We start from the raw sequence: 61,996 nt of genomic DNA, 5'->3' as shown, positions 1-61,996 counted from the left end.
GTGTTCCATCCATGGTCTCTCCTTTTTGGGGGAATGTGCTAGAATATATGAGTGAATGGTTAGAATGTGAACTGTGCTCGACTAATTCATAGATGTTGGAAAGAACCCCAAACTCCTACACTGAAAATTTGGAGGGAACAAATGATAGAAATTGTTGCTTGTGAAAAAATGCTGGGAAGATTGAACTGGGAGAACGACATGGTTTGAACTGTGGGACAGCTTTAGTGGATATACAACTAGTATGTCTAGAGAGAACAACCTAACCTTGGAAGGAATCTGATGGTTTGGAATGGTACTGCATGTCTGAAAAGGTTGTCATGTCCTAATGCCCATATAGCCTATTATTGTGTCCAAATAACTGTCTTTCTTATGTCAATGTTTGTTGGTATTCCTGCATGCTTTTTCTTTTCTTTTCTGTTTTTGTTGTTGTCATATTTTGCATGAAATTCAATAAAAGTTTTGAATCATAAAAAAAGAAAAAAGATTTGAGGTCACTCACAACATATTTTGTGATTCACAGGCCTGCATGGAGACAGACAGAGGTTTTGCTGAGGTTTGTGTGATCTGGGGAGTTTTTAGGCTTCATCTCTGAGCAACTGCAGAGAGAGATACTGATGTCACAGGTGCAACTGCAACCGCATCGCTGTGAACTAAACATCCATCTCTGCTGTCAGCCACACGGAACATTTATTTTACTGTCTCACTCTATCTCTCTGTCTCTCTCTACACACACACACACACACACACACACACACACACACGTCACACACACACACACACACACACACACACACACACACACACACACACACACACACACACACACACACACACACACACATTTATGATATCCTCTTGTGCATCCTGTAGAGTGCCTGCGTTTTTAATTGTGATCAAAACACATTGTGAAGCTTCTTTTCATCTATGGTAAGTGTTGATTTAAAAGTAACTTAATAGTAACTGGTTTTATGTGTATGCATGGATCATTTATGCATGGTTTATTTGCACATTTTTGCGGTTTTATTTTGTTTTTCATGTAAAGCACTTTGAATTGCTTTTGTATGAGATGGTGCTATACAGTACAAATACATTTTAATTGAATACATGTAGTAACAATGTAAAATTCTAAAGTATGTTGTTAAATTAAATTGTTTCAACAAAGTTATTATTTGTCTCAATAATCTTATTATATGTTTCAATAATCTTTCTGTGCCTTTGGAAACTGTTGTTGAGATGCCTGCACAATGCAAAAATATACTGCCAATGGACTAATGATCATCATCACTCACACTCACTTTCGTTCTGACATAACATCTCTATCCATCTATCTAAAATTTAATTAAACCTTTACAAATCAGCAGTGTATGTTGAATCAAGGAATGCCACATGCAATGAAACTCATTCTCATAATATATTAGTACAGAATCTATAGAGATTACTTATAGCATACAACTAGATGGATGGATGGATGGATCAATAAATGAAATATAGTCAATGTTATAGGAGTTTCAGCTGTTTCAACTCATTGCCTAATTTATTCTACTTTATCCTGTTGAAGAAGTTGTGGTTTTCCAACTGTAGAGGCAGCAACTTAACACTGAGTGTGTAATATAATAGAATCAACTCTTCTTTCAATGAAATGGACTGACTAGATTCATTCAGGAGAAATATATAGTAAGATCCCTTGTTCATTTCAACTATAAATCCACTTTAATCATGAGGGGAGGATGTAGATGGAAGCGAGGAGCTACATTAGATACTGATGTTTAAAGCTTGGGACTCAATATTGAGTATTATTACACAGTAGTTGCTTGTGATTGGAAAAATGAACGAATAAGATGTTTTACAAATTGAACATTTTAAAACGTTCTATGACATTTTTGCGTTAGCATTCTTGTGATAGCAGGTATATTCTAGCCTGGGTAAACCCATCCCCCACGTGACCTGCTCTCAGACCTGTTCTCAGTCACTATGTGTGATAGTGACTGGGAACTGAGAGAGCAGGTCACGTGGGGGCTGGGTTTACCTAGGCTAGGTATATTCTACTTAAACACTTTTACAGCCCACATCTATATTTGAGATACATTTAATATTGAATTGAATCTAATGAACTACAGGTGAGGCATTTTCTTTTCTAAATGGGGAGTAACTGAATTGTCCTCCTGTTTATTACATTTCCATATACAGTCGACCATGTTTGGAGTCTTAACCCTGGCCTCCTTCAGCCTGCTGGTGTCAGCGTCTGACCTCTGCCCCCCAGCCTGCCAATGTCACAACAACGTGACCGTGATTATGTGTCTGGAGAAAGGCCTGGTCCGCATCCCAGAGCTTCCAGAGGGCACAGAGGAACTCTACGTCTCATACAACAAGATACAGGACATACCCAGGAGTGGGCTGGAACACCTGCAGGTAGGCTACTAAACATGACAATATTACTACCTTGTGTGTGATGCTTTTGAAAACGGTGGCCTAGTGGTTAGGCACACTGTCCTGCAACTGTAAAGTTCCAGGTTCAACTCTCCATGTCCTCAAGTGTCGGTCTTGTGCAATGACCTTGAGCAAGGCACAGATGAATTTAACCAACATTTAAGGGCTGTTGTTCTGCAGCTGAAGTATGATTTTTACTGCCCCATAGTACAAAATGACCATAATATCTGTGGGGGTTTGATGGGGATTACTTTGACAAGTGCAAAGACTTCTGGCTTTCAAAACTAAATTTCCAGCCCAGACTTTGTTTTGGAACAAAAATGAATAATATACCCATTGGTATTTCAAGACACTGGCAACAAAAAGAACGGGATCTTGCACACTATTACTTGTTGCAGGCTAGTTATGCTGATAGCGTTAAATGTTTGGTGTCTTACATTTTATATATTCTTTTCTGTAGGTCCTTGACCTGACTAGGAATCACCTGAATTTCTCCCTCGTCTTCAACCCAGTTTGGCCCAGTATGACGCAGCTGACCAAGCTCTTCCTCCGTAGGACCGAACTGGAGTCACTACAGACTGGTCAGTTCCAAAGCTGCCCTGCCCTCATCGTACTGGATCTGAGTGAGAACTACATTGACTATCTACCAATCGGATTCCTCCATGGATTGGATAATCTAAAGACACTGATTCTGGCCTCCAACCGGATTCAAACGCTACAGGTTGCTGGACTAGACGGTGCCTCGGCTCTCACTGACCTCCACCTCAGCCATAACAACATAACAGATATAGAGGAGGGTGCGTTCGAGAACTCAGCCATGTTAGATAAACTTGTCCTGTCTGGGAACAAGCTCGTCCGTGTTGGCAGGGGCAGTTTCAGAGGAGCGGCAGGTCTTCAGCACCTCGACCTCAGTGGTAACTTATTGGTTTCTGTCCCAGTGGAAGCGCTGAGGGATGTCGACAAGCTCAGCAGTCTCTGCCTACAGAGGAACAGCCTCAGCAGCCTTCCAGAGGATTCCTTCTCCGCCCTCGCCCTGTTGGTTCAAGTAGACCTGAGCGACAACAAGTTGACGACAATCTCTGAAGGATCACTGAGAGGGCTGACTCAGTTGAACGAGCTGGACCTCAGCTCCAACCTCATACAATCGCTTCCCTTAAATGTCTTCAATGGCCTTCTCAATCTTAAATTCCTCGATCTGTACCACAATACACTGACATCACTTCCTGTAGGTGTATTCAGGAACCTGGTCAACCTGACAGAGCTGCAGCTGGACAGCAATCGGATCTCTGCCATTCCAGTTGGGGTATTTGATTGGCTGACCAGACTCAGTGAGCTACAACTGTCTAACAACCAGATCCAGGAGCTCCACCCCACCCTGTTCACCAAGCTCAGGTCGCTACGGAAACTGTACCTTGAAAGCAACGCTCTGACCCGGCTCCCCAAAGGCCTTTTCAACAAGACAAGGAACCTCAGGGAGATACAGCTTGACAACAACCACATCAGGACAATGCATCACTCGGTCTTCCACAGTTTGGTGAAACTGCATTATCTAAAGCTCTCTCACAACCGTCTATCCTCCCTACACCCAGACCAGTTCAGTGGCCTCATCCATTTAAGATCGTTACAGCTGGATAATAACCACATAGGTACACTTCCTACAGGGCTGTTTACAAACCTGCAGAATCCTACAAAGCTGAATCTAGACAACAGTCGTCCCTCGGAGCGGTCTCCTGATGGCCTTGTGGGATTGACCCACCTGAAGGAGCTCCATCTAAGTTTCAACCAGCTCCGTGACCTCCCTCCAAACACCTTCCACTTCCTCCCTCACCTCCGTAGGCTTCTGCTACAGAATAACAGCCTGGGCCGTTTACACCCGCAGCTCTTCTCCCCGCTCACGAAGCTAACCGAGTTAGACTTAGACAACAACGAGCTGGATCACCTACACCCTGATGTCTTCCGAGGCCTTAGAAACCTCCAGAAATTGCACTTGAAGGCCAACCGGCTCAGAGCGGTGGAGACTGGGACTTTGGAGCCTTTGGGCAACCTTAGTATGATCTACCTGTCTGGCAATTTGTGGGATTGTAGCTGTGCACCGATTCTCTACATCAGCAGCTGGGTCAGCATGCACAGAGACAAGCTAGGAGACAAGCCCATCTGCTTCGTCTCTTCTTCACCCTCCACTTCCTCACCCCTCACTGAGGCCACACTCCTCTCTCAGCCAGCTCTATCAACTCTGTTACTGCAGGATCATTGCGTGACAAGTGACACTTGTGGTCCTTCACCCGGGCTTCCCCTGGAAGTGCAGAGTCTGCTCATCACCTTTATCATAGCTGCCGGCTTACCATGACATCCTTTGAGGTCGTGGGTTTGTTCTTTTTATCTTTTGTCTCCTCTTCTCAAGAAGGAGCTCTTTCATTTTTGCACCTTAAGCATTGCTGCACTCCAATAAATTGTTAATATCAATGGAAGCATTCAGAATTGTGTCTTATAGGAATCAGAGTAAATATAGAATTTCCCACACATACATTTAGGGAAAATCTGCACTAGCGCACAATTCATATACATATATTATTCCCCCGATCCTGGAAAGGTCACGCAATATTTATGAATATGTGCAAGTTTTTCTGGCAAACCTGGGGATGGGATATTAATTATAATCACATTTTTGATACTGTGCGATACTATACTGTGCACAACAATTATTTGGATGTAGCACATAAGTGATCATGGTATGGTAAGTCCTAATCAAGTTCCAGCTGAGGGTGTGCATCTGTGTAACAGTGTGAGTGAGACGTCTCTTCTGGTACTGTTCTATTCCTGTTGCTTTGAAGACAAGCTTGTGGGAAAACCGTATGCAAGAAAAGAAAAAAAGAAAGAAAAGAAAAAAAAAAAAATTCCCACACGTTTTTTTATATTCACCACTTGGCTCACAATCACAAAGTTGAGATGTAACGATACAAGTCCACAAGAGAAGTTCCAAAAATTACATTCGTACAAAATTACTATTTCAATAGCAGTTATGTTTTCTATCAGCACCACAGTTCTTCTACTGCACACAAGGCAACTTGTTTATCAATGTGTTTCCAAAAAGTCACAGTTTTACTTCACACATAATAGCAGTCACATGAAACCATGTTTGGGCAAAAGAGAAAGCATACTTCAGCTTTGTTAAGCCAAATGAGAAAAGGTCATTTTTAGCACTGAAATAGGCTTGTTCAAAAATCTAGAACTAGAATGACCGCACCGCAGATATATGCCTCCGCCAACAAGTGAGCAGTCAACATGGATGTCTGTCCAGACTTGACGTTACAGCCAAATGTGAAGAAATTTTGCCATGGTGTTACTGAGATATGGCGTTACCGAGGTTGAAAATGGCATTCGTGAGGTCACCGTGACCTTGACCTTTGACCACCAAAATGTAATCAGTTCATCCTTGAGTCCAAGTGGACGTTTGAGGCAAATTAGATTAAATTCCGTCAAGGCGTTCCTGAGATTTCACATTAACGAGCATGAAACGAGCGGTCGTAATGTCACAACCTTGAACTTTGACCACCAAAATCTAATCAGTTCATCCTTGAGTCCAAGTGGACATTTGAGGCAAATTGGAAGAAATTCTGTCAAGGCATTCTTGAGATATCGCGTTAACAAGCTTGAAAATGGTATTTGTGAGGTCACAGTGACCTTAACCTTTGTCCTTTGACCACAAAAATCTAATTAGTTCATCCTTGAGTCCAAGTCGACGTTTGAGGAAAATTGGATGAAATTCCGTCAAAGCGTTCCTGAGATATCGCGTTAACAAGTGGTCGTGAGGTCGAAGTGACCTTCAGCTTTGACCACCAAAATCTAATCAGTTCATCCTTGTGTCCAAGTCGACATTTGAGCCAAAGTGGAAGAAATTCCGTCAAGCCGTTCCTGAGATATTGCGTTAACGAACTTGGGAATGGCGTTCGTGAGGTCACAGTGACCTTGAACTTTGAACTTGGATGACCAAAATCTAATCAGTTCATCCTTCAGTCCAAGTTGACGTTTGAGGCAAATTTGATTAAATTCCATCAAGGTGCTCCTCAGATATCGCGTTAACGAACATCAGATGGATGTACGGACAACCCGAATCCATAATGCCTCTGGCCTGGCTATCGCCACCGGAGGCATAACAAAAGCTCCATACTATAAAATCAATATGTTATGTTATATAGTCTTAGTTTAACAGCTCATGATCAGGGTAGGAAATCGGCACTAGCCATCAGCTGGTAAATTTGAACTGTGGCTAGCAAGTGTGTCTCTGTGTCATTTTGGCAATTAACCAGCCAGCATCATGTGTGAATTAAGGTCTCCTTCAAAGAAATAAATTGAGCATCCTTGTTAGTTCTGGCGGGCCACGGAGTCAAGCTCAACTCACAAATCCAGACCCCCTTCCCCCCACATCAGCTGATTTCCTTCTAGGCATTCAATTGGCAAATCTCACACAGAGTGCCTTATTTCAAGCTGCTCCATTTCCGCCTTCTGTTTTCGGCCTCTCTACAAACCCCCCTCCACCCCAGCTCCTCCTTTCATGCTGTCTGACTTAAACAATTGCATTTCTGTTGTCAGTTTTGCTCTTCCTGCCTCAGGCATTCCATGTAAGCGCAGGGAGCTCCCAGAAAAGAGCACACATATGTATATGTGTATATATATGTGTATATATATATAAATATGAATATATATATATGATCAGGGTAGGAAATTGCCCGGAACCAGATGGAGACGATGGCTTCCACCCCGGGCTGTGCGGGTGACCTGATGGAGCCAGATTCTTTAATTAGGTGATTGCCCTAATTACGATGTCATAGAGCAGGCGAGGCCGCAATGCGCAGTGGTCATCAGTGATGTATGCAGCAGGGCAGGAGAGGGAGCAAGTGAGCCCTCACAGTGGTCGAGCTGCAGGGCGGGTGAGCCTAGGAATCCTATTATAATTAGATAAGTGTCCGTGTGTGTGAGCAGAATTTCGGCAGGCCACAGCTATGCTATTTTATGTGTGATTGGGCTGAAACTTTCAGGGGGTGTAAAGAGCACCCATGTAGGTGACCTTACCGAGTCAGATTTTTAAGTAAGTTCATAAGTTCAATGATGATGTCATCAGTGATGTCATAGAGCAGGTGAGGCAGTGTAGCTATTTCTTTATTATTTGTAGTTGGCCAATTCCCCCTGCTGCCCCGGTCGCTATGCCCTCTGCCTCTGGGAAGAGCCATAGACACACACATGCTTCCTCGTGCTGGGATGTAGCACGTGGGAGGATCATGCTATTCCCACAAGTTCCCTTCTGCCCCGAATAGGCGCCCCACATCAATGTATATTTCTTTTCCAGAAACTATAGTCACTAGTCCATTTCATTTAAAGGTTTAAAGCCTACACCACTGGTAATAAACGTTAATAACTGGTAATATTCTGTCCAATTCATCCAAACCTACAGCTATGTTTTGGTAATTGAGATATCAGAGGCTGAAGTTGTTTGCTTTTCACAATAATATGTTAGCAATGCTAGTGCAAATCATCAATTTAATATTAAGTCCTTCCATATTGTAAAATATGCTTAGAAAAAGTTAGTAAACTGAATGTGATTTTTTTTGCCCCTGACTGACTTGTCTCTCAGTACATGCTCCTATACTGCCAATATGGTGTTTTAGGGATAGGTGTTTGTAATTATTCTGACATATAATGTGCCTTAATTTCTTTCGTATATCCATATTTCATATTTAATTTAATAATTACAATCACACGTGCTCCTTGGGGAACCCTCCAGCCACTACTGTCTAATTATCTCTCCGACCAGTCCAGTAAAGACAGCTGAGTTACATGACCTTCTCCCCACTGAAGCCTGTCAATTAATCCCTTTCCCTGGCTCGCATTTTCTTTCTTTTTCTTAACATTGCTCTCCTACATGATCACGCTAGACTAAAGGTCACAGGAACATTATCGGCGACGGCGTATGATCGATGCCATGATGACCTGTGCACTCCCTAATACCAGCTGCTTTTAAATGTAGATGATCTAGAAATTCATGCTGACTCACTGCAAGTCGCTCTGGTTAAGAGTGCCAGCTATTAAATGCCTATAAATAAAATACAAAAAAGGTGCTCACATACAGGTAGGTCTCTTAAATCTTTAACCACGAGAGCCTGCCCAGTAACTGTATCCACCTTTTTTTCTTTTTTAAACTCTGAACTGAGAGGATCCACAAAAAAACTGCCTCTTTCCTTGAGGGTGGCCCGGTATTGTCACCCAACAGACATGGAAAACCGAACTCCATAACACCAAACTGACTGATTTTCCTGAACCATCCACTCGTTCGTTCATCGATTAATACAGCAAGTTTCCGACTGTCCAGTCATCGCAGTTGAAATTCAGAGGGAAAAACACTTGTGGTCCTTGAGGTTCCTCAGGTAGGAGAAGCTCTTGCCGCACTTGTCACACATGAACTGTTTCTGTCCGGTGTGGATCTGCTGGTGGGCCTTCAGGCTGTTGCCCTGGTTGAAGCTGCGGCCGCACTGGTCGCAGCTGAACGGCTTCTCGCCCGTGTGGATACGCTGGTGTCTGTTCAGGTTCCCCGTGTTGCTGAAACATTTCCCGCATGTGTCGCAGCTGAACGGTTTCTCCCCCGTGTGGACCGCCTTTTGCATGTGAAGGTTACAAAGAAAAGGTTGGAAAAAAGTCATTTTCAGACATAGGATTACAGACAGGATTTCCACACATTTTCATGAATAAAATTCAATAAATTTCCCATGACTTTTCAAGGGATCCATAATAGCATTTCCCTGTAATGTGAGGCGTGTCTCTCAATCAATACCAGAAATGATTACTACAGTGGACAACTAGGTCAGCACACATCTCTTTATATTCTATTTTAGTGCTTTAGAGTCACTGCCGCACATTACATGAAAGCTATTGAAATAAAACATTTCCATAACATTAATCGAAGATACTCGAAGCACTAAAATCGGCACATATTAGAGCTACGTTAGGTCAAAAGATGCAGAAAATAAATGTTCTGTTACGGTATGTGGAAGGTTATCCACGGGAAGATTACTGTGACAATTTCATTACACACAATGAAATTCCATGACTCAAAAACTTTCAAGGATTTTAATAATTCCATGACTTTTCCAGGCCTGAAAAACAAGCATTTGAAATTCCATGACTTTTCCAGGTTTTCCATGTCCGTGGGAACCCTGTACAGAGGAAAGTCTTGTGTAAGTTTGAATAACTCCAGGTTTATTGTCTGCTATATGATCCCTGCCCACATATCTCAATAGTCTGCAATGATTTCCCCCCCGTTTGTTTGAGCTAATTTATGTGCCATAAAATAGACGATCACAACATTATGTGTGAGTCAGTTTAGTGCACTTTTTCTATGACGGCAACATACCTTAACCTGACTCTGCCAGATGGGGGCAGTAAACATACCTAACACGAAGAGAGTTTTTCTCAAATAGTAAATCCCACCCAACTAGAACTGCTTGCAACGAGGCTACTATTATTATTTAATCCCTCCATCTTCTGGAAAATTCCTTTATCTTGCTGTAAGATTGCTGATGACATTAGAGGAGCCATGAGTTTTTCTGAAAGATAGCCAGTGACCCCAACACTACCCACATACAGCAAATTTAACATGCATAAATCTCATCAGAAAATAATGTCAAAAATAACTAACTGTGGTTTTAATCTAATTTCCCACATTATTGTTAACATTTAAAGTACCGTATTCTGTAAATGTATTATAATCTATTTGTGGCATAGATTGTGGCATCCTGGCATTTTCAAGATGGAGGAGGACGGTACGGTAGTATGTGAGAACAAACGGCATCAAAACACATTTAAAAAAAGGCAAAGTAGTAGTATTTTGCATTGTGATATATTACCTCAACTTTCACTAGATGTTTCTGTTGGATCTCTGGTTTAATTAGCTTACTCATTCGGTTGTGAAAATACAACTTTTATGTTTCTCTCCATCACAGGCTGCTGCACACTGTAGCAGAGATCTGACAATATTTTTGTAAACCCTTGATCTTTGACAGATGGATAAAAGGGAAAAAAGGGAAAAAGAATCACCCTTTAATGTGTTTTTCATAGATAAGCAAAAACCTACCTGATGATGTGTTTTGAGGCTGCTGTGCTGAGTGAACATGCGTCCACAGACCTCACAGGAGAAGGGCCGCTCCCCGCTGTGCGTCTTCAGGTGGATCTTCAGGTAACTGGACGACTTGAAGCTCTTCCCGCAGAGGTCGCAGCTGTGCGGCCTATCCACCGTGTGGAGCTGCTGGTGCGCACGAAGCTCCGTGATGGAGCTGAGCCGCTGGCCGCAGAGCATACAGAGGCAGGGGATGGTGGCGGCGTGTGCCTGGAGGTGCACGCGCAGCGAGTCCACGCAGGCCGCCGCGGTCCCGCACGCCACGCAGGCCAGCGCTCTCTCAGAGTGGGAGGTCTTCTGGTGCATCTTCAACGCGCTCTTCTGGATGAAACACTTGCCGCAGGTCGTGCAGCTGAAGGGCCGCTCACCGGTGTGCGTCCTCTGGTGGCCTTTCAGAGTGTCGGCCTGGTTGAAGCTTTTCCCGCACGTCTCGCACCGGAACGGCTTCTCCCCCGTGTGGATGCGCAGGTGGCGCTGCAGGTTACCTGGGATGGTGAAGCGCTTGCCGCAGTACTGGCAGTCATAGGCCCGCTCTTTGGTATGGACCTTGAATGAATGAATTTTATTTGAGAGAATGTTAAAATACATAATGATTAGAAGCCCTTAGGCCACAACCCTACACATGTATAAAAGTGTTGAGGAATTTTCACGCACAATAAAGTCCAGGAGACTTATTTCCATTGTGGTCCTCTACCTTCTGGTGCATCTTCAAGCCGTGGGCTCGGTAGAAGCTCTTGTCGCACTGGTCACAGCCGTACGGCCGGACCTCGGCGTGGAGACGCTGGTGGTTTCTCAGCAGCTGCTTCAGAGTGAAGCCCTTCCCGCAAACGTCACAGGTGTGGGGTCTCTCTCCTATATATTGGAACAATGAGTATGCTTTTATTGTGTGATAGCCTCTATGAGATTATGGATGAAATGTACGGCACACTTGTGAGTTTATGTATGTACATACATATGAATGTGTATGTATATAGTAATGTGTATATGTGTATATAGACAAATAAATTAGTAAGTGTGATTTTTTGGGGGGATACTGAGAAAGGGGTAGGAATACATAAGTGCTTACTTCTTCCTACTCCTTTTCGAACATGTAATATTTAATTTGTGTTGTTTATGAGAGTTTGCCTATTGAGTTTATTGTATTATTCTTTCGTTATTTTATCTGTTTTTGCTTTAATTTTTTTTTTTTATGTCATTTATACATTTGAAATAAAGATGATCAAACTTTCAAAATATGGTCTATTCAACTCATTTAGGTAAAAAAAAGGTAATATGCATGCAAAAACAAGAAAATGTAAGCTAAGATAAGCTTTATGGAGCATCAATGTGAGCTTGGTTTTGCTGTGTTTTATAAATCTTTGCATTCAATCACTGTGTTTTAGCACTTCTGAGTATACTTAAAGGAGAATTCTGTTGTTGTTTTTTTACAACCTGGACCTTATTTTCAGCATGGTTTATGTTGTGCTGGTCACCCAGAACAGAAATGTCTGAAAATGCTGCAGTACAGCTAGAACGCGCCGCACAACGGCCTGGAACAGAGGCCGTATGGGCATGTGGCAATCATGAGGCTCATATCCTTATTATAGTAGTGCAGGACTTAATATTCACTTTGCAAACTGGTGGGGAATTCCCCCCTTATGTTCTTCAGATGGCTTTAGTGGGGATTTTTTCAGCCGATACGATAACCGGTAAATATTTGCTTCTCCTGTCCGATAACATACAATACAATAATAATTTCACATTTTTGTCTTTAGGCTACTTAACCTGTAGTTTATGTACACCTGGGGTATTAAAATATGATATGAGTGTTTTAGTAAAGTGTGTCACTCAATACAAAGAATAAAGGCTTTAATACAACCGAAACCCTATGGCTGCTTAGTCTCCAGATAAAACACAATGACAAAAGACATAGTAATTAGACTCTTATTTGGGGATGCAAAGTCATGGATAGTTAAAAAGGTGACAGATACCAGGGCAGACACAAAATCATTCACTTAAGTGTCCTATTTTACGATGAAAAAGGTGACTCACTGTTACCTAAAGGTGACTAGTTTGCATCCCTGCTTATTCTTATTCGCTTCAGGTTATATTATTTTAGTACGGCGATTTTCTCTTTGCAAATAACAGGCGGCATTCCTTTGAACTCGACGAAAAAAATAATCACAATCACTCTCCCACTTCTCCTGAAACTGTCTGTGCTCGTCGTCATCAACCTTTCTTTTGCCTTTTGACAGCGACATGTTCACTGCTCAACAAAAGACAACATTTTAGCGTGCATTTTTTTTTCTTTCCACTTGGTTTTTCACTCGGGTGAACCGAATCACCTGCAGGTGATTAGCAGACCGCTGGCCTGGACTGTGAAGCCATGTTGCCAGATACTGCTGACGGTCTCAGCACAAAGAGTTCAAAACCCGGCAAAATGCACACAAAACCGCCCAAGGAACTGCACATCTATGGAAATGTATCTGGCAACCCAGGGTTGCCAACCCTGCACCAAGGCAGCGCCTCGTCCACATGCCTCGGGAGCGCGCTCTGTGTTTTACAACGAGCGGAGGTGCGGGCCTGATTTCACTATAACTTGATATCAAGTGGAGTGGCGGGCCGTGAGTTTGAAACCCCTGGCATAAACCATTGCAGGATTAGTCCCCCTTTATAAATTGAAAATATGCGGGAATTTCCAAAAAGATGCGTGAATCTTGCAATCCCGCACCAAATTTTAAGCCCTGGTAAAAAATGTGAGCCGCTCTATTATTGACCTCTCTCCGCCTGCTGTCTGATAGTTTCCACATCCGGGGACTTTGTGTAACCAGTCTCACATCAGTTGAGAGTTCAGCTGCTGTGGATCAAGACACCATGTTTCGCTTGGAGCGTATCATGGTATTTACCTGATTTCAAGAATATCGACGATGCATTTGAATTTGATGGCCGTCTGTATTTATTTGAGCCAGACTAAAACTGTATGGATTACAAACTGAAGAGCGGGGGCAATGGGACGGGAGCTTCTATCTCTACCAATGTGACAGACAGCAGACAGAGACAGGGTGATATAATAAGCATATGAGCCGATGAGTGGCTGAAAATAAGCTTCTTTTTTTTTTAGGACATACATGCACAGTTGCAGCATGCCCCTACGGCCTCTGCTCCAGGCCGTTATGCGGCGCGTTCTAGCTCTGTGCTGCTGGTAACCAGCACAACATAAACCAAGCTGAAAATAAGGTCCAGCTTGTAAAAAAAAACAGAATTTTCCTTTAATCACTCCTCAAATCAGCTGAGCTAACTGAAGCTAAAGCTGAGCTGAACAGTCACCTGTGTGAAGCAGCATGTGTGCATTGAGGCTGCGCTCGAAGGAGAAGCCTCTGGCACACTGGGAGCAGTGGAAGGGTTTCTCTGCGTGGACCCCGTGCTGGAGGGCCTGGTGGGCTTTGAGCTGCAGCAGCTTGGTGAAGGTTTTGCTGCAGTGTTTGCAGCTCAGAGGCTGCTGGCTCTGGGTGTCCTTGCCTCGGCATCGGCGGGACTTGGGCTTCACAGCAGATTTGGGTCTGGTGGTGTATCCATCATCACCGTCATCTGGATCTTCTGGCTCCAACTGAATAAATGTTGTATAGTCTTTTTTTTTTTATATATATATATTTGCCAATATAAACATATTTATAAAGACACAGGTACAGGATATCCACAAGTTCTTTATAGAACAAAAGGGGACATGGACACAAACGACAAAATAAAGACACATAAGCAAATAAAACGAAAGAAAGGAAAAATGAATTAACTCAACCTGGTAGTCTGGGTCGTTGTCATCGTCCTGTCCCACATCGTCTGGGTACTGACACGAATCAGGAGAGGCTTGGTCAGCGGAGACCCCCAGCCCCTCCTCGTTTATAATGACAGATCGGATACTGTCCTGAGAGAGAGAGGGAGGGGGAGAGAGGGGGGTAAGGAAAATGATAGGGGTTAAAATATAACTTCATATCATTCTTTCACATTTGGAAATTTCAGTTTGTGATATTTATAGTCAGAAAACCATCACACTTAGTCGCTAAAAATAATATAACATAAATAAAGGGCAGGAATTCACCTCATACTCTCTGCCTTTCCACAGGTGAATTATGGGTGCTCTCTTCACTCCTGCATCACCACCAGCCACGAGTGTAAAAGTCAAAGAAGTGGTTCAATAATAGTTTTTAAGGCACATCTGCTTTATTAGACAGAGTATAATGGAGAGAGACAATTTTTTTCAAATTCTCCAAGTATTCAAGACCTGGAAATGATTACTGCATGACTGAAAAAAGTAAGATAAGGGTGGTGGGGGTTGACAACAACACAAGAGCTGTTCACCTCTGCGGCTTTTCCTCCCGGAGTGGTGGCTAGTCAGAAGAACGGCCTCTCCCTCCGCTCCTGGGGAGGTGACACCGTTATCCAGGACCCTGGTGTCCTCCATCTGACCCTGGCATCCCTCCATCAGCTGCTCCGCCTCTTCCTGGCCTCCACTGCTCTCCAGCACCAGCCGCAGCTCTGCCTCCGCCTCCTCCAGCCTCTTCTGCACCTCCTCGTTCTCTGCCACTCCCTGGGTCAGCTACAGAGGGAGAACATCAACAAATATGACATCACTCAGGTTTGGATGGTAATTCTGGATGGAATGATGGGTGTCTGTATCAGAGACTTGTGTAGGAGGAGTTAAGTTCAATAAATGTTGCTGCAATTCCTACTAGCCGCAGATAGCGGTAATAGATTAATATACATATTTAGCTATTTTTGTTTTGTTTTTTACATCACACTGTAACATTGTTAAGTGCTATACTACAGAATCATCCTGCATTCATCTTGAAACAAAAAAAATCAAACTCAGGGTACAATTTCTTATAATAAAATGAAAAGATGTTAGGAATCACGAGAAATTATCTGAAAAGAACACCACCTGCCAATCTTTTTCCCAATATGAATGCAGGATGCCTCTACACAGACAACCTTACTGTCATGTCATGACAGCAAAGTGACGCACCTCTAGTCTGAGCAGAGAGGAACATTCGTGGAACAGCTGGCAGATCTTCTCAACAGCTTCTCTGGCCAGAGACGTCATGAAAACACTGAACTGGATTACCTGGTGGGAGGAACAGTGGACTGTTAGAGGCGCACACGCACACACACAAGGTGGACAGTTCCTGGTAGAGCATCACATCAGAATGAAAGACAACATAAGAATATATGGTATCACAGTAATAGTCAACAGTAAGCTATAAAGACATGTAGCCAAATCACTCAAGTTTGGGATATATTATAATTAGTGTTATTTAGCAATTTTCATGTAAACATTTTTAGAGGGATATGATATAACAGTATTATTATTACACCATTAGGTAGGCTAATAAAAAATACCATTACGTATAAGCTGTAAAGTAGGCTAAAGGAAAGTAGGGTAGCACATCCATACCTGTATAGAATTAAATAGAATGTCTATATCAATATAGGAATATTTGTGGCTCTTTTGTTAGAGTATGTATGGAAATAATATGAATATTTAAAGTGTGACTTGATTTTCCGCATATAATCGGAAATAATGTTGTAGAAATACTAGTAAATATCTTCATTAAAACCAATCCATTTTCGTGCACATCTGTTTCTCTGTGGTCCAAACAGCTGCATGGTCATCACTATAACTAACATAACACTAACAAAAATTTAAGTAATCTTAATCGTGATTAATCGATCAATGTCACGGCAGGTCAACGTTATTAACTTAGCTGAAACTTGTAACTAGACATATAGCAAATAGATAGGCCTAGGCCTGTTGTCCCATTCAAAATGGCGCCCAAAGATGGGTTCGCCTTGATCCATGTTGGACCTTGATCAACCAGAGAGCACTATATGATGTTTTATTTAGTCGAATTATGCAGCCTCTACAATAATAGTCCCGCAGGGTCAATACGAGTCGATTGAGTTAGGTCGTAACTAGCTAGCTATTCTATTTCTATGATCAGCTGGTTGTCTAGACGCCAGACAAGGGAGGGAGCCACAACACGGGAGACACATTGCTGAGCCGACCAAAACAAAACCAAATGGCATGCCTGAGACCGTGACGCATGCAGCTAACAAACATTCATGCAAAAACATGTGAACGCACCTTGTCATCTGAGGAGCCGGGTGTGTTCTTGGTGCTACATGGCACTTCTGGACCTCCGACAAGTTTGTTCATTTCTATGACAGTCGCATTGACCATTAACTCCAAAATGGCGCCTACCTGCTCCTCCAACGCAGACATTCTGACAAACTAATAATTTTTTTACCCAATACTGCAATTTCAAATCGATATTTTGTAGCCAAACTATAGTAGCGGTTGCACCAGAACACCGTTGTAGCAAGATAACTCGTAGCAGTTAGGTCGATCGCAGCACGAAGTGGTACTACTACTTCCGGTTCAGGCAAACACGTTCTTCAAAATAAAAGCACGATGATTCGCAACCTTTTTCCATAGGGGCTCCTAGTCCACATTAGGGCCACAGAGTAGACCCCCATTTGATGAGATTTTGTATCTCGGAATCAAATATCAATATAGATTATTTTTATTGTTAGATTTGATTGTCCAGAACTCCATGACTGTATTCTAGGTAGAGAGATAACAGTGAATATGATCAATCAAAACAGTAATTATTTTACATTCTCTTGCACTTCCTGTAAATTAAATAATGCTTGAAGTTTAAAGACCCCCTAAAGTTAAAACAAAAAAACGTTTTTCTTCCTGTTCTTTCAGTTGGACAATAGAAGGCTGTTTTCAGAATCGTCTGCTGAAAGTGGAAAGTTTCTCTGAGCTCAATGAAAAGGCCATTTTCAACCAGCATGATTTTTGTCATCACGAATACTGGAGCCAATCCCTGTCCAGTGTCCAGTATTCAGCAGTTAAAGCTCCAACACATTATTCTCACGATATTCTCCCAACTCCTCATAGACTGCAGATCGGTCAGGAAACCTTGTCGTCACTTTGTCATGAGTTGGGAGTGAGAATTTGTTGAAACTAAAGCATGTGTTGAATGTTGTGATTGGCTAGTTAGGTTCTAGATCTACCCTGATTAGATTAGTTGCATTGGATTTTAACAAGATAATTAAACTTTTTGTGTGGGAAAAACCATCAGACACAAATTACTATTCAAAATAGATTATTTCATATACAGTTCGTACAGCTTGAAACATGACTCTTTTTTTTTTAACAATTCATCAACTTGCTGGGGATACACACACACACACACACACACACACAGAGTATGTTCTGTGCTTACTGTCCTCATCCTACCTTTTCTGCCAAAGTTGCAATATTTTATTTTTGATTACTGCTTTACCTTCACCTTTTCCAAATGATATATCCATTGTGTGCCTCTGCCTCATATATATATATATTTTTTTGCCATCCTGTCTGCAGCTTCATTGCTTTTTACATGTGCAGGTAGCCAACAAAATGCTAATCTATTCCCAACATCTGAAAATAAGCATTGAAACATTTCAAACAAAAGATCTTCCCTGATTGACTCCATATACTGTCTTAAAAGTAGTGCTGCAGAGTGGATACCCAGCACCACCCTGTCTGGTCTCACTTGATCCACCCACTGAAGACCAATAATCCCTGCCATGATCTCAGCTGTATACACAAATAATTTATCTGAAATAATCTTTCCTAAATGAATTTGAAATAGTGATGGGATGTATACTCCTGCTCCTACATGGTCATTTTGATCCATCAGTAATTGTAAAAATGGTTGCTTATATACTGGTTTGCAGTGTCCTATTTCGCTTGGCTCCCAATCTTTCTTTAGTTCCATTATACTGAGATCAACTTGAGCCTTAGAAAATAGCCAGGGGGGACGATAAAAGATAAGTCAGATGAATATGACATTAACAAAATTAGGTTTAATTTAATTGTTTAAATATTGGAGTAGGGGAATTTAATCAAATTTCTGCCATATTATCTGACATTTTTTATTGTCCAAAAAAGTGAGAATTGGCTGCCGCCCCATAAACAAAACACCCATAATCAACTGCTGATGCAGCTCCATCATGAAACAATACTTCAAAAATAAAAGCCTCAGTAGATTGGACTACGGATGCAGTGTTTTATTAAACAATTAATGTTATTATCCAGTAACACAGTAGAATGAACTGTACATAGAAAATACATTTTACACTGTATTTTTTCTGTGAAAAGATTTACATGTTTAAAACCATCACAGTAGCATTCAATGGTTTGTGCACTGGAATGCCTATAATGAAATTAGTACAACAATATTGATCTATACTCAAAAAAGAAAACCCAGAGCATTCAATAAAAATACATGTAGGCTTATCTCCATGTATTTAACAATTCATTTTCACCTGCTGAAAATAAAATAAAACCGCGTTATTACATTATCATTGGTAGCATGAAACTCCCAATAGAAAAAAACAACATGCCACCTCTTGAAGCTAGACATTTGATTACTCTCTATATCATTTTAACAATAAAAACAAACCCTTAGGTGTTACTGAGCATTGAGCAATATCTATTACACACTTCTGTATCAATGTTAATTTGGTTAAAGGGAGGCTTTGCTGATTTTCAACCCACTTTGTATCATTACAATGTCAGTAATTATGCAGATGGGCAGCCTTTACCTTGTCTTCATGTTTTCCTGCACCGAGAGCTCTGCAGTTTATTACAGCACTTCCGTGTCCAGAATGACACAAAATGCATCATTCTGGACCTGGAATCGAAAAGATGTTGCTTGAGGGCGTCTTCGAGGGCGGCTGTTATTGTTTCTTTTCATTTTCTCTGTATGCGCACATCCACAGAGAATCCCATTGAGAGCCTTAGCGAGCGTTAATGACCCATACTGGCAGGGCAGTTTCTGCAGGCAGTCAAACATGGATTACTCGATGCAGAAAACAGAAGGTAAGAACTCACCATCTGCTTCATATTACAGAGATACAAAGTGATAGTGGATAATATGGAAAGGGGTTAATTTAGATACAACGTATGGAAGTCATTTTTTCTCAGTTTCACTCTTCTCATGCAGTTACTGCAATTTAGCTATGTCGAGCAGTATAGCAACAGCTTCAACAAAAAGGCAACGGGCCAAACACAAGTCATGTTGCTAATTCCATAAATACATCATATAACATAACTTTATCTATGACTTTATTTCAAATTGTTTTTATTGAGTTTTCAATCAAATAAGAGAGAAAGATAAACTAACAAAAATAAAAAATAAAGAGCAAAAGAGACAAAATACCAGAAATGCATGGTTGCACAAATACTGTATCTGGATACAATATTTTAACTATGGCTTTAATACATAAGTAACACGTTTTCTCATTTGTGTCTGTGGTGACCAGATAATACACTAGTCATAGTAGCCCACTTCACCTACGACCCATCACAGTTGTGTTTCTTGTACTGCCTTTTATCCGAGAAGCCCCGCCCACACCGCTCACATGTGTGTGGCTTCACACCGGTGTGGACCTGCATGTGGGACTTGAGCTGATTGGACTGGTTGAATTTCCTGTCACAGTGCTCACACTGGTACGGCTTCACACCGGTGTGGACCTGCATGTGGGACTTGAGCTGATTGGACTGGTTGAATTTCCTGTCACAGTGCTCGCACTGGTACGGCTTCTCCGCGGAGTGGATCCGCAGGTGCCGGTAGAAGTTCCCTTCTGTTCTGAAGGCCCTGCCGCAGTCGATGCATTTGAAGGGTTTTTCCCCGGTGTGTATGCGCGTGTGCTGCTTCAGACTCCCCGTGTGGGCAAACCTCTTCCCACACACATCACAGACTAACGGTTTCTCCCCCGAGTGGCTTCTCTCATGGTAGGTGAACGAGTATTTGTTATGGAAAGACTTCCCGCATGTGCTGCAGTGGTACTCCTTGTGCTCACTGTGGCCTTTTGCGTGGAATTTGAGAGACTGGGAGGTGCTGAAACCTTTCAGGCAGATCCCGCAGGTGAACGGTTTCGACAACTTTCGCCGCTGATCTTCTGGTTCCAACTGAATAAATGTTGTATAATCCCTTCATTAATTTTCTTTTACTTGCCAATATAAACATATTTATAAAGAGAAGACACAGGTACAGGATATCAATAAGTTCTTTATAGAACAAAAGGGGACATGGACACAAACAACAAAGTAAAGACAAACGGATAAGCAAATAAGACGAAACAAAGGAAAAATGAATAAACTCAACCTGGTAGTCTGGGTTGTTGTCATCATCCTGTCCCACATCGTCTGGGTACTGACCCGAATCAGGAGAGGCTTTGTCAGCGGAGACCCCCAGCCCCTCCTCCTTTATAATGACAGATCGGATACTGTCCTGAGAGAGAGGGAGGGGGTTAAGGAAAATTATAGGGGTTAAAATATAACTTCATGTCATTCTTTCACATCTGGACATTTTAGTTGGTGATATTTCATGAGAAAACCATCAGACTTCTATAACAAAAGTAAAGGGCATGAATTCACCTCATATGCTCTGCCTTTCCACAGCTGAATTATGGGTGCTCTCTTCACTCCTGCATCACCACCAGCCACGACTGTAAAAGTCAAAGAAGTGGTTCAATAACAGGGTATATATCCAGGAATCCTGAAGTTAAATTCAATGCCTTTTAAGACCTTTCATCACAATACGATATTATATCGATTCTTTGGACGATACAATATTTGCTGATATCACAAAGTCTGCCACGATACGATTTCGATTCAAATCAGTGGTTTGCGATCGATATAAGACTATATCATGCCATTTAACAAAATCGGCACCATCTTCTTCTTCTTAATTAAAATTGTCTGTGTGTGGCGGTGTGCGTCTGTGGTTGGCGATGGTGTGGTTCAGTCACGATTGTGATGTCATCAGTGATGTCACTTGAGCAATTGTGATGTCATCAGTGATGTAATAAATCCTTCCTGGCTAATCCACCTTATTCCATGATGCCTGAAATATGGGCACTTCTTCCGGTGTAATCCTCCCAGCCCCCTCCCCCCGTTACATTGCTGACACGGACACAACATAGCTCGTCTGTGTCTGTAAACGATGTTTCAAAGCTGCAGGCGAAGGGAGCAAATCACGTCCAGCTTGACCAAACATCTCGCTGATAAATATCCTGAGTTGTTCAGAGAGCAACAGGTTAGCGGATGTGATAGACAACAATAAGCCATCAAACAAGTGTTATTTCTTTGTGACAAGCAACTTTTTTTTTCAGCGTCAAGAGTTTGACGAGGAAATGCACTGAGTACGAGCGTCACAGACCCTCTGCCAACAAGTAACGTTAACCAGCTGCAACAATCAGTCACGTTCTAGAACGGACCTTGCACCCATAATCATTTTACAGCGGGGCATTCAAAAATAAGGTGGATAAGTGGTGGGAGTATAAGTAGGGAGAAGAGGACAAGTGGCACATCATCTCCAGTCTCCACCCTATGTTGGTCATCATTAGTGATTGGTTCAGATACATCGGTCACTCTGGATCGGCTCAGATGTCGGTCTCTAGTGATTGGTTCGGGGAAATCTTACACTGAATAATGGAGTGGGAATGATGGCTATTCAGTGTGAATATCAGGCTATACTAAGGGTTTGTGTTTCCTCCTGAATGACACACTATGATGATGTGTCTCTAGTTTATTGTTCTGTTACTGCTGAACAGTTCAGCTCAGCCAGTAGCCCTCGACGCGAGATTCAGCCTTCATTCTTCATTCTGAGTCTCGAAGTAGCATGTAATTACGGGTTTCCACCCGTAGACACAACAGAGATGGACAACGGCCATTTTCAATGGAAAAGACAGAGAAATGACAGGCTCTGGCATGTTTACAAGGGCTCGGTATTGGAAACTACGCAATATTTGGGAACACCGGCTAGTATACTTTTCAGGTAACAACCTTGTGCGGAAAGTATGTACTGTATTGTGATTGCTACGTTATATTGAAGATTTAAGGCCATTTTAGTGGAGCCTGCAACGCCATATTGGGGTGCTACTTCAAGATTCAGAATGAAGGCTGAGTCTTGCATCAAGGCTACTCAACCAGCAGCTCTGCAGCTTCACCTGCTGCTGCTCTCACCAGAACACTTGTGCCTTTTGACTTGATAACGATGACTAAAACCTCTCCCACAAACACTGCAACTCCGCTTCTCTCCTGTGTGGACTCTCATGTGGCTCTTCAAGCTTCGTTTAAGACCAAAACTTTTCGCACAGTCTGAGCAATTGAATGGCTTCTCTCCTGTGTGGACCCTCATGTGTCTCTTCAAATACGATTGCTCACGAAAACTTTTGCCACAGTTTGAGCAATTGAATGGTTTCTCTCCTGTGTGGACTCTCATGTGTCTCTTCAAATACGATTGCTCACGAAAACTTTTTCCACAGTTTGAGCAAGTAAATGGTTTCTCCCCTGTGTGGATCCTCATGTGTTCGTTCAAGTGTCCTTTGTGACCAAATGTTTTATCACAGTCTGAGCAACTAAAGCATGTCTCCCTGGTCTGACATCTCCTCTCACTTACAAGGACTTCACTGTTTTTCTCTGAGTCTAAACTTGAATGAAGTTCTCTAGTCTCCTTCCAATCATCACTGTCTTCAGGGTCAGCTTCAGAACTGTCTTTCCCATAATCAGCACTGTCTTCAGTCTCAGAAGGGTCTGGAGTCTTGCCAGCACTAGTTAGTTGTAAATGAGTAGCTAGATCGAAGTTCCTGGCTAGTTCTGATACTCCACAGTCCTGTCCATCAGCTTCTGTTTTCATCTGTTCAGTTGAGCTACTGGCTAGAGGTTCTGCCTCTCTGTTCTCCTCAGTTTGGCTTTGATGAAGCTGTGAGGACTGAGGTTTCTCCTCATCATCTTCACTCTTCACAGGAACAGGAGTGAATGGGAACTGGGTAATATGGGCCTCCTCCGGCCCTTGAAGCAGCTCTCCCTCCTGACTGGTCCAGAGTTCGTCCTGTTCCTCTTTAATGTGTGGGGGTTCTGGGTCCTCCTGAAGCTGCTCTCCCTCCTGACAGATCCAGAGTTCCTCCTGTTCCTCTTTAATGTGTGGGGGTTCTGGGTCCTCCTGGTCCAGACTGGAGCTCCATTCCTGCTGCTCAGGGGGAACTTTCTCTTTACAGACCAACAGCTGCTGGACAGCTGGAGGCACGACTGAAATAAAAGGAAGAAAACAGATTACTAAACATAAATCTGTTATGTATTACATAACATAAATATTACACGACACAACAAGTAGGCTAATCAAACATTAAAAGCAGTTCTGAATAGGTGGGTTCTGACTAAACATTTGAACTGGAGCAGATTGGTGCAGTCTCGGATGTGTTTTAGGAGTGAGTTCCAGAGAGAGGGGCAGCTATTGAGAAGGCTCTGTCACCCCAGCTCTGGCACTTTGTATATAGACAGCGTTTTCCTGGAAGTAATGTGTTTTTTAATGTGTTTTCTGCTTTGGCATTTTCAAACAAGTTTAAGTTTATTCGCCATTTACATAATAATTTACACATTAAAATGAAAGAGGATAAAATGGAAGATGGTGGCAGCGGGTAGAGATGTGCAGCTCTTATGGGGAAAACTCGATCCTTTTATTATTGAAAAATCTCCTAGAATGATCTGACAGAAAGTCTTGTTTTGCACATAACTACTTTGCGATCTTTCTGGAGTTTTTTGTCGTCCGCTGACCAGAATCTCATTCACTACGATCACACGCGGTGTGTTCAAATAATTCACCACAAATGCACACCTGGCATGCCCCCCTTTTATGTCGCTCGGCATTCACTCAAAACCTGAAACTCGACCTTTCTACTTCCACTCTGCCTTCCAACAGCACTTCCTCCCCCGTTTCCTCTGTCTGCCATTCCTGAACTGGACTCTTTTGAGGTTCGCTATCCTCCTCTACCTAAGGAGGAATAACGGAAGGAAAACAATTGTATTATTATTTTTTTATTTTATGTAACCAAGCAGGTGAATTATTGACTAAGAAAGAGGCAAATATGGCCTCTGGAGGGGAAGGGAGTTGAGATTATATTAAACAAGACTTCAAATTTACCTAATGGTAGCCTGTTGGTATTATACTAAAAACAAAAGAAAGCAAAAACGAGTCTCTCTGCTATTACAATTTCAAATTTAGGTTAATTGCTTTTTTTCCCCCTGTGGCAACAATATAACGAAAGAAATTATGAGTAAAACATCTTACTTCTCTCTCAGTTTAAAGCCCCAATCCATAATTCCAGACACCCTCTGACTTGAAACACTCAAATACTGGGTTTATTTTTTGCCTCGTCAGATTGACTAATAGTATGCAATAGGAAAACAGTCTCCTTACATTGTCAGTGCTTTGAAAACAATTATTTGAACTGATTTATCAATGGAATGGGCGTTTATTTTCCATTCAATTCAAATTCATTGAAAATGTGTTGATATCTATGCTTGTTTGGTATTGCCAAATGCTTATTGGGGCTTTAATTGGTATCTGATTTTATGTAGTTATGAATGATCATGCTAGTTTAATGTTTCTTGTCTTGAACTGTGTTGGCCCTATGAGTAGTGGTGTAGTCTAGTTTATTGTAGTGGGTATACTGTAAATTTCAGGTTGGAGTGAGATACAGTATGTTTCCACACTGGGGTGGGGGTCTATGAAGGATTTCCAGGGGATCCCCATCAAATGAATGAATTGTTATTATTTCGTTATCTATTCATTATTATTTCATTTAAAAGTAGTTAACAAAATTACATATCATTCATGTCATTCACAAGAGTTAGCACAATTAAAGAATGTATAGAATGACTGTTTTGATCAAAGTTTCACTGTTATCTCTCTACCTACAATACAAATAGTCATGGAACTCTGGACAAAATCCTCTTCACTTGCAGTTATCTACCCGATATTTGCTAGACAAACTCTCTGAAGTGAAAGTTCTGTCACAAAACTATATTGTTACGTATCTTTGCACATTTTTACGTGGGTATACTCACATCCTGGAGCTTTCCTAGTGGGTATACTGTGTATACCACTGAGCTATATTAAATAGGCGTATCCCTGCATATCACTCATAGATACACTACACATGAGAACAAGCCAACAGTTAACACACTAGCCCCGATTCAAAAGGCACAAATCAGACAACATCCTAACCTGTATGGTTACTTGATGCTTCTGGCTCCTGGCTAGTTCTGTTCTCTGCAGGAGAGCGTGTGGAGCCAGTCTGAAATATATGAGTGATTAAAAGAGAGTAGCATGATAATAAACAAGAGCAAAATCCCAATAGCTGCAACCACATTATGCAAATTTATGAAATGCAGGATGGCAGGGTCAGCCCACCCTACTCTGCCTCTGCCACCCTGCCTTTCGAAATAACGCAGGTGTAATCATTAGCACTAATGAGGGCACCTGGCACTGGAACACCTAAACAGAATGGAAGTATAATTAATGGTACTATTAGCGTACAGCTGCTTTACTAACTTCTTACGTCGTGCCAGTATGTTGTACCCATGCTACTAGCTAACGTTAGCTAGCAACAGCAAGCACTATCTATCACTTACATGTATGCTGATATCTGGCAGTCTCTCGGTCGTCTCGGAGTTTTTCTTCCACGTCTGGTCTTCATGTTGTAAACCTGCAGAACAAGCCGCAAACAGGCTGCAAAGTTTGCGAAGCGTTTCTCTCACCAGTGGGACCACCGATCCAAGATGCTCGTCTTTACAAGATGTCTCACTGCGCGAGGCTTCATGCGACTTTTCAAACTGTTTGTAGATGTCCTCAACAAATACAAACAAGATTGACGCTGTCTGGGATCGAAACGCCTCATTAAAATGTGACATGATTCAGATGTAGTCGAGAAAACGTTACTGTGGGTCACAACTGTTGTTTAATCGTTGTGGAATGGATTTCCTTGATCCGGAGCGTCACCACTGACCCCCTCCGCGGCCTTCAAAATAAAAGCCTCGGTGTCATCACCTAAGATAAAGAATCATCATCATCATCAGTATATAAATAGGAGCTGGGGCTCTGTTTGTTTCTCTGTCCCATTGTGATGTCATAAATCCCACTGTGACATCAGTGATGTCATACATCCACTGTGACATCAGTGATGTCATAAATCCCAGTGTGACATCATCAGTGATGTCATAAATCCCAGTGACATCATCAGTGATGTCATAAATCTGACATCATCAGTGATGCTGGTCTCATTGGCCACACAGCAGCCGAGGTGCGAATGAGAGCTGCAGGAGGGGCGGGAATCATGCGCACCCCTATATATTATAGAAAGAAAGCTAAATGTCAAATAAATACAATTGAATAATCTCATTTTTAAACAAATTGATTTTTATTTTATTTTACAGCTATTAACTGTTTTGAATTGACAAATGAAAATGACATTACTTAACTGTTCACTTGGCCAGATTGTGAGAAAAAAAAATGTATATAAAGACATAAGTTTACTCCAACCAAAACATGACTTTGCAGATAATGCATCTGGCTGATGTTAGCAGTGCTGGCATTCACAGTTGATGCTTGAAAATTTCTAATTTCATATTTCGAGATCTATTTACTTTTAGGTGCATTGTTATTGTTGAGAAGTTGCCTTAAATATTTGAATAAACTTTATATACTATTAAGCTATGGCCACAGTTTGGCCAAAGAGCGTGGAAGGAACGAGACGACACTCCGGCCATTTTTGGAAACAGAACGCGCCTCGCAGTAGTCAGCTGCGGTAGCGCTGGCCCCTATAATCAGCCTCTCTAAACAGTAACTCAACGGGAGTTGAACCTCGGGTCCTTTTCATTAGGTATTTATCTTGAAAAAAATAAACAAAGAAAACGAAAAATTTTGCTTAGTTTCCACAATATGGTTGTTGTTTTACATCCCTGCACTACACCACTTCAATCAAGATTTGCAGTACGCCCGGAAAAGATGTGAATCCCCAAAGTTTAGAGTGTTCTCCCGTTGAGTTACTGTTTAGAGAGGCTGATTATAGGGGCCAGCGCTACCGCAGCTGACCACTGTGAGCCTGTGCAAGGTTCTTTTGGCGCTGTCACGCTTCCAAAAATAAAAAATGGCAGAGGCTGCTGGGCGCTGATGTTGCAATGGGGCAATATGGAGCTGTCATTTCTTTCCATAAAAGTTATTTGGTTTGGCTACAGCGCTCAAAGTTTATGACCAAGATGACATTTTCATTTTTCAGCCAAACATTAAATCAGGCAGCATTTCTCAGAGACATACTGTAGCATCTAACATTCAAGTATTACAATCAACATGTGTGTCCTTTCTTTACGTAGCAGTGGTGCATGGTGCTATTAGTTTTAATTCTGGTTCCACATTGGGCCCTTTTTTGGTTCCAGTTATGGTTCGAGTGCAGGTTGAAATTCTAAATGTTTTTCTTTTCACCCTTTATCACTTATAAAAAACTATTTTCGATATTGAGATTAGACATTTTGTTTTGGAGGGAAATTACACTAAAGTACGGTTTACACTAATATCTGCTGGTAATTCCCTTGCTGTAGTGCTGCACGATTGCTGAGCGAATACAGAGGAAACACGGAGACATCATCATCATCGGGTGCTCAGGTCTCCTCGAATCATTTCTGCGTCTAGCCACAGCGGTGTTTCTTGAGCTGCCTTGAATCGGAGAAGCCCTGTCCGCACCTGCTGCAGTGATACGCCTTTATCCCTGTGTGGACCTGCATGTGGAGCCTGACATGAGTGAGCTGCCGGAACCTCTGGCCGCAAACCTCGCACTCGAAGGGCTTCTCCCCCGTGTGGATCTTCAAGTGTCTGTAGTAGTTGGATTGGACCTTGAAGGCCTTGCCGCACTCTTTGCACTGATGAGGTTTCTCTCCAGAGTGCTGTAGCTCATGGCTCTTGAGAGCGTGAAGAATGATGAACCTCTTGCCGCACAAGCCGCAGCCGTAGGGCCTCTCCCCCGAGTGGATCCTCTGGTGGTAGTCGTAGGTGTTTTTGTAGAAGAACGACTTGCCGCACTGCGGTTCACTGCAGGTGAACCGCATCTGACGTGCGTCAATTACCTTGTCGCCGCACGGCGTCACGTCCACCGTCGTCCGGTCTCTCCGGCAGATCACTCTGCGGTTGCCTATGGCTCTACGGCCTCTACGGTGTTTTTCGCCGTGGCTTACTTTCTGGTGTTTCTGCAGCTGACAGTTGTAGAGAAAAGTCCTTCCGCACAGGTCGCACATGAACGGCTTGGAGGCGCCGTGAAAAAGCATGTGTTCTTTCAGCTTGTTCTGATTGAAGCTCATGCCGCAGACTTTGCAGGTGAACGGTTTTTCGCCCGTGTGAATGCGAACGTGTCTCCTCAGGTTCGCCTGAAGCGTGAAGCCCGCTCCGCATGTCTCGCATGTAAACGTTTTCCCTTTGTGAGACCACTGGTGCATCTTGAGGGTCCTCCTCCTCACGAAAGACTTGTCACACTGCGTGCATTTGTATGGACGCTCGCCGGTGTGAACGCTTCGGTGGCAGCGCAGGCTGAACGCGTACTTGAAAGTCTCTCCACACTCCGAGCATTTGTGCCGCTTTTCGATGGCGTGAACGTGAATGGCGTGGGCCTGCAGGCCGTTTTTAGTTTTGAAGGCCTTCCCGCAGGTGGAGCAGCCAAACGGCCTGGCGTCCATGTGAACCACCTGATGAGACTTGAGGGACTGTTTATTTTTGAACTCCTTCTCGCAGAGCGGGCACTTGAAAGTGTGAACCAGCTGGTGAGACTTGAGGGACTCTTTCGTCGTGAACTCCTGCTCGCAGAGCTGGCACTTGAAAGTGAAAGTGGCATGCTTCTTCTCTTCGTGGTATAGCAGGTGGTGCTCAAAAGCAGCGGTTGTCCTGAATCTTCTGGGGCACTGGTCGCAGGCAAAGGACTTCTCTTTGTGAATGTTCATGTGCTTCTTCAGGCCGAAGCGACTTTTGAAGCTCTTGTCACACACTTCACACACAAAGACCACGTTAGGCTTCCTCCTGGTCCAGGGGAACACAGCCTTTGTGTTTTGGCTGTCAGTCTCTTCAGGTTCTTTGCTGGAAGTACAATCCTCTGCAGGACCTGAGTGGAAAACATTAAGTTAATCATATACTGTACCTGTAGCACTAATGCAAACATTGAATTGTAATGGAGGTGATGAAAATTAACATTGGTATTGCATCCTTCCAATTTGTGTATCACAAAACCTAATTTTGTCTTTTTCTTCCCCCGATTTTAAAAGAACCCACAACTCAATAAAAATTTAAAAGTATATTGTTTAACATTGAGAAAGCAAAAACATTTCTGGGTGGAGACAAGTAACCCCTAGACTGCCTTAGTTGACTCAATAAAGTGCAACATGATCTTATGCTACAACTTAATGGAATTTTCATTTTCTATTAGTCTGTTTGCAGAAAGTAAAATTTAATCTTTATTATGATCACAAACTAGCTTCAAATTCAATTGTAATTTGAAATATCGCATCCTTCCACCTCTACCAGCTGAGGTTGATTCAGTTTCAAACAAACTACCAAGTCATGTTTTATTATGCATCCCTGTTGAATAAACTTCAGGCCTCAAGTCTCAATTTTCAGCAGCCACTGTTAATCAAATTATTAATTATTCATCAATTACATATTAGTTATCAAATCACAGAATTAATTGACAAAGCTAACAATGATCATCAAAATGCAAAAATATCAAAATCCAAAACATAGATGAATTCACATTATATTCAAAAACACAGTTTACCTGTATAGATTTTGATATTTGCACGTTTTCAATGTGTTTTGAAATCTCACCTCTCCTGGCAGCAGACGAATCAGCATCAGACTTCACCTCTGCTTTCTCCTTTTCTGGGTCTGAACATGAAGATGACAGTAAAGAATACAAATGATGGCACATAAACACTGACAACATCATTGTTGAATAAACATTTGTGGAGTGATACATTTACTCAGCTATCAGTGTCTTGTGCCTCTTTATATCACACACTTCATAACTCACTCACACATACTAATATAAAAATGATCACTTGTCTAATCAATCCATGCTCAACAAGGTGCTTCCCAAATATCACAGTTATGCTACAAGCAACTAGCAAATTTCCCCTTTCAAAGCTGACACCCACTGTGCCTGCTCTCATGTACACCTGACAGCTAACATACACATGCATCACATTAGGAGAGTTTACCGGGGAACTTGCACGTGCTGTTTCCGCTCTGCAGCCCAACAAGAGTCAACTTTTCTTTTAACTTCCCAAAAGGCTTCAAGGTAAAGATCAGCCCGGTGTCTTCGAAAATCACCGGACAGCCTTTCAGGACGCTTGCTCTCCAGCTGTTGGCATTTTCAAACTTGTCACTGAGGCTGTTCAGCTCGCTCTCCAGCTGCCGCACTCTGGTCCTCAGAGTTTGGTTCTCTCTCTGCAGCGTTGTGGACAGCTGGGAGAAAACGCTGCTGATCTTTCTCGTTGCCTCCCTGGTCAACATTTGGATGGCAGCTAAATCTGTCTGTGAAGGATCAGAAGAAGACATTTGACACCAAGATAAAAAGAAGTATCTTAAGTGTCTCATATGAACTTATCCACTCTCCAGTGTAACTGATGTCATATCTGTCCAACAGTGTAATAACTTGTCAGAATGTAATAAAATGTTCCTTTAAATGGGTAAAATATAACCCGTTAATATAAAGGATAGTTGGATGAGAACCTCCATGGCACAAGGTTTGACAGCCTGTCTTAAAGAAGACAAGACTCACTAATAGATAAATGCATTATCTTTAAATACAGGTGTGGGCACTCAGTGTTGGGCAGTAAAGCAAAGTAATGCGTTACTGTAATTGTATTACTTTCTCAGTTACTGTATTAGTTTATCCAGCACTGACACAGCACTAAAACAAAGTGTGTAAATAGGTCTGGCTATGTGAGACTTCTGCCAGAATGCAATCAGTTTTTTGTACTATAGGCAAATAAATAAAAAGTATGCAGTTTGGGTGATTGTTGGTTCCTGTAAGGTTAATTATTGTTTCAATAGAGTGGATTCAGTTCTAACAAGGAGCTGGCTATAGAGGTTGTGCGTCACTTTTTCTAGAAGGTAGTGAGAGTATAGTAAAGTGTGTGTCAGTGTTAATTTAAAGCACTCAGACTTCTCTGGATATAATGTAGACAAGCAAGTAGCTGTACATTTTGGGAACACAATTGCCTCATACACATATAGATAAGACCCTTAGCTAAGACTGGGTGGGTTCTGTTTGAACTACTGTAAATGTTTTTAAGACAGCTACATGTCAGCTACATATATGATGCTGCAGCACAGGAACCTGAACTGCTGCATTGAGGGGGGGAAACAGTCTATAATTAGTGTTAATTTTGTCGTCTATTTTAAAATGTTGTTGTAGTCTTAGTCCTGTGTCAAATGTCCTTGTTAGTTTTTATCATATTTAGTCAACCCCATCCTCTTTTTGTTTAGTCAAGTTTTAGTCGACTAAAAGTTTGAGTATTTTAGTCTCGTCTTAGTCAATGAAACTAAAAGTCTGAACATTTTAGTATCGTCTTAGTCTTGGGGAAAAAGGTAGTCGACTAACATTTTTCGTCATAGTTTTCGTCGACAAAATTAACACTAGTGTGTGTGTGTGTGTGTGTGTGTGTGTGTGTTTTTAACACTAAACAAGGAGTTGGAGAAAACATGAACAACATTGTAAAGATAATAACAAAATATATATTGTATCATGCTTGCACACAAGGTGCCCAACCCTCATGGGCTTACAAGACCGTCGTGTCACTGAATATTCCCGATATCCTGCAAGTTCTCAACTTGCTTTACGCGATCACAGTCCGCCATCTTTGTTATGCTTTACGTTACGCCGTACTCGTGTTATCTTTCCCAAATGTAACCATCTCACTCACCTCGGTTTTCATACTTGCCGCCTTTGTGAACTTTTCTTTCCTTGAACTCCCGATTACATCAACTACAGTCTTAACGACTATATCCATGATGGACTTAGTTTCTAAATAAAACACCTCGTTTTCTGGCATTTTCACCCTCAAACGAAGACTCAACTTTCACAACAACGCAGCGCCCACCCAAACCACCAGTTTACGTAGCTCCAGATACTAGCTAGCAAAGATACACCCGAATAAACTGTCTCTGGATACAGTCAATGGTCTCTGGCATGGTCTCTGGTAGCTCTTTGATACTCCGGAAATGGAAGTAGCTCCGTCATTAATATTCTTTGCGGTTTCTGGCGGATTGCAATTATCAACTTTTAGGGTGGATACCGCCACCTACTGTACCGGAGTATGCAGAACAGGATCAAGTTTACATTAGTCTAGGAAAGAAATAAAATAAAATATTACTATATTCTATTAAACAACCCTGTCTTTTAAGAATTACCCCTATCCGTGTTACCCATACCTTATCTCCTTTTGTTTCTAGTATCCCTTCCAAATCCCATCCTCTCTTAAGCCTTTGTTGCAAACTTGCATTATATCCAACACAATGCATTAATACATGTTCAGCATTTTCAGTGATATTACAATGTGCACAATCTTGTGAATTTACTTTTACTAATAGAAATAAAGTCTTATTTATACCTGTGTGGTAAAATCTTAACCTGGACAGAACTACCTCAGCTCTTCTGCTTCTCCCTTGAACACCCTGTGCTCTATCTTTTGTACTACTATGCTCTGTCCTTACTGTGCTCATCTCACCTTTTCTGCCAAAGTTGCAATCTTATTTTGATTAGTGCTTTACCTTCACCTTTTCCAAATGATGTATCCATTGTGTGCCTCATATTTAGTGATTTTTTTTTGCCATCCTGTCTGCAGCTTCATTGGTTTTTAATCACACATGTGCAGGTAGCCAACAAAATGCCCCGCCTATTCCCAACATCTGAATTATAAATAAAACATCTATTAAAAAGGGAGCAAGTGTGCAATGTTCTCTGTCAATTTTTGTCCCAGAAATGATGTCATAGGCATTGTGACATCATCAGTGATGCCATAAATCATCTCATGACATCATCAGTGATGTCATAAGATTTAGGGCAAGTGGACAATGCACTGTTTGTTTCATGTGGGCACTGTTTGTTTCAGTTTTTGTCCCACTAATGATGTCACAATGTCTGACATGATCAGTGACATCATTATTGAGGCACTGATCATGTCATAGGCATTTACATCATTACTGATGTCACTTGAGCAATTGTGGTTTTTGGTTACACTCGGGCAATTGTGACATCACTGATGATGTCAGACATTGTGACATCATTGTGATGTCAAATTTGAGCAATTGTGCGCTGCGCATGCCAATAGAGCAGGTGAGGCCAAGCAGCAGCCGAGGCCACGCAGCGGGCGAGCTGCGTATATGCGAGCTGTAGTGGCGAGATGATTGATTCCATGAACTGTCTTAAAAGTAGTGGTGCAGAGTGGATACCCAGCACCACCCTGTCTGGTCTCACTTCTTCCACCCACTGAAGACCAATAATCCCTGCCATGATCTCAGCTGTATACACAAATAATGTATCTGAAATAATCTTTCCTAAATTAATTTGAAATAGTGATGGGATGTATACTCCTGCTCCTACATGGTCATTTTGATCCATCAGTAATTGTAAAAATGGTTGCTTATAGTGGTTTGCACAGTGTCCTATTTCGCTTGGCTCCCAATCTTTCTTTAGTTCCATTATACTGAGATCAACTTGAGCCTTAGGAAATAGCCATGGGGGAATATTATTTATCAGAGTAGGGGTTATTAAACCAAATTTCCTTAATGTCATATTCTTCAGACTTATCTTTTGTCGTCCATCCAAAACTATTACCCAACAAACTATACTCCCAGGCAGCATTTGTGGTGTTTTCATCCCCACATCCTCTAAGACAAATCCAGTGAGTAGGCTAATGCCAGTTTGTCCCTTCTGAGCTCTAGTGGTATTTCTCCTGCTTCTACCAACACAGTATATTACTTGGCGTTGTTTCTCATTGCACCAATGCTAATCCTCAATGCTTTATTTAGCATTCTGTCAATTTTGGACACGTGAGATTTGGCTGCTGCCCCATAAACAAAACACCCATAATCAACTGCTGATGCAGCTGTCATGAAACAATACTTCAAAAATAAAAGTCTCAGTAGATTTGACTACGAATGCAGTGTTTTATTAAACAATTAACGTTATTATCCAGTAACACAGTAGAATGAACTGTACATAGAAAATACATTTTACACTGTATTTTTCTCCTGTGAAAATAATTACATGTTTAGAACCATCACAGCATTCACTAGTTTGTGTACTGAATGCCTATAATTAAATTAGTACAACAATGTTGATCTATACACACACACACACTTTATATATAGCGCCAAATCATCTCAAGGCGAAAATGCCAGTATTCAACAAAAATACACATAGGCTTACCTCCATGTATTTAACATTATTCATTTTCACCTGCTGAAAATGAACCCATACCCATGACGGGGAAAATAAAACAAAACTCTTGTTATTACAGAATCATTGGTTGCATGAATGAAACTCCCCAATAGAAAAAACAACATGCCAAAAGCATCTTGAAGCTATACATTTGAATTTTGCTGTGATAATCTACCTACTGTATATCCTTCATTTTAACAATCAAAACAAACCCTTAGGTGCTACTGAACAATATACCTGTATATTACCCACTTCTGCACCAACCCAAAGAGACATGGAGAAGATCTGTGGAAAACAAAATGAAACAACTAGGATGGCCCTGGGGCCAAGTGCAGCATTGGGCAGCAGACAGGCAGCATTGGCGTTGGTTGGTAAAGACCGTATGTGCTATCGAGCACGAAGAGGATTAAGTAAGTAACTTCTGCACCAATACATTTTTGTTAGAGAGAGTAGATAATTTAGATAATAGATTGAAGTATTTTTTCTCAGTTTCACTCTTCTCATGCAGTTACTGCTAGGGATGGGCAGGAGTACTCAGGTACTCGTTCATAACCTTACTATTCGAGTAAAGCTTCTACCATTCGAGTACTCGCACTTTAACAACACGGGGAAATCCCCCATGCAAATGAGGCAGACACAGCTTCTCCATAATGCAGGCCTGTGTGTGAACAGCCCAGACACAGCAGATTACCTCTGCTCTATCATTACCATAGTAATAGATATTCTTACAGGCCTATAGCCTACGATAGCTTAACGTAGCCAAATTGTGGTTCCACTTGTTTATCTTCGGACACGGTCCACCCGTATTTATTATGCAAAAAAGGTATGACGTTAATAAACGAGTACTCGTTTATTAATGTTATTCACTCGTTTATTAGTTAATGAGCGTACTCGAATATTGAAATTAGTTCAAATGCCCATCCCTAGTTATTGCAATTAGCTTTGGCGGGCAGTATAGCAACAGCTTCAACAAAAATGCAAAGGGACAAACACAAGCCATGTTGTTCTGAATGATTCCCTAAATACATATAACTTAACTTTAACTATGACTTTAATATATAAGTAACAACTTCTCTCGTTTGTATTTGTGCTGACCAGACAACACACTGGTCAAGCCGCACTTCACCTACGACCCATCACAGCTGTGTCTCTTGTACTGCCTTTTATCCGAGAAGCCCCGCCCACACCGCTCACATGTGTGTAGCTTCACGCCGGTGTGGATCTGCATGTGGGACTTGAGCTGATTGGACTGGTTGAATTTCCTGTCACAGTGCTCACACTGGTACGGCTTCTCCCCGGAGTGGATCCGCAGGTGCCGGTAGAAGTTCCCTTCTGTTCTGAAGGCCCTGCCGCAGTCGTCGCATTCGAAAGGTTTTTCCCCGGTGTGTATGCGCTCGTGCTGCCTCAGACTCCCCGTGTGGGCAAACCTCTTCCCGCACACATCACAGACTAACGGTTTCTCCCCCGAGTGGCTTCTCTCATGGTAGGTGAACGAGTATTTGTTATGGAAAGACTTCCCGCATGTGCTGCAGTGGTACTCCTTGTGCTCACTGTGGCCTTTTTCGTGGAGTTTGAGAGAGGATGAGGCGCTGAAACCTCTCAGGCAGATCCCGCAGCTGAACGGTTTCGGCAGCGACGACTTTCGCCGCCGGCTCGGCGGCAGTCTCACGTTGCCGTCCGTTTGGTTCAACCCGTCGGAGTGCACAAACTTTTGATGGATGTGAAGTCTGCAGTTGAAGAGGAAGGTCTTCCCGCACAGATCACACATGAAAGGCTTTCTCGCTCCGTGGACGAGCGTGTGGATCTTCAACTTATTGGTGTCGGCGAAGCCCTTGCCGCACTCGTTGCATCTGAAGGGCGTCTCTCCTGTGTGGATGCGAATGTGCCTCTTGAGGTTGTTATTCAGGCTGAACCTCGCCCCGCATATGTGACAGGTGAACGGCTTCTCCCCGTTGTGAACCGCGCTGTGGTTTCTCAGCCCGGTGCCGGTGCGGAACATCTTGCCGCACACGGAGCACACGAACGGCGTGTCGCCCGTGTGTTTCCTCTTGTGCACGGTCAGGGAGTGGGCATATTTGAAAGTCTCCTCACACTCCGTGCATTTGTATTTCTTTATGCCGGTGTGGACGATCTGGTGGAAGCGAAGAGTGTCTTTACTCTTGAAGTCTTTCCCGCATGTTGCACAGTTGAACGCTCTTTCCTCTGAGTGTACGAACATGTGAGACCTCAAATTGCCAGAAGTCTTGAATGTCTTGTCACAAACCAGGCACGGGAACGGTTTTTTCGATGCCTCGTGGCGCCCGATGTGGTTTGCGAGAGATTGCTCCAATCTGAATTTCTTGCCACACTGATCGCAGGGGAATGGCTTTGGTGGTTTAATCCGCTGGTGACGCGCCACCATGTGATTCTTAAGAGACTGCTCTTCTCGGTATGATCTTTTACACTGGCTACAAGGGAAAGGCTTGGGTGTTTTGCGGCGGTCGTGGCGCAGAAGGTGATTCGCGAGGGACTTCTTATGCACGAAACTTCTGTCACACTGCTCACATGCGAAAGGCTTCTTGTGGACAGTCATGTGTTTCTTCAGTTCACCTTTCCAATGGAAACCCACGTTGCAGAGCTCACAAAAGAAGCGCTTAACTGTCCGCAGCTCTTTTCTCCTCTGCTTGCTCTCCTGCAGTTTATTCAACTCAGTTTCTTTCTCTTCAGTGTTGTCGGTGGAGGTGGGGTCTAGGAAACAAAGTAAAAAAAACACACGCGATACAAAGTTAGGCTACTTATTCAACATTTTTTCCTTCAAGTTTTTCTACTAACACAGGGAAACAAAACAGTCCTCTGACCTCAATGGCTGTAGCCAAACGGGATTTTGAAACTCTTCAAATTGGTGGTTGGTTAAACATAAAAGTGTCTGGTGAAGTAGATCAACTTTTCACTTTACCAGTTTACATGACAAAAGCAAGACGTTCAAAGTGTTTTTTTCTCAGTGCCAGGAACTCTTCTGGAAAAGCCCAGCTGGGAGTGCTTGAGAGCGCTTTGGAGGCGCAGCATTTTTTCAGCTGACACGCTTTGGTTGATCTGATACAGAATATCCACGGAAGTAAAAATGTCAGCACAAAGTAGAGTCCTGTGGATGAAGAGATGGCTGAAGCACGTATGGAGAGGATCTATGTGAGCTCATGAGATTCTGTGGGCGTCGGGCGAGGAAACATCTCAGCCAGTAGGCTACTACCACCATTTGGTTCAAGACAAGAGCTGAAGTTGGACGGAGCATGGATTCACCGCTTCTCCAGTACATACAAATTAAGTTAAGTTAAGTTATCCTTTATTTATCCCCTTGGGGAAATTCTTCCTCTGTATTTGACCCATCCTCTACTAGGAACCTTTCTAGAACTAGGAGCAGTGGGCAGCCACTGTGCAGCGCCCGGGGACCAACTCCAGTTATTTTGCCAGTACCTTGGTCAGGGGCACTGACAGGAGTATTAACCCTAACATACATGTCTTTCTTTGTTGGTGGGAGGAAACCGGAGCACCCGGGGGAAACCCACACGGACACGGGGAGAACATGCAAACTCCACACAGAAAGGACCTGGGACGGACCGGGGTTCGAACCCGGGACCTTCTTGCGGTGAGGCAACAGTGTTGACCACTGAGCCACCGTGCCGTCCGGTACAAGTTACTGCATGTAACATAGCACAGTGATATAGCTAGCTGCTGTAGCTTTGTGCTATATCTCTCTGTGCTATGTTAGCCTAACATAGCACAGATAGCCTAACATAGCACAGAGATAATTTACTGCACCTAACATTGTTAGGTGCAGTAAATTAAATTGCAGCTTAGCGGAGAATTGGTAGAATTCATGCCTGTGCAATTCATGTTCTAAAGCCACCTATTTCTGAAAGAAATGCTGAAAACAACATACCCTAACTAAAATGCTTACTGTGGCTGAACCGCTAGGGTTACAGACAACTGCCTGACCTTTTCTGAAAGGTAAAACTTTGAAGTTTCTGTTCCAAGTGTCAGAATGACTATGTGTTACTGACCCTGAGTAACACCAGCTCAAACACAGTGGTTGATTCTCGCCTAGAATAAAAAACACTTTTAGAGTGTAAACAGTTACCTGTGGTTGTTGTATTTATGGCTAGAAACCCAATGGAGACATAGCCACAGGCCTTACCACATCCCAACTCAAAGAAGATGAAAAAATACCAACACATGAGTATTTGGTAGTGGTTTTTGTAGGGAGATACCTAGGCGGATTTCCAAAAAGCCATTTGAAAAAGCCAAATAATCTGAAATGTTGAAGACGGCTATAACTTCCGCTGTGTTGATCTGATCCGAAAAAGGAAGACATGGTTCGATGCGCAAGATTCAGACGATTAATTTGGTATGTAGCATGAACAGCGTTGTTCAGAATTAACCACCTAATTCATCACGTTAATGACAGATGAACAGCAAAAAATCACAAACGTAACGCCCATGTTACGGTGCAATGCAAGAGGCACCTACACATGATCCGCGGTAAAACAGCTCTGCGGCTGTTGTCCCATTGTTTTCCTATGGAGGAGAGCGGCGCTACTCGACTAGGCGGCAGCGCTACCCGTGGCAACGCACACAGCTCGATTTTGGCACTTTGCGCTGCGCTCAAAGTTCAAAATATCTCAACGCTGACCTACTTATCGCTGACCTTTCATGAGCGCAACCAATCAGAGTAGAAGAAGATATCCGCTCGTGCCACTGCTGCTGCTCGCCTCTTGTCCTGCAGATTTGCGCTCTACTCACCAGATCGCTCTACCTCGCGGTGAGAAAAGTGCAGAACTCTTATCATGTGAAGGCACCTTTAGAGACCAGTGGTATTTTTGTCTCGTCCCTCCTCTACTGTGATTGGACAGCTGGGTAAAAAGTGACAGTGACAAGCTCAGCGTTTAACCCAAAGTTGAACATTTTTCAACTCTCAGCAACCAGGAAAAAAAATCTAAAAAACGTGGATGTGCTCAGCGCAGAATGGATGCTCAGTGCGGTGCTCCCATTGCAAACAATAAAAAACAAACACTGGCATCAGGAAAAAAATGCTTTGGTGGACACACGGCCTTACGACAATAATAGAATTGTTGCTGAAAAAGACATTTCATTTTCCACCTCTCCCAGTTCCTATTTTTATTTTAGAGATAATGTAATATTCAGTTCTGCATGACAGGAAAAACCCCACAGTCTGTCTTGGAATCATACCTTCGACACCTTCAGGATTGTGTTCCTTTTTCCTCTTCGCTGGGACAGACGCAGTTTCTTCTGGCGTTTTCTGTAATGCAGAAGGATTCATTTGAGCCAAACTGAAGGTAATGTTTGTGACATTCAGCAGCTTTGATGGTCAACAGTTAGAAGTTTCTTCAGCATCACAGTTGTTTACAGGAGCATGCTGCTAGAAATAATTAGAGAAGATTTTTGAGTTATTGCTGGCAACATTCTGCCTATATGTTGCCAAGAATTATCACCAGAAATAACACCATCCAGATGCTCGTAAACCTTTGACAGGCTTATTTTATTCAAACGGAAAGTAGTTGCGTGTAAAATATTAGCTGATCTGAGATTTACTAGCCACTGTAGCATATCCAAAAATAGTTTCCTTTTGATCACCACCCTTAAGCCGTATTGTGCCAGGATTAGTTTTCAGGTCAATGTCTGACATGCAACTGTTATCACAAGACATCAAAAATGTCAATGAACATTTTCTATGGAATAGAAGATCTCAATCAAGAATCAGTTTTGAACTGAGAATCAAATCGAATCATGAGATTTCCAAAGTTTCGCAGCCCCAATTTAAAGTGTATATAATATATTGATGTTTTGTATACAGTTACATGAATGTCCCCTGCAATTCACAGGCTTCGTACAGTGTTTTAAGAGTAAAATTCAAGCACTCTCAGAGCACCGATGATGCGGAGTGGAGCAGAGTGGAGCTGAATGGACAAATGCCCCTTTTGATTTCAGAGCCCCTGTTAGTCAATCTACAGTAGCTCCGGTCCACTCCACTGTCCACTCTGTGTCTTGTGTGAGACACCAGGAAACAATTTAATTTCAGATATTAAAAGATTTTTGGTTTACATGAGTGATTGTGTAGATTAAACACTATATTATGTTGAAAATAAAGAACTTTCAATTTAAAATTCAAGCATATTGCTAACCTTGAAAACAAACAAGTATTTTCCAAACTTTCAAGACTTTGTGTACGGACCCTGAATTTATTATGGCAAATAAAGAAAATGTTTGTCTGTAAACATTTCTTGTTAAAAGTTTAGAAGAAGAACTGGACGGACAAACCCGTCTTTATTTGTCACACGAACACACACACACCCATGCTGACGGTGGCCGGTGAAACACAGTCTCTGCATTTATCCCATCCGGGCTTGTCCTTCCTCCGGGGGCAGGCCAGGAGCAGTGGCAGTTTAGATTTTGTGTGCCCTGTATGCACAACATTAATGTCCTTTGCCAGTCACATATGTTCGGTGATAAGTTTTTTTTTTTTTTTTTAATATATATTTTTTCCCTCGATTTTTTATCCCATTTTATCCCCCATTAGTGCTCATTTGATTTCTCAATCCTGGTTGCTACTCCATCCTCTGCCGATCTGGGGAGAGCCGAGACTGGCTCCATGCTTCCTCCGAGACATGGGCAGTCAGTCAGCCGCTTCTTTTCACCTGACAGAGGAAGCTTCACCGGTAGGACATAGCACGTGGGAGGTTCACGCTATTCCAACCAGTTCCCCTCCCTCTGAACAGGCGCCCTTAACGACCAGAGGAGGAACCACACTAGCAACCAGGATATTGCATGTTTTTGTGAAGGGGGTTCCTATATGAAGGAAACCCCCGGGAGGCACGGGGAGAACATGCAAACTCCACACAGAAAGGCCCTTTTGCCGACCCCACCTGGGCGGTGGGCACTCGAGGACATGCGGACGGGCACGCATTCCTTCAGCGTTCACCTCGTCCCCAGGTGGGAATCGAACCCACGACCTTCGAGCTGTGAGGCGATAGTGCTTACCACTGCACCACCGTACCTCCCGGTGATAAGGGTTTTGAGAGCTCTCGATGTTTTCCAAATGTAAGCAAGACCAATCTCAAGACCAGGCACAAGCAAGCAACTTTGCCAGTCACATACTTGTTTAAGTGATGAACTGCACTACTTGTTACAAAACTATCAACCTTCTGTACCACCAGTGCTAAAAAAAAGTTAATGTACAGCCATAAGAAGGGATTGCATTAACGCAATCTCCAATAATGGGCTACAGTTTAATAAACCCAGTTGTCAAACTGTATCCAGTAATTCATGGATACATCTTTACAAAATGTACACATGTAAAAAATGTCCTTCCTTATTACACCAGCAATCATACAAGAATATTTACTAGATATGTTGCCTTTGTGCTGTGACTCCTTGCTATTAGCTGCTGCTTGTGATGCTGATTTGTTGTTTTTTTGCAAATAAAAAAACACAAAAAACAACAGAAACAAACAAAATGAAAACAACAAAATGTGCGGGTAGAGACAAGATAACCTAGATGGGCTTATACAGGGTCTCTACCTAAAAAAAACAATAATAATCCGTATAAACATACAAATAACAATGTTATAAACTAGTAATTTAGGCTTAAGTGTAAATCTGCTACATAAAACCAAACACACGACAGAAATACCTAACCTTTTGCTTGGCTGAATTAACCCTTCTGACGGTGTTGGACTCTTTGCTGGGCACGGCCTGAAGCGCAGCGCCCGTCAAGGCAGCAGATGTGAGGATGATGTTGCCCGCTCCCAGCTGCAGCACCGGCAGCTCGGAGACGGCCGTTGGCGAGGCGCTGGCAATAACTTTCCCGGCTCTCAGCAGCAGCACCGTGGGAGAGGAGCCCACTCTGTTGACCAGAACCACAGGGGTCAAGGGCGCGGGTTCGGGGACTGCCACGGGTGAGGGCACGGGTGTGGTCACAGGTGAGGCCATGGGTGAAGCAGAGGTGTCGGGTGTGGAGAGAACGGGTCCTGACAAATCGACCGGAGGGTTGGGGGACACCGACAGCACCGGGCTTCCTGTGGTGTTTCACAGACAGAAAGAAAAACAGAAAGGAGGGAGGAAATGTCACATAGACCTTGTCACATAAGCACCCGTGTGTGCGTGTGCAATTTGTTTATCATAGGGACCAGAGGCGGGGAGTCGAGGCACAATTTGAATTGCTTGAGACTTGATTTGATGCATGAAGAGAAGCTTTTAGACTTGACTTGAGTTCTGGTGACTTGTTTCTCGAAAAGGTATCTAAAGTCTTGACTTGAGATCTTGTGCTTGTGTAAAGGACTTAGACTGAAAGTGATTAGATTTATTCCAGCAAACAACTGAATTTTGTTTTCTGAATGTGTATGGAATGATGGAATTTATTGAATTAGAAACTGATAGAAATTAAACTAATTATGCTCGTAGCAAGTTTTTATCCTATCAAAACCATATTGCGTTGAAAAGACGTAGATATTTATTTTACCTTTATTATTACTTTTATTAGTATATTAAATTGATACGTGTGCCTCAAGACTAGAAACTGACTTCGGACTCGAGCAAAGTTTACTTGGTCATACCTCTGAGAGGGAGTGTTAGCTAAAGCAAACAGCAGCGTTAGCAGCAGTATGGAAACTATAATTAGCTGCCGCTAGCACACACAGGTCGACGTTAGCCTGGTATATCCAGCCTCTATGAATCATTATAATCATCGCTATGCAAATTTGATTCATAGGGGCTGGACACCAGGCTAGGTCGACGTAGGTAAAGCACCAAAGGAAGGTAAACAACACAACATGTTTGAGCAAAAACAAGGTCAGACCTGGGTCTTGCTCATAACAGTTGATAAACACTGTAATGCTCACCGAGCAGAGAGCCGTCCTGAAGCAGAATGTGAGCCAGGCCTGTCTGTGGCGTGTTCTTTTCAGTGATGCTCTTCAGCTCGTGTTCCAGCTGCTCCAGCTCCTTGCCCAGCTGGCCCACCCGTGCCACCAGCTCTCTCTCCAGCTGGCCCGCTTTCTTCTCCAACACGTTCTCCAGCTGCTCTACTTTAGCCTGCAGAGCCTCGTTCTCCTCCAGCAGCTCAGAGGAAACCTCCACAAACACTGTGCTGATTTTAACAACCAGGTCTTTCTCTATGTCCTGGACATCGCTAATCCTCGCCTCGTCCCACTCCATGGTTGGCGCTTGTTTGCCCCACGCATCCCTGAAAACACACACTGTCGCTCGGATGGCGACTTCCACAATGGACGCGACGTCACCGCAGAATCTCGCCTCCATCTTCTCTCAGTCAAATATTGAACTTAACCAATAATTCGTTGCGCATTTTGGCCGCAGCAAACTTAACTTTGAGTCTGACACTTCACTTGTCTCTCGACGGTGCTCCTTCCGCATTAATGTTACGTATTGTATCAAACATGGCGGCCAGTGCACCTCTGAAACGTTTCCGTGCAGCGGTGATCCACTTCCCGAGTCACACAGCCTCATTTCAAAATAAAAGCTCCACGTATTTGTTAGTCTGCATATTTAATTGGTATCTATGTAGCCTAACAAAAGACACAAGGAACGTGAACTACTTAATAATTTCACAAAGTAGATGATTTGTAAATGCAACATGTTTTATGTAAAGCACTTTGAACTGCCTTGTTGCTGAAATGTGCTATTAAATATAAATGAACCTGCCTTAATTGTCTTCTAACTACCTTTGAACTAGGCATATTTCTCTATTTTACATATAATTAGTATATTGTTTCATTGTTATTTCCAGGAAACATTCTACGAATTTAACAGTTCCTTTCTAGGAAATTAGGAAAACTTGTCCTAAAGAATGTAATCAAAGAATAGATGTGCCACATCTACCCTACATTATTTCACTGTGCTAACTTGCAGATAATTAAATACAAGTTAAATTAAACTATACCTAATTTTGCTGAAATCCCCCTGGAGTCCACTGAAGTAGCCTGGGTAAACCCAGCCCCCACGTGACCTGCTCTCAGAGTTCTCAGTCACTGACTGAGAACCAGAGGTCTGAGAGCAGGTCACGTGGGGGCTGGGTTTACCCCAATGGTTTACCCAGGCTACCACTGAAGGACCTCCACTCTGGTCCCTAGACCCCACTTTGAGAACCACTGGTGTAGCCCACAATTAGACGATGCATACAAAGACAAAGAGAAACAATATCTTTCAATATCACAATTTGTATTTATCAATTCAAAGAAACAACTGTACAGAGTCAATGATTCGGAGTTGGTTCTGATCATTTTATACATTATTGGTTCATTCATTCACCTTTTTCCATGTTGGTAGTTTGTGTGTCGCCCCAGTATGTTACAGTGATTGTATAGTGGAGGGATGGGACTTCAAGACATGCACAGCAGTATAATAATAGAGACTATGTCATTCATGCAACCTTTTTGTCCTGATGTCTTTGTGTGGAGGAGGTGTGGTTTATTTTTCAACCCAGCTTATTGTACAAATGGACAATCTTGCTTCAACATATGTTCAAAAAAGTTGTTGGAAAAAAAAAGTGGGGTCTGTTTTCCCAGTGTCACGACGGACAAACTAATTTTCTTGCTTTTTTTTCTTAGAGAAAATACTTTTGAGCAAATACATTTGTACATTATCAGGGTAGGTTGCTGTAGGCAGGCATACAGACAGACAGACAGGTTGAGGGCAGACAGACAGTGGTGCGTTGGGGTCCTGGGAAGAGATAAATGATGGCAGCAGGTCAGCCTTAACAGTAAGATTCATATTCAGTGTTCACTAAGTAGTCAGCAGTGGGATATCTGTGGCTGGTGTCAGACCGAGGTGTTGCAGAGCATTTTTGCAAATAATGCACAGTGTTCGTTTTAACCTGCTGGGAGCAACAGATGGGTTTGAGTTTAGGCTATGTTGTTAATGTTGATTTTGTAATAACATATCTGACGCTGACCCATCTGGTGCTGCAAGAGGGTTAAACAAATACTACACATTACTGTTAATACTACTTGACCCATGTCTCTGTGTTGGAAAAATAATGGTAACACTAACACTTTATAATAACGTTCAGTCGTAAGTCATTTATAAGCCTTTAGTTAATGATGAACTAATCACTTACAAAACATGAATATACATTTGTAGATGATTAATAAATGCTATGTTAACATATCACAAATGATTTGTAAGTCATCTATAAAAACTAAACTTTTAGTAAATTAAGTGTTCCTCACCTGTTATAAATGATGTGTAAATCATTTACAATTCATTTCCAAGGCTTTCTGCATCCCCTAATCTAAAGTGTAAACCATTCATCATCACAAATAAATGTGTTACATACAAGGGGGAAGCTCTGTCAAAATTGAAGCCAATGTGGAAGTACACTTAAACCTGCATTCTTTCGAATGGCCGGCAGGGAGCGACCCATTGGTCTGTGGACTTGTTTTTTGTATGGCTCATGTATGGCATTTTGGCCATTGCCATCTTGGATCTTGACACAAATCCAAGGGTTTCCCACAGAGCATCGCCTGCTATTGGTCCATGATCGGCGAGCTTTGTGATCAGTGGACAAGCGACCTGTCAATCAACATAGTCTGAAACTAGGATTGAGACCATAAACACATTAGGAAGGTGTTTACTGAGGCCATACTTGAGACTTCAAGACAGAAGTCCACAAGCCAATGGGTCACCCCCTGGAGGCAAAGAGGACACTTCCGCATTGGCTTCAATTTTGACAGAGCTTCCCCCTTGTATGTAACACAATTATGTGTCATGAATGGTTTACACTTTAGATTAGGGGATGCAAAAAGCCTTGTAAATGAATTGTAAATTATTTACACATTATTTATAACAGGTGAGGGACACTTCATTTACTAAAGGTTTATAGATGACTTACAACACATTTGTATATGTTAACATAACATTTATTAATCATCTACAAATGTATATTCATGTTTTGTAAATGGTTAGTTCATCATTAACTAAAGGCTTATAAATGACTTACGACTGAACGTTATTATAAAGTGTTACAAAAATAATAATAATGCGAGACACAATGGTCTAATTAATGTGACTAATTTATTGTGATGTTTCCAGATGGGTCTGAAGCAGATTCTGTGCCATGGCAAAGGTTGTAGGCCAACATTTGAATGTAGAAATGCATCGATGTATTATAATTAGGGGATCTATTTCTTCATCCTACATTTAGAAAAAAATGGTTTTAAGTGAAGAGCCTCCTTACAATCAGAGTGGCTGTACATAAAGCCAAATGGGAAGAGCGACATAGAGACCCGTGTGGGTGTTCATTCGACTATATGTAACTGGATATAAAAAATATATTGTGCTTTCTTTGTGTTAAAACAGATCTTACACCCTTAAAAAGAATTTCCATATTTTATATGTCTATAATCATAGTGCAGTTTAGTCAAAACTTGTGTACATGAAGAAGCCTCTGCCACATGTAAAGACTCTGATACCTAGTCTCATATCGCTCAGTGAGAAGAGCATGTGAACTGATGGCACTGCAAGATGCTTTGGAAAAGTGTCCACCAAACAGCATTATACTATGTTTTAGTCCCAATGTGTTTTCTAGAGTGGCTCCAGTGTCAGTGATCATGTTGTGAACAAACTGGTATATTTTCTGGATCAGACCAGATACAACTACAATGAAATCAAGCTAATTTGGGTGTTAACGCTCAAACCTCCCATGTGTCCACATCAGCCTCTCATTCACTGTCAATGGCACAACTCCACAAAACATCTCTTGGCAATATCACAAGCTTGAGTCTTGATTCTTAGAGAGAGTTCTTCACATTCAGAAATAATTGAACTGCTCAAGCTTAAAGCAATTAAAATTGCTCAAGAAGAAATTCCTTCTTGAGGTGAATTTTCCCTTTAATAACACCAGATAGATATTACAATTTTTTTTTACCAGCCCAGATTGTCCTCAGAGACACAGAAATGGATGCTAAATATAAATAAATGTAAAATGTTCTTCTATGATTGAAATGTTAGGCTGATTATCTCCACTCTCTCGCAAGCCCTATTCAGAAATCGAGTTATTTCATGTATTCCAGGCAGTGTGTGTGTAAAGTCGATCATGGTTGATCAGCTGTTGTTATCCGGTGCTGTGGATGCTGGAACGAGGGTGTTGTAAACCCATGGGGGATAGGCACCTTCTGTACTGCAGAGTGTATGACACATAAAAAAACAATCAATAATGCTTGTTTTCTTGGACCCAGAATTAAAAACAAAACAACAACTGGCCCTAAAAAGGCCTTGAATAAACCTCTTTCACCCAGATAATAATAACATAGTCCTTGACTTGTCCCTCTGTGGATCCCCAACACCACTGACCATCACGGCCTCAACGCTGCAACAGGCCAGCGTCCTAGTGCAAAGAAAAAGTTGCATAAAGTCTCAGTTCATCGTTACCATGGACATCATCAACGTCATCATCATCATCATCATCATCATCATCATCAACATCATCGACAACATTAATTCCTGAACAAAGCCCTCTATAATCCTCATACAGTAAATCTGTATCCATAATACTGCATACCACTCTTGAGTGTGATTTTGACGTACAAAATGCAACAAATCTACGAGGCAGACTTACATGGTGTCAAACTGAGAAGAGGCTGCATCAGTGTGTCAATGGTGGTGGTGTTAGCGCTGCATGGTCTAAAATGTTTCAGCTAATGTAATTAGTGTTCGTTCCAATGGAGAGCTGTGTGTCAGATGATCTAAACATTTGTGGGAACTTCCATTAGTATTGGTTTCAATTAGTCACGTGATCTAAAAATTTCAGAGAACGTCTAAATATTGGTTTCAATTGAGAGTTTTACTGTCACATGGCCTAAATATTGTTGTATATTGTTTCAGAGAACTTCATTCATTTTGGTACCAATGGAGACTTTCTCAGTGTCACGAGAAAATCATTAGTACAGTTTAATGCCATGTCAGATGCTTCTCCAACAAGCTAAGAAACAAAGCAGGAGGAAACACTGGTCTGCATCCAAGCCTCAAACTGAAAGATTTCCATGGCAGCAAAGATCTACATTCATTTCCAATGAGAAATAAAAGAAAGAGAAGACTGTACATACATGAATGAGAAACCAAAAGTTATTTTATTGAGCAAAACTATGCTGACACATGTGATGTGAACAGAGCAGCATACTGGAGATACACACAGAGAGGCGGGACTAAAGGAGAATTTCAGTATTTCAACCTGGACCCTATTTTCTTTTTTTCTTTTTTTTTTTATGTATAACTAAGTCATGTGAACAGAAATCTTTGAAATTGATGCAGTATTGACCAAGATCGCCTCAGTTGGCAGCCGCTTTTCCCACATGGCCCGGCCTACTGCACTAAACAAGCTTGTTTTTTTTTTTTACCAATGACAGGATCAGTTTATTCCAAAGGGATAACTTCCAATCCATACTGCTCATCTGGTGTAATCCAAGTCTCCACAAGCCCTGAGATGCCAAGTTGACTTGAAAAGATTTACACCCTGTTTTAGCTTAAATCTGCACTGTAGCCAGGTGGTGCAGCATCCCACATTGTTACTTCCAGCCCCCCAAATGAATAGATCCTAAAATTGAGTGTATGAGGCTCACAACTCAAAGTGTGTCAGTTCATTATGCTCTCAGATTCACAGAGGCCTACTGGACTGTGTCACATTGCATGTTAAAGTTCTGCTCATTCAATACAAACCTCTTTCAGTTCTTGCTATGTTTGTTGTGTCCGACATGCATGTAATGAATTGCATTGATTTGGCATTCATGCCTAGTTTAGATGCATACAATGTGTTGAAATATAAAAACAAGTAGAAAAAGCTACTGTACTCAAGACATGTTTTATGATTCATAGACCTTATTATTGAACCAGACATGGTGGGTCAAGAATTTGAAATCCGTACTCGTCATTTTATCTGGGATAGATTACGTTTGCCTGGCACAGTGGAGTGAATGGACTCCTTTTCAGGATTTAGATTTAGATTCCAGCTAAGATTCCAACACCGATGATATCGATACTGCCAGATGATAACCTTGTATCTTCAAAACGTCAGCTTTCCAAGAACTGAGAAAATTCTTAATTTCACACAGACAAACATATATTTCTGAAAATATAAAATTAGTTCTTTAGTGGATTTCTTGGTCTCTAAAGTCATGGACAGTATCCAGCACAGAGAGGACGATGTAAACTTTAGATTCAAGTGAAAGGATGAAAAAACATCTGAAGTGGAGTTACAAGGTTTTCATACAAAAGCAGTGACATTAAAACACTCTTCACATTTGTAAAGATTTTGTAAAGGATTTCAAATGCTTTCTGACCCATATCTGTTCAAGCTTTCTCCTCATTCCTACCAAGTCACTTCTTTTTCCCATTCACCCTCAGTGGCTGGAACATCCTGAAATCCACCAGCCACTTTAACCAGATGACTGTAGTTTTTAATGTCAAAAAGGAAAACCAAACGAAGGCCAGTAGAGGGCGACAAACTCACCAGCCACAGCCAGTGGACTGTTCCCAGCACCCGGCTCGTGGCTGGTGTTAAAATTCCCACCCAGGGTTTCTGTACAGTTTATGGCTTTGTGGTGAGTTCACAGAAAAAAGAAAATGGTGTGGACACGGAGCAAATGGGCTGCAAAGACAAGCTTCTTTTTGACAAGTGATTTTCTGTCCAAGCAAGACATGCAAACTCAAAAACTCACATACGTACATACAGTCTAAAAGGAAATCTCCCTTTGTAAATACTTTGTCAATCCCCCTATTGTTAAATGATTTACACCCTCGCTGGATGTGTGTTTTTTGTGTTGTTTTTTTGTCAATCAGATATGGGCTAAGCCATGGGATTTCCTTTTTCATTCATTCATTCATTCGTTGGTTGATTCGTTCATTTCTGTCTAATTGTACATTAATGGGATGTTGACCTGGACAGTTTGGTGGACTTTTACACACTATGTTACCTTAATATGTAACTGTGTGTGTGTGTGTGTGTGTGTGTGTGTGTGTGTGTGTGTGTGTGTGTGTGTGTGTGTGTGTGTGTGACTGTGTGTGTGCGTGCGTGCGTGCGTGTGTGTGTGTTGTAGAGGTCTGTGTTGTGAATCTGTCATGTCTGGAAGACTGAGGTGGTAACTGAGGGGACAAACATGTTAACATGTGAAGCACACGGTAAAGCACACGCTAACATAAATAACCTGAGAGCTATGGAGACCCTGGGAGCGGAGAGCAGCAGCGGGCGCACGCACTCATACACACACATACATACATACAACATTTTTAAACTACATATAAAAGAAGAAATCAAAGAGAATGTCCATTAGGTCTGAGAAGAGAAGAGTAGAAGAGTGTTTTTAGCCCAAGTGAAAGGATTTTGTCCAGAAAAACACACCACACATAAATGGTGCTTATGACCAAAGCCAAGCCAAATATGACTTCATCCTAATGCCAACTGATTTTCTCTAAATTACCTTTGATATCTCAAAACCTAAATCTAAACTGCTATATACCAAGGTGTGACTGTTAGAGATGTGATTTCTTTTTATAACTTTTTTTGAAATGATCATTCCAGATAGTCTTGGAAAAGTCAATCAACGGTTTTTATAAATGAGGTTCCATAACATATTTTAGCAGGTTAGTGCTGATTTACAACAAGCTGAAGTCCGATTTACCAAGAACAGCACTTCTGTCTTTAGATGGTTTATGAATTTGAATACTGTCCTGTACCCTTTAGGTCACAGGTTCGACTCCCAAAACCCAGAATCCTTACTAGATGGAGGGAAAGCTGCTTTGCGTCTTTATCTAGGGCAGATCTTACGATTCATTGAAAGCTCCCCCCCCCCCAGGATTTCAGACTTTTTTTTCACGTTCGTAGCACTGGTCACTCCTCTACTCTTCTTTTATCATAAATTATCTTTTACCTCCCTAGCATCAACATTGTTCATTGGTGTTGATTCAGTCATAGTGAGTTTGGATGAACCTGGTGTCAATGCTGTTTGGTTTGAAAGTAAAACCAGTTCTAATTCCACTTTCTTTTTTCACGGCAGAGGCCAGACCTCAAAACATATGGAATAAAGTGGAGAAAAACTTTAAAACAGAGAAGAAAAAAGAAAGAAAAAAGAAACGATATTTCTCCAAGTTTGTCTGTGTGTAAAACATTTTGGCATAATTTGATTCTCTTGAGATTTTCGAGGAGTAATAAGACTGTAGGATGTCTTGACTTACAGACAGATAGATAGGTAGGACAGACAGACAAGAAATACAGACAGATACAGCTCATCTCATAGAAAAAAACAAACATGAAACAGTATGAGCTACGTTTTCGTACAGGTACTACCAGCAATTAATAACAGCCTTCAAGTTAACGTGACGCGGGTCCCGTCTCTCTCGCGTTTAATGCCGGCCCGGGTTTTAGCGTGAAACCCGCCCCGCTGTAGTTATCCGAAACAGCCACCAGCATGGGCGGCGCGTCGGCGGCTGTCTGCGTCCTCACAGAGAGACAGAGAAGAAGAGAGAGAGACGTCTCCTCCTCCAAATCTGTCGGTCGTACGAGTGAGCCCCGGGCCAGTCCCACTGTCCTGTGTGTAGCTTTCAATCCAAACACAGCCCATTTGTAGACAGTGTTGGAGAGAGAGAGAGAAGGAGAGAGAGAGAAGGAGAGAGAGAAGGAGGGGGGCATTCACTATCAGTCTACGACCCCCCTCCCTCCACAGTTCACACACTTCTGTCCAAACGAGTCCATCAGGTGGCTCACTTCTTCTTACCGGACTTTTCCGAGCGCTTGGCATCTGATTTCTCCCCCCTATCTGACCTCTCTGAGCGCTCGCCTCTCTCCCTCTCCTTCTCCCTCTCTCTCTCTCTGTCCTTGTCTCTGTCCCTGTCTCTGTCCCTGTCTCTCTCCCTCTCTCTGTCGGCCCGGTCCGAGCGCTCGCCACCTCGCTCTGACCTGTTGTCCGCCTTGCTGCCGTCGCGGTCGTCGGTGGATGAGGTAGTTGGCTGGGGTTGGCCCCATTTGGCAATCTCCTCGTGCTCCGAAATACTGGCGCTGATGTTGGTCACCCACGCTTTGAGATCGTCCTAGGATGGGAAAGAGAGAGAGAGAGAGAGAGAGAGAGACAATGACAGAGAGATGAGGGTTTGAGTTGTTCCGATACTGATATCGGAAATGCCTCCGATATTGCCTAAAATACCACATAATTTATAGCACACACAAAAAAAGTAGTTTAACCTGAGCCAGGCCATACAACCATATAGTAGGGCACTTTTGAGGGGTCCACGCGCACCCCCCTTTTTTCTAGTCTGGATTTGTTGCATCCATAGGACCTCTAAAATAAAGAGTTTGATGATAACAAGAAAAAAACCTGTCCAAAATGTGTTTTTTTCAATGTTACAGCTGTTGATTTTTTTTTATTTTTTTTAATGGTATTGGAACATCTCTAATGAGGGTTAGATGTATCAAATGTAAAACAAAACAAAAATAAACAAGAGAGACTGTGATACGGTCAGGAAACAACCAAAACAAAAGACACCCCATCTGTTTTGGGTCCTATACGCTTCTCTCGCTTGTTTCACACACATCTGAGGTGTCTCATCAAACACCAGTCAAGTCGGGTGGCTTTACTTCTATTGTTGTGTCTGGTTGTCCGTGCTATTTTTGCTCACGCTCAGCCAAGCTGCCATGATGACAAAATTATGACAATTGTCTCAAGTGAATGATGTAAGATGAACTTATCGTCATGGCAACGCTGATAAATTCCAATTCGAGCATTCTGATACAAGTCACATGTAGGTTGCATGTTTTGGGGTCACATTTCGTACCACAAGTCAGATCAAAATGGCAAAAAATGAGACCGAGCTGATTAGAAAAAGATCTGTGTCACTCACTGATTGTTATGTACTGTATGTTTCTGTATGTTAACTTACTGATGTGTGTACTTCACGTGTTTCATTGATAAGGAAGGAAATGACACACTATGGGATCAACTACTACGTATACATCTACAACTAAAGGGGCAGTGGTGGCCTAAAGGTTAGAGAAGCGAGCTTGTGACCGGAAGGTTGTCGGTTTAATCCCTGGGACTGGCAGGATAAATTTGGTGTGGGGATCTGGGGAAAGTGAAAAAGCAGCGCTTGCCCCTCCTTCATTAACACCACTGAGGCGCCCTTGAGCAAGGCCCTTAACCCCAACTGCTCCAGTGGAGCTGCTCAGTGGCCAGCAGATCAGACTGTGGTTGTACTGGTCAGCTTCCAGGTATGAATGTGTGTGTGAATGTGAACAGGGCGCTCCTGAAAAAGAGAGCATTGCTCTCAGTGAGACTCACTCTGTACAAATAAAGGTAAAAAAAATCACTTTTGTTGCTCCGATTAGAAATACAGGAATGTCTCACCTCATCTTTTGCATGGAACAAAAACTCGCTGCCATCCTTCGTTCTGCAACAAGAAGAGAGGATTTGAGCTACTGGTGCAGTGATCAACATGTTCAGTGGATAACTTAGTTTAAGGCATATGAACGTGTTTATTAGTGATAAACATGTTCAGTGGATAACTTTAAGGAATATGAACTTGTTTATTAGTAATGAGTCAGACCTGGCTCAAGTAGTATTTGCAATTGCCCATTTTCTAACCTTGAAGCTTGAAGGGTCTGATGGGTGGGGTTTGCCACATAGGATTATACTGAGAAGCAGGCTTTAAAAGACTAATACCTACCGGTAAATCCCCAAACTAAATCTATGTAAAGCCTTAGATGTAATTGTAAGAAGAGTGCTACTGAAGTCGACATCTGCTATTGGCTGATCTTTGACCAGCAGGCGCGGACTGCCTAATCAGGCACGTCGGGCAAATGCCTGGTGGCCTGGCCTGGCCTGCAATTTTTTTTTTTTTTATTAAAAATAAAAAGTTTTTGTTTGTGTGCCCACAGTCAGGCTCATTTCTGGACTCTTGTGTTGGAGCCTTGAGTTTTGCATTGCTCAACACTTGGCTATAGGCTATAGAGACTAAAACCATTGTTGGCCTAATTTTTCAGAAACAAAGGTTGGAGCTTGAGCAGAACACACTACCATGTGTTTAATGTTAGGGGCTTGCTTAAACAGCAGGAAGATGTTTAATGAAACTGAGAATATGTTGATGTTTATTATTATTGTTATTATGACGTGTAGTTCTTAAGCCTGTGGAGAATAACGCAGTATGCACGATCTGATCACTCTTCCTTAAATAAAGTTTGCTGTGAAGCGTTTGCACAGAGGCATGTTTTTGGTTTTACTTCTTCATATTATACTTGCAGTTATCTAGGCAATGTTGATGTTTCTATTAGTGAACAAATAGGTAACATGTATCATCGCGTTAGCATTATATTCACTAAATCTGGCTTCAAACGGCCCAAATTTTTCACGCCGGCGACCCGTATTGGCCTGGCCTGCTTGGTATAAATGCCCGGCCTGAATTATGATCCCAATCCGCCCCTGTTGACCAGTACTGTGAGGTTGAGTCTGAAAAAACGCTTGCACATCTACAAACCAACAACAACAAAGTTTGAACAAGTGTATGAACATGAAACAGCCGAGCCCCTCACTTGAGCGTGAAGACATTCTTCTTCTTCTTGTAGCCATTGGTGACATCGCAGTTGCAGTGGGAGAGGTTGAGCATGGGCTCGTTGTTGTAGGGCGTCGCAGTGTTCTTGGCATCCTTGTAGAAACCCAGCTCCCCTTTGTTCAGCACGCAGTACAGGTTGACCCAGGACCTGCTGTGGTGCGGGAAGAGCGGGGTTGGAGGAGAGAGGAAGGGTCGGGGGAGACGGGAGGAGTCAGGAAGAGCCGCAGAGTTGTTGGGCCTTTCTCAAACCAGCCCCTATACCCTCGCCATATTAACCCATTGATACCTGATGCAGCATTTGCGTGTGTATCCCTTTAAAGGGATACACCCACAAATGCTGCATCAGGTATCAATGGGTTAAGTGCCATCCCAAACCAATTACCCCCAACAGTGAGTCTACACCGATACTGACTTACCGACCACGTGCAACGCTGTGTTGTGTTCGGCATGGAAGTTCCGTACTGTACGACTACAATGTAAACTGCTCAAACTGAAATAGAAATGTAATATTGTCTTACAGACGTTAATAACTTAAAGGTTACATTGTATTTAGGATCAGTCAGATATACCCTTCTCTAGTCTAGAAAATGGTAGACATGTTAATTTGATTGTAAAGTGCTGTATATTTACAGGGACTGTTACGAAAACCAAGCAGCATATACACAGAGTGAAAAATTGAGTCCTTACTCTATTGTACAGTAAGTTTACTGTTTATATTTACAGTAACAATTGTGAAGTACAGTAACTTTCTGTAAAATAAAGTACAGTAACTTGCTTCTGAGTTGCAGCCATTTATTGTAAATATTGTAACGTTCCTGGTAACTCATGAGGCAGAGGCTTCTTGTTGGTACAAGGTTCTTTATTCTCCGTTAGTCATATTACAACTCTCAGCGGTTGTCACGCTCATAACTAGCAACCTTCCCTACTAGCAGTGTGTGGAGACTGACGCGCATGCTCAGTCTTCCCCGGAAGTATCCCCACAGCATAGTGTTCCCCAATACAACACTCCCACACATCAGTTCCTATCTGTAGTTGAGACACTACCAATGCTCACCCCTGTATGTGTAATGCTGATACGCTACAATATCATGGCAAGTTTCTTAGTTTACTTGTTTTATTCTTTTTTCTTTTAAATTTCTAATAAAGATTTTGTACATTATGATAGCTCCTCCTTCATGTTTCATTTATCTCCACACATCTTCTCATGTGTTTCTTATATTTTATACCAAAGACAGTATTGAGATCTGACTCGAGCGAGGCTTATTCTCTTAAGGCTCAATTATGCTCAATGATAACTACGGATACGGATGGACCCTTCTGTCCGTACTCAGCAGCTCCACACATACAGTATACACACTCACACTTTTGACTCTCTAGTCTCTACTGTCCTCTAGTCTAGTGGATGTATTGCTTAACATGATCTCAACGTAAAGGACGCATCACGACGCACGGTTACATTGTGTGAAACAGATGTATTTATTTCCGTATGAAAAGGGAGCCTTTGTTTGTCTATTTATTGCTCCATAAGGTCGTTAAGGAGACAACTCTAAGAAGCCTGAGCACAGCAAAATAAATTCTTCTTTCTACTATTATTCTCAAAAATGGTCTTAAGATTGATTTATTCTTTTGCTCCTTATTAGGAGAAACAGGTCAAAATTGATTAATCTCTAAATAAGATGTTGCCGCTTCCGAAAGATGCTGATATGAAACCATGTTTACGTTAGGACTGTTTTTCTGTTTCTGCCGGAGAGAGGGAAGTTCCTCCCAAAGCTTGCCACTGTATTTAGACCCTACACCTTTCAGTTGTGAATGTGACTGCAAACAAACAGAGCTCACTCGGTGACAGAGTGGGCAGGGTCCGGCTTGAGAAAGGCCCGTTCTCTCTTAAGCTAACGCCTCACTCACCTGACCAGTGCAGGCGGGTGGGTAGGTGGGATGGACCGGCGCACAGGGCCAAGAAGGGAGGAGGACACACACTGCCGAACAAACACAGACGAAGGGACGGGCAGGCGGGCGGACGGAGGTGGGGGATGGAGGGGAGGGGTACTGTACAGTGTGTGTGTGTTGGTGGGGAGGGGCTTATATATGACTTACCTTGGAGGAGACGACAGGAGGAGCAGCCAGCAGCGAGGAGGGAGAGAGGAGAGAGGAGGGAGAGGAGTTTGGTTAAATAGCATTTTGGCAGCTTTCTCATAACACGGCTAAAAGACTGCTCATGCTTCTCCCTCAGTAGTGAGCGTGTTTACATGCACAAAGCAGTCCGGTTAATAGATCCTATCCCGATTAAGGTATTATTCAGAGCAAGCTGTCTGTGTGCATCCCAATATTCCAATCACAAATATCCCTGTGTGCACATGAGCAACGATATTCTGAAGGTTACAATACGCCTATTTCACATCCCACCCAAATCAGCCATTTTATGTCTAAAGGCAGGGACTAAAACAGGTGCAAGCAAGACATTGATTAGAGCCCCGGGACTGGACCCATTTAGATGTTCGAGTCCCATGGCTCTAATCAATGTCTTGCTTGCACCTGTTTTAGTTCCTGCCTTTAGACACAAAATGGCTGATTTGGGTGGGATGTGAAATAGGATAATAGAAACAGAACTTACAAAGACTGTAAAAGAAAAAAGCCACCGGTACACAGGAAAAGATGTTTAAATGCCTAATAATGACATGTTCTCGTATTTAGATTTAAGACAAGATCAAATTAAACTTGAATTATCTTGAGGCAAAATTGGGTCTTTGCAGCAGCCATGAATATGATGTAGTTAAAATACAACAAAAAAACATATTGAAAATTAAATATACACGCCATCTTATGCTAATGAGACTACTGACAGATTGACACACATTTCGGCAGTTTACACCCCAGTTGGCAGCCAGTTTCTCATGATCAGGAGAGGAGCTCATCCAGTTACTGTAAATGGGATATGCACCAAATCTTAAAAGGAACAATTAGGTATCCCGAATAATACCAGAATATTAATGTGCACGTAAACAAACTCAGTGCCTTGTCGTGTAGCTATGTCACAGAGACAGGGTGAATCTCGATCCTCTCTCCAAGACTAATTCTACCCTCTCCCCTCACCTCTGATTGGAGGAGAAGGTCTGAGGTAGGTCCCGCCCCTCAGGTCCTCTCCTCCAATAAAATGAGACTAGGAGGTAAGAGGACAGCACATAAGAAATCAAGGGAGGATTTCTTTGAAGATTCACACTTGTCCAGATTTAAGCCATTCAGTTCAATGCTTTACCTTGGCATGTACATAAACAGGGCATGTACATACATACGAGAGTGGGACTCATCCACAGGCGGAAAGGGATGAGTCGTTAGCTGTGTGTGGTCAGCCCAGCCACTAGGGGGCAGTGCAGGGAGAGACTAAGCCGTTCAGATGATGTGATTTCTGTACGGGTGTCTCACAGGAGGAAGCAGGGGACGTAGGTGGCGGTATGCACCTAAAAGTTGGTACTGTGCTGCAATCCGCCAAAAAACACAAAGAAGAAGAAGAAGAGGAAGTAGTGGTATGGATGGTCATCTGTGGCAGCTAGGGATGCTTTTAGGCCAGGTAGTGTCTGTCTGTGTGTGTGTGTGAGAGAGAGAGAGAGAGAGTGTGTGTGTGTGTGTGTGTGTGTGTGCATGTGTGAAAGAGAGAGAGACAAAGAGAGAGACAGAAGAGAGTGACAGAAAGGGTGAATGGCTGTATGCGTGTGTGAGAAAGATTGCATGTCAGAGAGAAGTGTGTGTGTGCGTGTGTGTATGAGTGACGTGTGTGTGTGTTTGGGCCAAGCGGTCACTAGGCAGGTTCGCCACCAACAGCTTCGTCAACCCTGGTCCTTCACCCTCACTGCATCCATTAACCAGCCAGCCAGCCAGCCAACCACTTCTGCTGCGCCATACGCTGTGGACTAGTGTTGGATTGATTAAGAGGCATCATAGGCATCATGCATGTTGCTGTTGCAAGCAGTGAGATGTCTGCTGGTCGTTTGGTGGTTTAATTAATGTAACTGTCGGCTTCACATTCTGATCTTCATGATCAGAGACGTCTATCTGAAGCTACAGCCAGATACAGATGTATGAAGATAACATAAGAGTATCTCCTGGTGCCGTAATTAAAGGGATTCCTTGACATTTAGACTTCTGGGTGGGTGTATATTCATTGTGTCTGCCTTCATTAAGTAATTGTCACAGTGTGAAGAAAACTACAAGCTTGCAAGCTAGCAGTGTCTGACAGGACAAAATGACATACGCTTATTGGTCAATACTAAAGATTCAACAATTACCTTGCCAGATGCTGAGAGCCTACTGTTTTTTAAACAAATCCACACCCGCTTGCATTTTCAACTTCTCAAAGATGGACGAAAGTCCTGTAAGTGAGCAATCGGCATTCTATTGTAAATGGTAAATCTGTATTATTTTGCTTAATGTTCATTAAGGAACCTGGTCAAGAGATTGAGATAGACTAGAGATAGTTTTTTCCCCTTTGCTCACAATGTGATGTCTGGTGTAAATTCTTGTTGTTGTTGTTGTTTTTCTTTTCCCCAAAATGTCAAAGGATCCCTTTAAGTCAAGTATGCAGCACATAATGTAAACCCATGAGCCTATGTAGAATTGCCTCTAGAGAAACATATGGCAGAGCTGAACATCTAAAGCTAGTAATTGGTTACATTATGTTGTTCCAGGAGACAAGGCAACCAATAAGACACTAGTAGAACTGTCATGTGACCAAATGTCATCTGTGTCAGTCATGCATCTGTCTAACATCTCAACATGTCAGAGGTAGTGTCAGCTGAGTGTGTTAGCTCGTTAGCTTAGCATGCTAAAGTCATGCCCCTGTCATTTGGGTGGAGTCAATAAAGGAGTAGTCTCGCTTGCCAGACTCTCTCCGTTCAATAAAGGAGGGGACAGTGATGTCACTGGAAACAGACAGTGAAGTGTGTACCCAATATCAGTCAAATAGTATTTGCAGATACCTTTAATTGATTTGTTTTACACAGCTTCAGTCACAGATGGATGGGGTTTGCCACACAGCACAATAAACTGAGTACCATAAAGTATTTGAAAGTATACTTTTCTGTGATTGCTAACTTACTTACCACTGTATGAATTGCTCTGATGTGGTAAACCACACCCATCTGGTCCTCCAAGAAGACTAAAATTAACACAATTATTTGGCAAACACTATTTGACCAAGGTATTTTCTACGCACTCAAGTACTGAATCCAAACCGAGCTGATACTCATGACGTCAATGTCCGCCCTCCTTCTCAACTACCTCTACCATCCACCCATCCAGCTGCAATGACCCTGGACGCCCACCTATTGGCGCTCTTTTTCAGGGTCTCGATGTCCAGCTTGCGGAACAGGAAGCCCTCATGGTGTGCAGTGTGCGAAGGGGGCTGGGGCACCGCCGGGCAGCTCTGGGCCGGAGCGGACCTGGACCGCCTCGTGGTCGACGTTGTCTCTCCTGCTTCTTTGGGTCGTGGTCGGCGCCGCGGTTTGGGTCGGTCCCGGGCTCGAGGCCGCTCGGGACGGGAAGACTTCTCTGATACCCCATTAGGCACGGGGGGCACTTCTCCGCGGGCCTGGGGGGGCGGGGGTTGATGGAGTAAATAAGTATGTTTTTTATCTTGTAAAGAGTCAGTACGTATGTTTTTCAGTGTGTAAAGAGTCAGTAGGTATGTTTTCATGGTGTAAACAGTAGAACGAATTATGAAAGTGTGGAATACCAGATAAGTACTGTTCACAACGTCAGAATAATTCAGAATTAAATACCTTTTCAGTGATCATGAAAAGGCATGGCATGCATTGTACTTCCTTAATATATAGAAGACCCCACCCATATGACATCTATGTAAGCTACAACAAACCACAAAGTATTTTCTAACACTCGGTCTGAACGAAAGCTTTAGCAAATGAGTTTCCAGACCTGCGCTGCCTCTCTTTCTTGCAGCTGTTCTACAATGTCTGCCAGGGTAGATCTCTTCTGTTCTCCCCTGTAGATAAAACACAACACCAGAATTCAGATTAAGGGTTCTGTGGACAAAAATACCTTTTGAGTGCTCAAAAAACACACACCATCATCCAGTACATCAACACATAATTGACAACACACATTACAGCCATAGCAATTCAATCTTTACAATCACATTGTAGCTCTAACACCAAACAATTACCGTAAATTCCGGACTATAAGCCGCACCTTTTTTCCCGTTTTTTGGCCTTTTTTGGCCCCTGCGGCTTATATAACGGTGCGGCTTATCTATGGATTTTTTCCCAAAAAAAAAAAAAAATCTCTCTTTTTTAGCACTCTTTCTAACTATAAATCCTATATACGGTAACTATAATAAGTTTTAATTTCCTCTCTTGCCCTCTTTTCACCACACTGTATGACACTGTATGACACTGTGTGCACTGTAAAAAACAACACAGGTGGTGTTGTGTTATGTTGTTTTGTTGA

General features: G+C 42.4%; 6 protein-coding genes across 6 annotated transcripts in view; 1 reads left to right on the top strand and 5 right to left on the bottom strand.

Moving 5' to 3' along the window:
* Nucleotides 1–2,298: 2,298 nt before the first annotated feature.
* Nucleotides 2,299–4,774, top strand: LOC310776454 (uncharacterized protein; the record flags this gene model as incomplete). Its single annotated transcript, XM_083636645.1, has 2 exons — nt 2,299–2,409; nt 2,888–4,774. The coding sequence occupies exon 2, from the start codon at nt 2,951–2,953 to the stop codon at nt 4,772–4,774; it is 1,824 nt and encodes a 607-aa protein (XP_083492771.1). The 5' UTR covers nt 2,299–2,409; nt 2,888–2,950.
* A 2,520-nt stretch (nt 4,775–7,294) lies between these two features.
* LOC310776453 (uncharacterized protein) lies at nt 7,295–16,862 on the bottom strand. Its single transcript, XM_083636644.1, has 9 exons — nt 16,710–16,862; nt 15,591–15,689; nt 14,927–15,164; nt 14,667–14,716; nt 14,367–14,492; nt 13,898–14,177; nt 11,286–11,443; nt 10,550–11,137; nt 7,295–9,074 (listed from the first exon to the last, which is right to left on the bottom strand). Exons 1-9 carry the CDS (start codon nt 16,845–16,847, stop codon nt 8,808–8,810), a joined length of 1,944 nt encoding a protein of 647 aa, XP_083492770.1. The 5' UTR covers nt 16,848–16,862; the 3' UTR covers nt 7,295–8,807.
* Nucleotides 16,863–22,632: 5,770 nt separating this feature from the next.
* On the bottom strand, nt 22,633–24,310 carry LOC310776452 (uncharacterized protein; the record flags this gene model as incomplete). The annotated part of the gene is made up of 3 exons (XM_083636643.1): nt 22,633–23,067; nt 23,593–23,717; nt 24,304–24,310. The coding sequence occupies 3 exons, from the start codon at nt 24,308–24,310 to the stop codon at nt 22,633–22,635; spliced, it is 567 nt and encodes a 188-aa protein (XP_083492769.1).
* Nucleotides 24,311–27,029: 2,719 nt separating this feature from the next.
* On the bottom strand, nt 27,030–32,577 carry LOC310776799 (uncharacterized protein). The gene is made up of 4 exons (XM_083636979.1): nt 32,430–32,577; nt 30,720–31,035; nt 30,328–30,387; nt 27,030–29,608 (listed from the first exon to the last, which is right to left on the bottom strand). Exons 1-4 carry the CDS (start codon nt 32,556–32,558, stop codon nt 28,152–28,154), a joined length of 1,962 nt encoding a protein of 653 aa, XP_083493105.1. The 5' UTR covers nt 32,559–32,577; the 3' UTR covers nt 27,030–28,151.
* A 2,184-nt stretch (nt 32,578–34,761) lies between these two features.
* LOC310777111 (uncharacterized protein) lies at nt 34,762–44,346 on the bottom strand. Its single transcript, XM_083637376.1, has 4 exons — nt 43,840–44,346; nt 42,638–43,017; nt 40,172–40,241; nt 34,762–37,675 (listed from the first exon to the last, which is right to left on the bottom strand). Exons 1-4 carry the CDS (start codon nt 44,252–44,254, stop codon nt 36,075–36,077), a joined length of 2,466 nt encoding a protein of 821 aa, XP_083493502.1. The 5' UTR covers nt 44,255–44,346; the 3' UTR covers nt 34,762–36,074.
* An 8,356-nt stretch (nt 44,347–52,702) lies between these two features.
* The window catches only part of sptbn4b (spectrin, beta, non-erythrocytic 4b), a gene marked incomplete at both ends in the record, with an annotated part of 110,448 nt that continues 101,154 nt past the window's right edge, over nt 52,703–61,996 (bottom strand). Inside the window, 5 exons of the mRNA XM_083636347.1 lie at nt 52,703–53,029; nt 54,340–54,382; nt 55,521–55,691; nt 60,856–61,121; nt 61,466–61,532. Coding sequence (XP_083492473.1) covers nt 52,703–53,029; nt 54,340–54,382; nt 55,521–55,691; nt 60,856–61,121; nt 61,466–61,532 — 874 coding nt within the window. The remainder of the gene's footprint in view (nt 53,030–54,339; nt 54,383–55,520; nt 55,692–60,855; nt 61,122–61,465; nt 61,533–61,996) is intronic.

This window comes from Poromitra crassiceps (genome assembly GCF_964638095.1).
Source record: "Poromitra crassiceps genome assembly, chromosome: 5".
Classification (NCBI taxonomy): Eukaryota; Metazoa; Chordata; class Actinopteri; order Beryciformes; family Melamphaidae; genus Poromitra; species Poromitra crassiceps.
Note: the sequence above shows the minus strand (reverse complement) of the source record. Positions and strands in the feature narration are given on the sequence as shown.

Bases quoted from the DNA above. Each gene is read 5' to 3' on its own strand.
- LOC310776799 (XM_083636979.1), bottom strand. From the start codon at position 32,558: ATGCCAGAAAACGAGGTGTTTTATTTAGAAACTAAGTCCATCATGGAT. The intron at 31,036-32,429 runs GTGAGTGAGATG...GATCCTTCACAG, and splicing joins CGGCAAGTATGAAAACCGAG to ACAGATTTAGCTGCCATCCA. The intron at 29,609-30,327 runs GTGAGATTTCAA...TTTTCCACTCAG, and splicing joins TTCGTCTGCTGCCAGGAGAG to GTCCTGCAGAGGATTGTACT.
- LOC310777111 (XM_083637376.1), bottom strand. From the start codon at position 44,254: ATGGAGGCGAGATTCTGCGGTGACGTCGCGTCCATTGTGGAAGTCGCC. The intron at 43,018-43,839 runs GTGAGCATTACA...GAAACACCACAG, and splicing joins TCAGGACGGCTCTCTGCTCG to GAAGCCCGGTGCTGTCGGTG. The intron at 40,242-42,637 runs GTTAGGTATTTC...TCTGCATTACAG, and splicing joins TTAATTCAGCCAAGCAAAAG to AAAACGCCAGAAGAAACTGC.
- LOC310776453 (XM_083636644.1), bottom strand. From the start codon at position 16,847: ATGTCTGCGTTGGAGGAGCAGGTAGGCGCCATTTTGGAGTTAATGGTC. The intron at 14,717-14,926 runs GTGAACAGCTCT...GTGGTGATGCAG, and splicing joins CGGGAGGAAAAGCCGCAGAG to GAGTGAAGAGAGCACCCATA. The intron at 11,444-13,897 runs GTGACTGTTCAG...TCCAATATATAG, and splicing joins ACACATGCTGCTTCACACAG to GAGAGAGACCCCACACCTGT.